This window comes from Amphiura filiformis, chromosome 1 (assembly GCF_039555335.1).
Source record: "Amphiura filiformis chromosome 1, Afil_fr2py, whole genome shotgun sequence".
NCBI classification, from domain to species: domain Eukaryota; kingdom Metazoa; phylum Echinodermata; class Ophiuroidea; order Amphilepidida; family Amphiuridae; genus Amphiura; species Amphiura filiformis.
Window position 1 is genome coordinate 34,883,376 of NC_092628.1, and position 72,089 is coordinate 34,955,464.

General features: G+C 38.9%; 4 protein-coding genes across 5 annotated transcripts in view; all 4 read left to right on the forward strand.

The window, feature by feature from the left end:
• The first annotated feature begins 6,857 nt into the window (after nucleotides 1-6,857).
• On the forward strand, nucleotides 6,858-42,994 carry LOC140146114 (uncharacterized). The gene is made up of 4 exons (XM_072167867.1): nucleotides 6,858-7,106; nucleotides 38,510-38,603; nucleotides 39,576-39,784; nucleotides 41,234-42,994. Exons 3-4 carry the CDS (start codon nucleotides 39,597-39,599, stop codon nucleotides 42,837-42,839), a joined length of 1,794 nt encoding a protein of 597 aa, XP_072023968.1. The 5' UTR covers nucleotides 6,858-7,106; nucleotides 38,510-38,603; nucleotides 39,576-39,596; the 3' UTR covers nucleotides 42,840-42,994.
• A 12-nt stretch (nucleotides 42,995-43,006) lies between these two features.
• On the forward strand, nucleotides 43,007-45,070 carry LOC140146131 (uncharacterized). Its single transcript, XM_072167892.1, has one exon. The coding sequence runs from the start codon at nucleotides 43,768-43,770 to the stop codon at nucleotides 44,935-44,937; it is 1,170 nt and encodes a 389-aa protein (XP_072023993.1). The 5' UTR covers nucleotides 43,007-43,767; the 3' UTR covers nucleotides 44,938-45,070.
• A 1,477-nt stretch (nucleotides 45,071-46,547) lies between these two features.
• On the forward strand, nucleotides 46,548-49,703 carry LOC140146122 (uncharacterized). The gene has a single exon (XM_072167881.1). The coding sequence runs from the start codon at nucleotides 46,548-46,550 to the stop codon at nucleotides 48,192-48,194; it is 1,647 nt and encodes a 548-aa protein (XP_072023982.1). The 3' UTR covers nucleotides 48,195-49,703.
• Nucleotides 49,704-66,618: 16,915 nt separating this feature from the next.
• LOC140146141 (uncharacterized) overlaps nucleotides 66,619-72,089 on the forward strand; it is a 15,870-nt gene continuing 10,399 nt past the window's right edge. Inside the window, exon 1 of one of the 2 annotated variants that reach the window (XM_072167903.1) lies at nucleotides 66,619-66,694. The gene's annotated coding sequence lies outside the window, so the exon portion shown is untranslated. Of the gene's footprint in view, nucleotides 66,699-72,089 lie in introns of both variants that reach the window. The other variant, XM_072167910.1, reaches the window with a different exon arrangement.

The window sequence follows — 72,089 nt, forward strand, 5'->3', positions numbered from 1 at the left end:
ATCCAAGCTAGACCTTGCTGCACGATATGACTAGTCTAGGGCTAGGCCTAGTATAGGGCCTAAGTTTGTTAATTATAAAATAAACATTTGCCACCCCCTTAAATGCCAAAGGCCCAAAAGTCTTCTTTTTAACCCCAAAAGTCCCCTTTTAACCACAAAAATCTCCCTTTAACCCCTGAAGTCCCATTTATGCGCATGCTTTCTTGGTCCAAAATGTCCAAATCCGCCCAGTCCAAAAGGTCAAAATTTTGAAAAAAAAGGTCCACTTTTTCAAAATCAGCACCCCCCCCCAATAAATCCAGACTACGGGCCTGATTTCCCCCAGCAAATATTCCAAACTGGCATGACTGGGTCTTCTACAAAGTACAAGTAATGTCACAAGCATGTCAACTTTTTCGTGTTTCTCGAATGGTGCATTCATGATTGTATACAGCATGCATGTCATGTGCAGCAGGCATGTAATTTTAAACTGCTCAGTAAGCTTAACTATTTTAACATATCCTGATGATACAAAATGGAAAACCAAGTTGAAATATACATCCAGCAATGTGTCCAAAAGTCAAGTAGACCTTTAAAGAAAATTTAAATGTTTACTAACCTGTTTTATTTGCAAATTTAGGCCTCAAGTTTATGTACGTCATACGTAACGCGTGCAACTCCTTTTGCTTGCTGCTGTACATTGGGCAATATCCACTCTGGAAAAGTGTTGGGCGAAAGCGATATCGACTACTACAATTTTAATCCAAAAATGTAATTTTCGAATGTCCAAACATTTATGGTGGATCTAGGATTAAAAACCTGTTTTTTAAGGTCAAAATGCGAATATCCAAAAATTTGAAATTGTTTTTCAACATGTTTCAGATATAGGCCTAGGCCGACTAGCCCTGAGACAAGATGATCCAGATCCAGATCCTACATCAAGTTCAAACAAACGGACACATTCAAGGCATTTGTCATTGGCTGATCGCCATCCGCTTCGCGGCAGTGGCATAAGTTTTGCACTCGGCGTGCGTGAGGCCTACTCACAAACACTTGTGCACGCAGCGACGTACCTACAATAATTTGCAAATGCGCGTGTAAACACTTGTGAACGCGAGAGTGTACTTGCAAACACTTGCGAATTCGCATGCGCACCCGTAATAACTTTCGCGTACCCATAAAAACTTGCGAACTCACATGCGCACCGTAATAACTTTCGGCACCCATAAACACTTCGCGAACGCGCATGCGTACTCGAAAACACTTGAAAACTCGACCGCGTAACGCAATGTCTTGTGCACGCACGCGAGTGCGTTCCGCAATAACTTTCGAACACAAGTGCGCGTACCCATAAACACCTTGCGCATGCGCTGCGTGTTGCAAACACTTGCGACGTGCATGCGCACGCATAAACACTTGAGAACGAGTGCATACACGTAAAAACTTGCGAACGTGCGTGCGTACTCGCAAACACTTGCGAACGAGCACGCGTACCCGCCATGACCTGCGCGCGCACACGACTACGCATACACCCTTGCACACTAGCGTGCCTACCTGCAATATCTTGCTCGCACGCATGCGTGCACATAAACACTTGCGAACGTGCGTTTGTATTTGCAAACACGTGTGTATGCACATGTGTACTTGCAAACACTTGCGAACGCAGCGCGCACTCCGCAATAACTTGCAAACACATATGCGTACCCATAAAAACTTGAACATGTACATGCGTACCCATAAAGACTTGCGCACGCGCGCGTGCGTATTCGCAAGATATACTTGTGAATGTGTGTACCGGCAATGTACGCAATCGCACCCATGAACACTTGTAAACATGAGTGCGTACTCGCAAACATTTGCGTAACGCATGTGTGTACCGGCGAGTTAACACTTGTGCACGCTGGTAATGCGTACTGCACCCACCCACAATATCACAATATTTAGAGAGGCGTGCCCACCGACCTCGATCTGCACCTACTGGCGCCCGGCTACGCCCGCGGCATACCCGGCAATACCCGGGCGACATCACATAATCGGGTTAGTAAAATAGAAGATATGCGAAGTTCCAATAGGCCTATTAGGGACCACTCACAAACACTTGTGGGGGGTGATGCAAAAAAAAAATCATAGTGAAAGTTTTTCGCCCCCCCCTTTCAGTTCTCAAAAAATTCAGGGCCGCCCTTTTTGACATGAAAATTATGAGTCAATCCCATAGAAAATCATATAAACTCAATTTTCCTGGGAAAATTTTAGTCATTTTTTCAAGGCCCCTGCCGTACCCATAAGAGGGTCAAAACTAAAGCCCCACCCCCACCCTTTTGCATCAACCCCCCCCACAAGTGTTCACAAGTGTTCACCATGTTGTAGGAATTCCCATAATTATCAACATCAGCCCGCCAATTGAGCGGCGACGGGGCCGTATAGCATACCCCGTACCACCCGGTGTTTTCGGGTAAGTCATTGGAGGTAGTGCACGCCGCGCGCCACTTGAAGGAAAACGGAAGTCCGGTTTAAATCGTTAGATCATGCGGCCTGGATATATAAAATGAAATTTGGGTAAAATCTCAATGCTCTCGACCTTTAAACATGTTAATATACTAGGCATAGGCATATTTCGTCCTAATAATATTTTATGTAAGGTCATTAAGTTGTGCATTGAAACATTGGTTGAAATCAGGTTGAAATTTCAACGTTGTATCAACGTTGAAGTTTCAACCTGATTTCAACCTCACTATTTTGCATTGAAAGTTGGTTCAAACATGGTTGAAATCAGGTTGAAATTTCAACGTTGTATCGACGTTGAAATTTCAACCTGATTTCAACCAATCTCTAGGTTGAAATCGGGTTGAAATCAGGTTAGGTTAGATTTCGACGTTGTATCAACGTTGATACAACGTCGAAATCCTAACCTGTGCCCACTGGGTAATACTTAGGCACGACACGAGCATGTCCTAAGATTTGAAAGAATGCCTGGCAAGAATGCACAATCAAACTGAAGGCTCGATTTGAGGGTTAGGTGCATAGCGTGGCTGAGGGTAGCCAGGGCTCATTAGTACCCAAGTGTATCATGCAGACTTACGGTATTTGTTTAAGTTTCAAGAATGCTGTGCGTGCCAGTTGCAAGCCAGGTTGCCAAAAGCAATCAATCCCCCAAAACACTGCACCGGATAGCATAAAAACACAGCCCGCTAGACTACCATGATGCATCACCATGATCACGGGACCGTGTCCTGGGAGACCATAACATGCACAGCACAGGACTTACCAGCTATAGATCCGGCTCGTACAAAAATTGGCCTATGTGGCCCCAGGCCCTGGGACGTTTACATTTGTGTACCAATACTTCAGTCTGCCAACAATTTATGAACTTGTTAAATTACCGTATATAGGACTCGCTCTCCACTGGTCAGTTCTAGAAGTTCTAGGACTTGGTTGTCACTGCACTCCCTCGCTGTCCACTAGTCAGTTCAGGAATCTAATTTTATATATGTTTATCCTATAGAAAGGATATAAGTCAGATTAAGAAACAATTCTAGGTATGACCATGGAAGTCCATGGTAATGGTATGACCCGGGTATGACTTCTTGTACTATAGGCCTCTCCTTGAATGCGGTTTAGCTTAATACTATTGTCACAAGCAAAGAGGGACTGATGTACTGCAGTAGTGCATGCAAATGGATACCATTTAAAACACTTCAGCGTGATCTATGGTGGGTGGGTAATTCGCCACTTGTCAAAAACTAGACTGTAAAGTCAAACGGTGATTATGGAACTAAACTGCTGGTAGCTAGGGCCCCCGGTATCTCAATAAATACGATTATAAAAACTCGAGTCCCACCAAATGCCACAATCATATCCCCCGTGCAGAATTCGGTCTCCCGAGGCGACGTTACAATCCGTGACAAAACGGTACTATTCCGTACCGACAGCCGACTCTAATCGTCGTGACTCATCACATACTAATTTACAACCGCTTATGGGGTACGGTAGTATGGTGTGATTATGAGTCATCGAGATCACGCACTATATGCATGCTCAGCCACACCCTACCGAGCTATCTCACTGAGGACTGACACAGACTACAGAATTGTATATGCAGGAATTGGTACTCGCGCTATCGTGCTCAGCATGTATATCATAATTATGCATGCATGGGTGAAAATGGTGTAAATGGCGCTTTGTAAGAGTCGGATGCCCGGCTGGCTGTTCTACTATGGTCTATATCATATGGTTCTAATCAATAAACCATAAACATGATCAACCATCATGATTATTACTATACAATTCATTCCGAGCGGCATGGATGGTCATTTTGTCAAGGCTTTGCCGTCATTCCAAGTTCTTTTGGATTTAACCGAGTAGCCTGTAGCCGGCGGAGTAGCCGGAGCTCGCTGGTCATCCCGCGTTGTCTCTTTAGTGTTTTCCTTTTAAGTTCTTCAATTGTTGGTTTCTGCATGGGGAACGTACAATGTAAATCATTTGATTGCTACATAACATAGCCATGTCAACCGTACCAATTAATTGAACGGACCGACTACGAATTGTGCAACCAAATTAATAAGTTGAAAACAATCATCGGGCTGATGGTAATGCAAGAAAAATGAAGAAATCATTTATAGGGAAACAATATGAGGTTTACCTTATTATTCTGTTGGGAAAATTTAGTAAACCCAGTGCATGCAGTGACCTGACGACCCCTCACCTTCCAGAGAAATGAGTCCCTCCCTGCCTACTCCAATGTGACTACAGACAGAAAGGAGGTTGATTCAGGGACCTTGTGTCATGTATTTTGCTACTAGTGGGTGCACTGTGTGATCGAAGTCAAATTTAATAATGGGCCATGTTCGGATGAGTAAGAGAGATGACAGGTCACGTGCATGTGATGTGATGTGCACCATGTGCACCAAGCTTGGAAACTCTGGGAGAGAGGGCCCGGGCGGATTTTTTTTTATCATCCAAGGGCCTCATTCTATTGTGCCTTGACTTTAAAAGTACACGTTTGACATGTCATAATGCCAGATGGGATGGCTTGATCAGTCCAGAGTAGATGGCGTGATTCTGAAGTGTAAAAAACGCACATTTTCACTCAACATCGTAGCTCCAAACTAAATGTTACGATGGGTTTGTTAATTGATTTAAACAAAATTCGATTTAATCTGAAAATACCAACATTGTAGCCACAACTGAATATTGTTGAGGTGCAAGAAAGTGAACAATAACACTGCCAGCGCTTAAATGTTAACAGCCGTGCTTGTTGTGTACGTGTGGGATTGCTTCCCATGTCATGATATTGATAATCATGATAATGGCGGCCGCAACATCTATACTATGAGTACTCTTTAGATCCCAATTCCCCGGCCCAATTCACCCAGTGGTGGAGCGAGTAAAGAAGAAGCTAAAATCCCTCCACCGTGACACAATACTTTGGTCTTCAACCAAGCATTTATTTGCTTTGGCCATGGCCATTATTATCACCTGAGGTTTGTTATGTACTAGTATACCTCCAAACAACACGCTTGCTTGGAGGTATACTAGCTTGCTTCTAGCCTCCTGCTTTTACAGAGACAAGAAGAGGCAAGCAAGCAGGTACATCATACTGTCAGATATTTGTTGGAAGGTCAATACGTAGCATTAGCATATCTATTTGCAATCTGCCTAGCAATATAGCTCAATATGCAAACACATGCTGTCGCTTGCTCGATCTGTCTGTCGCGTGATCTATCAAGTCGAGTGGGAGTGCTTAGTGTCTGTATATCCGTTGTATGTGTGTGTGCAGGGATGTATTTCCAGTGCACAATATGACTTGCTGTACGCCTTTTGATACGTAGCTCTTCATGTTCAGTAACCTCATTCCCCAAAGCCGACGTTGGTTGGGGCTTCAGGCATGTAGCTGTGGTGGGTTGTATTAATTTAAAGATGATGTGGAAAATAAAACCAAATAAAAAATAAATAAATTCAGTCACTGGTTACCGGTAATTAAAACCATACCATGGTAATTACTATTAAATGGATAAGTCGAATTTCTGTATTAAATGGGATTTTAAGTGGGCCCTAATTGATTTTGATGAGATATCATTTTGTTGTTGTTGAGCTTCATCGGGCGCTCGGACAAATAAGAAGGAGAGAATATCCTATCTGGGGCCTCTGTAGGGTCCAATTTCCGGATGAAGAAAATCCGCAAAAAAACAAATAAATTATTGGAATGCTTGTCATGCATAGGCGTGAATCTCCTCGATCCGTGTGCCAATCTGTGGCCAAAATCCCGGGGCCAAAATTCTGGGCCTCCAGGCATAAAAATGAGGCCCAATGATAATTTATATAATTTTATATGGCCGGGCCCTGAGACGAAAGCCTACCCGTCTGAAGCCCGTCCCTTCTCGAGGGCACGTACCTGTGCCCAAAAACAAACTTGTGAGAAACTTTATCACCCGTTCCATCCAACTCCCGATCCCGGGGGCCGCTGTCAAAAATGATCCACGATCCGAGACTACTTTAATAGGCATTTATACATGTATCCCCGGGCATGTATCCCGCCCGGAACACCAGCTGACCAGCATAGTGCCGGGCATACGATTTACTCGACATGATTCCTATTTCATGAGCCGCCCGCCACCAGCTAAGCCGCATCAATTATGTGCCCTGACCCCGGCCCTATGCCAGTCCACAAATCATCCTCCATACCCCATCGGTGATCATGCACCCATTTATAGCTCCCATGCGGCGCCATGGCTAGCGGCTCAGGCTCCATCCATTTATAAATAAATACCCCTATCCATGTAAATACCCCTATTACCCTAAAAGGCTACGCGTAAAATGATTTCAATGCTTTTCGTAAACTTCGGACTCAATTCACACTTTGAAGACTCCGAAAATAAACAAAACACAAAATGCTGCCAAAATTTATCAGGAAACAGTGATTCTTTGCATCCAGAAGAGCACTCTAACGACGAGGTTGCCTGATGACCTTTTGTAAACCACTCGGGGGTCCTAATCTGCATGTGGAGATCACCATCCGCTTTCCTCTTCGACGAGTTTCGATATGGAACCTACCAGCTTTCTTGGAATAGCTTCAAAATCTACCTGAATTTACCACATATCGGGATTTATTTAGGATATCATATTTACTGGTAAGTTCAACAAGGCTTTGCTCCTTCATGTAGAATTATTTTTGTGGTGGATTTCGTAATTTTTAGGGCGATTTTTGTCGAAGTAGTGGTGGAAGCACAGTGGAATTAGTCGCCTTTTTTTCTGTGCGCACTCAATACACCATTGCGTTGTGTGTACAGGCTTTGTGTGTACATGTCCCATTCATTATGCTAATGCTTCGCGGCATATCATTCTTCTGTCTGCTAGCTTGTGTGGCTGGTTAGCACGCTGCTTACTGCCGTTCACTCTTCATGTATGCTGAAGGGTCATGCCGCCGCTGTACAAGGATCGCTATACAAGCCGATCATTTCAGTAGCATGGTTTCATGCAGCTACGCCTCGGTTCAATTCACTGTCATGAGAAGGGGGCTTTGGTGTCCTATGTGGGACACGTTGGGGGTCTTTTGGAATCAGATATTCAGTAACATTGATCCGGGATTGAATCAGGATTGGGATACAAATGGAGTCTGCATGTACAGACAAGCATGCAAGTATCTAAAACATGCACAAATGGGAGCCAGGTCTCATGCGTGACATGGTTTAGTGCATGATGTAGACCCAGGATGTAGAGCGTGAATATGGTGAATATGATATTCAGAATATCTGTGGTTATTTTGATGGATCTTGGATATTATTATTAGTTACCCCCGGTAATGTTTTAACTGAACAATTTGCTAATAAAATAATGATCAGATAAAAGGGGGGAAAGGGTGACATTTTCACCATTTAGAAAGACTTTTAAGATGGTATGTAAAAGAATGTAGTGTGTAGTGTAAGCAATCACTGAATCAGTCGGGGGTTTGTATTTCTAGTAGATTTTAGGGGCTGTGCAATAATCCCAGGCAATAAATTTCCAGACGGCTCGCCAAAAATTGCTTGGCCCCCCCTCTCGGCCGGCCTGCCTATTAGCGTTTCCGTACGGGTTTCCAAAGCCTTTTTAGTGTTTTATTTAAAAGGCGCCACAAGAATGCGTGCCAAAATCACTTGCCCCCCCCCCCCCCTCAGCTTGCCAAAAATGTCTTGCCCTCCCCCCATTTTACCCTCCCCAGGGCTCATACTTATTGCACAGCCCCTAATTATGAGCCCCGGGGAGGGTAAAATTGGGGGGGGGGAAGAAATTTTTGGTGAGCCGAATGGGGGGGGAGGGCAAGCAATTTTTGGCCAGCCGAGAGGGGGGAGGGGCAAACAATTTTATGGCTCATTCATGGGGCACCTTTTAAACCCATGTACGATCTTTTTCAGAATATACCTTTATTTTGTTCAAAACCGATTTTTTTTGGCATATTTGTAATTATGTTCCAACTTAAATCTATGAACAAACTCAGGGTTCGATTTAGAAAATAAAATTTACATGCACAACTCTGATTTTTTCCTCAAAATGGGCCGAATAACACAAAATTTTGCATGCACAGGCAAAATTCTACATGCACAGAGCCAAAGTTACATGCATAATTTGTGAAAGTTACATGCATTTGTGCATGTAAAACCCCTCTAAATCGAATCCTGAGCAAACTGTCAAATTCGCCTTATTTGTAGTAAAACAGGATGATTTTCTGTTGGTCTGACATATTATCATAATTTTTAGATTATGATAATACAAAAATGTATGTCGGAACGACTCGCAAATCGTAGTCTCCTATGAAGCCAGTTTGGTTACCCTCCCTCCACATTTGACATGTAAAGGGGGGCACAGATTTTTTGGCAGACCAAGAGGGGGGGGCCCAGGGGGTCACTCCCATTGTGGCCTGTACACCATCCGCGATAATCAACTTTTGAAAAGCACCCTAACAAGGATTTAACCCTTGGCTAAAACGACACCCTAAACAGGGATTTCATTCCTAACATCAAATTTCATACCCTAAATTTCATTTCCGCGTGTTTCAAATTGCAATTTTGCTACCCTTTTTCCAATTTTTCATGTTTTTGACACCCTAAACGCGATACTGGCGTGTATCGTGCCTTCCCACTAAAAAACTTGACCCTTTTACGCGTTTTCATTATCGCGGATGGTGTGCAGGCCACAATGGGAGTGACCCCCCCGGGGGAGGGGCAAGCAATTTTTGTGGGCTGTTCGGATATACCGGGTGTCCCAAAAAAAGGTTACATGTAGATTTTTGAAAATAATCTAAGTTAATGTAAGCAAATATAAATGTCATTTTCATGACATTTTCTATGTACCCTTTACTAGTACCCCTGTGAATGTCAAGTTCACAGCGTGCGATATAGCCCGAATTCCACGAATTCCTGAGTAAGCTGTTCTAAGGCAACACGAGTTTCGCTGTCCGCATACGGCGCACAGTGCATAATGGCGGGTCATTTGATTAGGTCCAGCCATAGCATGACCTGTGCAGAATATTATTCTGTTGAACAGATAATTAATTTTGCTCAGTTTTATTTAGTCAAAAAATGAACAATATGCAGCAGCGATTTCAACTTAACAAAACCCAAACAAAGCCTGGATGGAAATTGTTATATATTTCATTAGGTTGTTGGCAGGAGGGAGGCCTACATCATGCAGAAATGCTTTCACTATAAAGTGTTCCTCTTTTATGACCATTTTCCTTTATTTTTTACCATAAAGAGTCAGAAAGCTTTATAAAGATGTGAAATATTGAATTGTCAATATTATTCTTTAGTGCAATAAGTTTTTAACCATAAAAATAATAAATACAAGAAAAATAAAAAGTAATAGAAAAAATAGAAACCAAAGATGTACTTGTGTTTAACTTTCGTTGTAACGATATTTTGATGATTATAGTCACTCTTGACACTACTGTCATCTTGCGCTCATAAGTTAATTTTCTTTTAAGATACGGAGTTGAAACATAGCTGACAATTACTCTAAGGGTGAATAAATAATACCTGAAAAAATTACAGTGTTTTGTTGTACCATCTCAAAATGCTGTTCATTTTCTACATGTACATGTAACCTTTTTATGGGACACCTTGTATTTCCCTGGATATTTCCTTGTATGATTTCTCGTGCTGCTTTTGGGATTGCCAAAAAATTCAGCACAAATAAAATGCAGGTTTTAAAATAATTTCTCATTATAAACCATTTGATGGGAATTTAAACTACGGTACCAAAAGTTGGGCCGGGGGGAGCCAATGATGAAAATGTTGACACATTTTTCGTAACTATTGGTTTCTATGGGACAGGAATTTTCAAAAGTCATGTGGAAAATCTCCAAAAATTCGGACATGCCCAATTGGCCTATCAAATCATGGGTTTCAGGGTTTGGCAACTCTGCCTGCTTTCCACAGTTTTAGGCACTCAAATATTGATAAATTTGTGAGATGCACAGTTTGCGCACGTCCATAATTAATTGCCAGCAGTTTGCCCACTTGTTCTGTTTGGCCATCTCACCTTGCTTGCCACTGAGTAAAAGCAGAAGTGAAGACGATGAGCGGGAATGAAAGGGGAGCAGCATGGGAGAACTGGGGCCTCCGGGTGTGGGGGAGCAACATTTTCAAATTGTTCCGCTGCACCGCTATAATAACTTGACTGGGATAAAATAGGGTGAAAATTGGTAAATCTTTCATAAAAGCTTTGTGTTTGTTAACACTATACTTTTCCAGATGGGTGCTAACACTAAGCTACCTCACCCATCTGAACAAGGCTTTGTTTACAAAACATGCTATTATGAAACATATTAATTACTTGATTGTTAATCTTCGATTTAACCATGGGGTCTATGACAATAACATAGATTTTGGGCATACATTGTACATGTAGGCATTTTTTTTTACTTCCCAGGCTGAACAAACCCAACGGCTAATGGCCCGACCCAATGCCCCTCAGACTAGACTAGACTTTTGCATGGAGGGCTATATTGGATTATAATTTGTAATAATAATGATTATAATGTTTTGTGATCTTTCTGGTGGTTTCCCTGGGGTTAGGGGGCAGGGACTTGCCGAATGCCCGGGATGTACAAGAAAATATTGCCCCACAATGTACATGTTTGTAACAATTTCAAAATTACGCCCCGCCTAAGTCCCCGCTTATCCTCGGGTCCCGGGGCAGGGACTGCAACTGACAGACCCATTATGAGGAGTGTCACCCCTGGTAGGGAAATTATTTAAATTTTATTTTACACTTTTTTTCTCTTTTATTTGACACCACTCGGGGAGGGGGCAGGTGTCATATACTTTTTGGCATTTCAAAATATGAAAAGGACTCATATCAACATTGACCCGGGTGTCACTCCTGGTTCCAGGGGAAAAGAAATATTGTTATTACTAATACATGTACTAGGCGGTCACCTGTATTCGGTGGTTCTTGGCTGTCATGATTACCTATACCCATACCACAGTTTATATACTAATTTGACCTCATAACTCTGAAATGACCTTCCAAAAATTTGGCTTTAAATGGTGACTGTACCCACCAAGTTTCATGCCCATACAACTGTTTATACTGATTTGACCTCAGATGGCCCCTGGTGACCCTGGCTCTAACCCCTCGTCGCCAAATATGTGCCTGGACACCTCGAATAAGCCGTAAAGTCCCCCTCTGGTCATTTGTACTTTTTTACATATTTGCAAAGAGCATGTTTCAGGGATTAAAATGACACCTCAATGAACTTCATATGACAATCAGAAGCGAAGTTATGGCTTGTTATAGGTTGCCATGAATCAAAAAGCGAAACCAAGAAAAAACGTGCTCAAAGTTAGGGAAGCAAAATCACCTTTCATCAGATGGGCCTCAGAAAATGTAGATTATTTCATATTTCCACTTATTTCTTTAAAATAAAACTTTGTATGTGTTTAGAAGAAAGCTTAAACATTTCAAATCTGCAAAAATCTCAACTTCGCTTAAAATACGAGATTTGCATATATTTTCACATGTAGCTCGAAATGAAGTTTGCCGAGTTTACGGCTCATTCGCCGCGTCCAGCCACATATAATGTAGTTAATCAGACACACAAATATGATGTTGTGACTCGGACATGTTCTTATTCTTGAGTGCCGTTTCACACAGGGTTGACATACTATCTTAGATTAAGTTAGATACATAAGGTTGACATCCTGATACATGAATATCAGAGGGTGTAAGACACTACAGACTGTACCCACCCATATGACAAATTGACCTCAGATAACCCCTAGTGACCCCCAAATGACCTTCCCAAAATTTGGCTCTAAATGGTGACTGTACCCACCAAGTTTCATGCCCATCCAACAGTTACTAATTTGACCTCAGATATCCCCTTGTGACCCCAAAATGACCTTCCAAAATTTTGGCTCTAAATGTTGACTGTACCCACCAAGTTCCATGCCCATATGACAGTTTTTACTAATTTGACCTCAGATAACCCCTGGATGACATTGGGTAACCTTGACCCACAAAACAAACTTGTTCTGTTCTGGTTCATGATGCACCCACCCACCAAGTTTGAGGAACATGCGACCCCTAAATAGTCAGACAGACAGATGGACAGACAGATAGATCATAGACGTTGCTTATTATTACTGTACTGACTCAAGTATAGTCTCACACATTTTTAAGTGAAAAATAAGGTAGACTATATAGGCCAAGGGCATTTAGAAATCCGTTTTTGAAAGTGGGGGACACAGTCAATGACCATTATTGGTCAATAATCTTTGGCGAGACGATTGTCGCACATGTGTGACGAGGGTTGTCTGTAGGGGGATGTGCCCCCCCCGAGAAGTGGGAAAAGCGTTCAAAATGAAGCCCCAACTGAAGCCATTTGGTGCACCATTTTAGCACTACGGGTGTCCAAAACAACTGAAAGCGACCACTTATGGGGCGGGTGTCTGAGAGGGCACTCACATTTAAAGGTGGTTCCGGTGTGTGTGGTGCTCAAGGCTCCCTTTTCCCACATTTGGATTATGCTCCAGTTCTTTAAACTTAGACAACTGTAGATCTTTAGCTAAAACTTTGGGTTTTTTTAGCTCCACCGTCAATAATTTGGCCCAATTTTAGTTCACTAGACCCTTAAAAATGTTAAAATTTCAGTTCATCAAGTCTCTCTTTTGCCCAAAAATCAGTTCTTAGTTTCCAAGTTGAATGCCCCCCCCTCCCCCGGGCCATGCAGATGCCCATGATGCATGCCATGTATTGATGTTGAAGTCAGCATTGAGTCCATCTTGATATTGACTTTGGTGAAAAAATGTGATGGGTCTTGCACATCGACGGACCCGCAGTAGTTTTCACAGGCTTTTGGGCTGAGGAACCCACCCACCTTCAAGCAATTCCTTAAGGGGGTACTACACCCCTGCTCAATTTTGTGCCTATTTTTGTATTTTTCTCAAAAATTATAGTGCATTGGTGACAAGTAAGAATAGTATATTATAGGGGCAAGGACCACAACTACTGCACTGGAAATTTTATTTCAGCACAGACAACAGTTGTGGAGTTACAGTAAAAAATGAGGGAAACCCAGTATTTGATCAATAGATCAATAACTACTTGCCTTGAGTTGCTGAATTTTCAGTGCAGTAGTTGTAGTCCTTGCCCCTATAATATAAATATCTTACTTGTATCAAATGCGCTATAATTTTTGAGAAAAATGCAAAAATAGGCACCAAATTGGCAAGGGGTGTAGTACCCCCTTAAGTAATCACAGGCCAGTGATTTCTCTTCTCTTTTCCTCCCTTTTCTCTTTTTCTCCCCTTTTTCTTCTCTTTTCCCCTTTTCTCTCTTTCTTTTCTCCCTTTTATTTGGGGGGAGGGGGCAAAATGTGTGGGTGTGTGTGTCTGTGAGGCGGGGCATTTGATATTGTGTCCCCACATATCCCACTGTCCCTACCCGATTTACACCCTTGATATAGATTGAGACCATTTCATGGATCGGTAAAAATATTCAAGGTACATTGTACGGTACATGATCTTGCACACATACATTTGTACAACAGCGTTCCAGCTTTGACTTACGTTTGGCGGACAGAATGGAGGAAACTTAAAGTGAAAGATATCCTACTTAAAGGAACTTTTTCTAGGGCGAAATTTTGTGTAGAAACTGAATCTGACATTCAAATCGAAAATGAGGCGAATATTATACTTTTTTCCAAATCAATTGTCACCCGAACCTTTGAGTTTCTACCCCTGCTACGAAAATAAAGAAATATATGGATCCCATTCAATGCTTTTAATATCACAATTGTACCCTTGTTACACAATTAGCATAGAAAATTAGGCACTATTTGATAGTTTTCATGTTCATACACTCACAGGAAATTAGCAAGTCAAAATTTTGTCACCCCAAAACGGCCACTTTCGGCCATTATTATGTTTTGATGGATCCAAGTTGTGATAATATTGGATCCAACACATAATAATGATAAAATTGGATGCTTTACGCCCAATATTTATTGGTCTCGCTATGAGTTTTAAAATATTGGACTCGACTCACGTCTCGTCCAATATTTTAAAACTCATAGCTTCGACTCAATAAATATGGGTTTCAACCGATCCAATTTTATATCAAAATTGGACCAAAAGAATTTTTTCAAAATCAGTGAAAAATAAGGGCTTTAGTGCCAAAATCTGAAAATATGTGACATTTTGCCCCTAAAAACGTTTTTAGTAATCAAGAATTTTGGCATAACATCATAAATATTTGGTGGGTATGTTATCCCAGAATTTTGAGGTGGTGGGTCTGTGGGAGCTGACTGTATACCGGTAAAAGGGGGTAATGGGTATTTGGAGCTGCGAAAAAAGTAAGAGGGGGTCTTTTGGAACTGCGAACAGTCAAACTCAAGGGTCTTTCTTGGCTTTCTGGTTGAAAATTGCCTGAAAAAAATGTGAGGAATGAACAATTTTTTTTTGTAAACCTACGTTAAATTCACACCATTGATTTACACACAATTAAACAATGTAAAATTCGAACAAACATTTTAAATTGTTAACCCTAACCCAACTAGGTCTCACTAAAGCTCACTATCAAAACCACTCTACGTGCATGCATTCAACGGGACTTGATGACTTAATGCAGCCTAAGTCATAAATACCCAGGGAATTGCTGCCCTGGGCAGCCAAACCTCGTCGGTGATCGTCACAGTGCGTGGCATGCGAGGGGTTGCAAGTTCGAATCCTGGGGGTACCAAGTGACTTTTTTCTTTACCTTCTCTCCTTTTTCGTTTCTTCTTTCCCTTCCGATAGCAAAAAAAAAACATGTGTAGGGTTAGGGTTAATGCCTTATTCTTGACCCCAATCTACTATACATATAATATTCAATGCAACTGGAACATTTTAAAGCTAAACTTTCAACTGGCAAAGATGACCTTTGACCTGTAATTTATTACAGGTTTATAAACATTGACCCATACCCATATGTGATGCCATCAAACAAAATCATTTGGAATTTCGAAATATTAAATTGTCAGTTTCTTATAGGAATTTTAGGATAGTAAAAGCATAATATACAAAGCTGGGTCACTCCATATGATATCAAGGAGTCCCCCACCTGACCCCCTCAGATTTGCTTTATATTTTAGTCATAAAGTTTATTGTATTTATACAATAAACAAATTTACCTCCTGTGGAAGAGACTAACCCTGGTCCATAGCTTGTGCTTGGACAAATCAATATGATTGATTTATTGATTGGTTGCCTAGTAATGGCTTTATATAAGGACCAATGAGGTTTAAGGTCTATTGTTTGAAGTAGCCAATGGGAAGTGGTTAATAACCTTCTGACACTGCCAGTGGTTCAGGGATTAGGCACATTTTTATCTGTCATGGAAGGAGAAGGTTGTGTCTCCAATGTGAAAAAAATTAGGTTTCATAATAGGAGGAATTCAATCACCAGGGTGCCATGGGGTAGTAAGCCAGGGGTCATCCTACGTTCTCAATTTTTCTCCCAAAAATATAATAGGAGTTTCCGAGTTCTCGTAGCCCGCTGCTACCACGATTGTTTTTTCTTAGGCCCAAAGCCTTAACAAGTAAGTCTAAAATGTACAAGTATAGTACATGTTGTACATAGGGGAGGATAACCTCAGGAATTAAAAAAAAAAAAAAAAATAGGCACAGGTTTGGCTATTATTCGGGAATATATACTGGGTGCAGCTCGTACCTCTTCCTTACACAAAAGGTGTCTTGTAAAGTTGAGATAAATTATCTAAAATATCCTTGCCTTTGTCAATGACATCAAGGGCGTACATTTTCAAGAGATTCTGTAAAGGTTTTTAACGGTGTTATTAAGCCTGGGGAATTAAGCTATCAAAAAGGATAGCTAGGGTTCATGAAGAGGCTTATAGAATCACAAGTGAAAAAAAAAAAAAGGGGGGGTTGGGCAAATTTCTGTGCCATAAATTTGTTTGGCGGTAAAAAGGGACAGGGCCACAAATTTAATCTTGAATCCAATTATATGAAAATAATTGGATCACCATAGGTAATTGTATAAGTGTTTACAAATAGTAATAATTAAGTAACTAATAAATTTGAGAAATAGTGCATGAGAAGTTGAACGAAATATGTCAAATATCAGATTACTTTCCTGAATGTTTCGGCTTCAGGAAAGTAGGATTAATGTATATGCACTTTTCTAAGGAATTTATATTAAAGGATTGACTCAATAAATGTATGTAAACTTCTCTAGAGAAATTTTCTCTTGAAAAGTTAAGCCAAGTTTGATGTACAAGCTGTATCAAAATGATTGGTACCCATCACTTTGATGGTTATTGATAAGCCTGCTTCTTCCAAATGCAACATTGGATCCTCTTGAAATTGTCATGATTTATTGTTACATGACTGTTTATGACATTAATCAACAAATTATGTGGATCATACATGGCATTTGGATGTGGTAACCATGTCCATAATCACTGGAAACCGATGGGTACCAATCATTTTGATACAGCCTGTATTATAACGGTAGGGGAGATTGGGGTTAGTTGGAACACTGGGTAAGTTGAAACATTGTATTTTTTTCTGACACAAAAAATTAATTTGGTAAAATACTGGCACCTAGTAATAGGTATTAGTAAGGGTCATTCACCAAATTAGCAACAGCACTGATGCCCCACCAGTGTTGGCTTGGGAAAGGAATATCTGTTTTTTGACTTACTGACTAATTTTTATACCCCTCAGAAAAGATGCATTATCTCCATGTTGTTTGAAGATTCAGGGGATTATTTTTTGAGTATCATAAGCACTAGTAGTAAGTCCCAGAATAATGTTAAATAAAAGTTTTATTGTATTTCTTCTTTTGTGTAATGAACTTTGAAATGTAAAAATAGGCATTGGGGTTAGTTGAAACTTTTGAGGTGGGGTTAGTTGAAACATGAAAATCGCATAGAAAAATATGGTTAAAAATTTGACTTTTTAAAAATTTGTAACATGTTTACCATTTCTTCAATATTGCTTTAATATGGTTAAAAAGCAATAATACAAGCAAAAAGTGCACACAGAAAGTACATTTTATAATATTTTAGGCTTCTCATATTTTGGTCCATGGTGACACTCGTCACCTTGTGTCCAAAGTATTGAACCGCACTCCCACATAATATATTTATTTATTTTTTCACACTGATTGTATGTTAAAGGGTGCCTTCAAGGGAAGTATAACCCTAACAACACAATAATAATTATTTTGAAATTTTTACAAGCCGTGTTTCAACTAACCTCACCCTATGTTTCAACTTACCCCAGGGGCGGGGTTAGTTGAAACACTTTTTTTCAAATTTTCAAATTGGATTATATGAATAATCATAAACAGGTCCAATAAAGTTTAAGGCTGTATTTGTAGCATATATGTATATGTTTATACTGATATGGCTAGTGTTTCTTGAAAGTAATCGGTTTATGCGTTAAAAAGACGATTTTGTAAAAAATGTTTCAACTAACCCCAATCTCCCCTACCCTTTGGGTCCGCATTTTATTGGATAAGCTGAAGATAAATCCAATTCTGGTTTACAAATAAATGGAGATACTCCTGACAGATATGCCAGCAAAACTTTTGAGTAAAATGTGTCTCATTTCATCTGGGGTAATAAAGTTTATTGTATTTATACAATAAACAAATTTACCTCCTGTGGAAGAGACTAACCCTGGTCCATAGTTTGTGCTTGGACAAATCAATATGATTGATTTATTGATTGGTTGCCTAGTAATGGCTTTATATAAGGACCAATGAGGTTTAAGGTCTATTGTTTGAAGTAGCCAATGGGAAGTGGTTAATAACCTTCTGACACTGCCAGTGGTTCAGGGATTAGGCACATTTTTATCTGTCATGGAAGGAGAAGGTTGTGTCTCCAATGTGAAAAAAATTTTCCCACCCACCACACCCAAAAATTTAGGTCATATCCCAGTATTCAATACCTTTGTAGACAGTCACTTGGGAGCATTAGTTGGCTGGGAAGGCATCCATATCGCACGGGTATAGAGGTACATAGACCTAAAGGGTATTGCAGTCTCCGTGTTAATGGTAGCTTCTGGGCATGGGCAAATTACCAGGAAGAGGCGGTTAAGCTGACCAAGGGAGAGGATTCAATAAGTGCACATTTTAACTTCTCTTTGAGAGGTTAGGCCACATTTGGGTATACAGATCTAGGTGTTCAGGAAATCCTTTAAAAGGGTTCTGTAGATTGCGAATACATTGCTGTTAACTTCTTTAAAGTTGGGCCACACTTGGCGAGTGTGGAAAGGGCTTGAGAATACCCTGGAGGGCCCCGTATCTTACATGAAATTAATTTGGGTTAACTTCTCTGCAAGAAGAGGAGTTGGGCCACACTTGTGTGTGGGCCAGGGAAATTCCCCGGAGGGCCCTGTATCTTATGAGGAATTAAATTGGGTTAACTTATGCGAAAAGAGAAGTTGGGCCACACTTGCATGTGTGCAAAGGGGCGGAGGAAATTCCCTGGAGGGCCCCGTAGCTTACGAGGAATTTGGGTTAACTTCTTTGCGAGACAAGAAGTGGGGCCACACTTGCGTGTGTGCAAAAGGGCTTGGGGTAATACCCTGGAGGGCCCCATATTCATTAATTCATTTTCATTCATTCATTTCTTTCATGCATTTCTTTCATGCATTTAAAATGTATTGTACAAGGAATTAACTTGGGTTAACTTCTCTCTGAGAAGTTGGCCTCGTATTAAATTCATTCATTTTCATTCATTCATTCATTCTTCATTGCATCTTACAAGGAATTAATTTTGGTTAACGTCTCTATGATAAGATAAGATTGGGCCACACTTTGTGTGTGTGCAAAAGGGCCCAGGAAAATTCCCTGGAGGGTCCGTATCTTATACAAGGAATTAAGTTGGGTTAACTTCTCTGTGAGAAGTTGGGCCACACTTTGTTTCCGGAGAGGCTCCGTACCTTACGGATAAGTAGTGTAGGCATGAGCTCGGGAAATTACCGGGAGGGCCCCGTATCTTACGGGTGAGTAATTTAGGAATTGGCTCGGGAAATTCCCGGGAGGGCCCCGTATCTTACGGGTGAGCCAACACTGTGTGTAGATGGGAACAGACTCTGTATTTACGGGGAAAGTAAAGACTATCCAGGTCAAAAATTGTGGCGGTAAAAAAGGGACAGGGCCACAAATTTAATCTTGAATCCAATTATATGAAAATAATTGGATCACCATAGGTAATTGTATAAGTGTTTACAAATAGTAATAATTAAGTAACTAATAAATTTGAGAAATAGTGCATGAGAAGTTGAACTAAATATGTCAAATATCCAGATTACTTTCCTGAATGTTTCCGGCTTCAGGAAAGTAGGATTAATGTATATGCACTTTTCTAAGGAATTTATATTAAAGGATTGACTCAATAAATGTATGTAAACTTCTCTGGAGAAATTTTCTCTTGAAAAGTTAAGCCAAGTTTGATGTATTATAACGGTACCCTTTGGGTCCGCATTTTATTGGATAAGCTGAAGATAAATCCAATTCTGGTTTACAAATAAATGGAGATACTCCTGACAGATATGCCAGCAAAACTTTTGAGTAAAATGTGTCTCATTTCATCTGGGGGTAATATGTTGTACCTGCAAATTTGAGGTCTTAAAGCTCTTACGGATTTTCTGTGGCAGCCATTGAAAGTTGGAGTAGGGGAGTCTAAATTTGGACCCAAAAGTTGCCCTTTAAATAAATTTCATCTTTGGGAGTCTGTGCCTTCTTTATAAAAAGAGAGAGAGATCTGAAACTTTGTATACACACTAACTGCATGCCCTATTTGTCAAAAAGTATTAAAAAAATTCTGTAATTGCGCATTGTGTCACGGGGTCATTTAATATGCAAGAAAAAATGTAGTCTCCTACGCAGCCAGTTTGGTTACGCTCCCTCCACACAAACAGTCTGCCAATGACCATGTATACGGCGTTTCTGATTAGCTAAGAGGCGACAATGCAAAGTCAATGAGAACCGAACAGCAGTGCTGCATCCGGGAACTTGATTGCCCGTGGGTTGAACTCCTGGCTAAATAATCAGATACGCAAGCAGCACGTGCTGGATGACGTCATCAGCCGTGGAGACTAGAAAAAATGTAATGTTTTGTAAACTGGCAAGTTTAGCCCCCATACATGTAAATTCACATTTTTTGTCAGATTTATTATTTTTTGTTGTTACTGATGCTATACTAGCTTGAGTATAGAGCCTCTGCCAATGCCCAATATAGTACAAGTAATTATGAGGTCTGCGGCGCTACGCGCCTCTTCACACCTCGGCGCTGCGCGCCTCGAAGTCGGCGCTAGGCGTCTCTACTGTTGGACATCGCGATCCGAGGGAACTGACCAAGTTCTAATGCTATACATGATACATAGGATAAATACAATGCATATCCAAAAAATTGAGGTCACAACTCATTTACATTTCGAACAGCTCCCTCACAAAGATAACATTTATTGCAAATTCAACATTTTTAGGGGCCCAAAGTCGATGTGGTCCACCTTCAAAATTTGGAAAACATCACTTATATATGACTACTAGTCTTAAATTACAACTTTGCTAAGTCCCAGTAATTGTATAGGTTGACTTCATATACAATGTAAAAGACAAGCCCAAAGTTGACCATTTTCTTATGATTGCATGTTAAGAGCCAGTTGTACCCAAATAAGGGGGGTTGTGATAAAAAAAAATTCTCTAAAAAAACATTTTGGTACATATTAACACCAACAACTCACATGTACAATTTGAGCGTGCACAGCGCCCTCGTTCGGCTGAAAAAATTCTTGAAATTTCAGCCTCTCTGAGCCTACACAATGTAGTTTACAAATGGCAAACTTTGGGAGGGGCATAACCACGGCGGCATTCACCATACATAACTTCGCCCAGTCCCATTTCCCAAATATGAAATTTAAAAAGAAGTGAATTTCAGTTTGGCAGAGGTGGGCCTCAAACCCACACCGCAGCTGCATACGGAATCTCCAAGTCCAGCGGGCTAATCCATTGGACCACATGAGTTGTTGGTAGCCAGATTGAATTTTAAACATACATTTTGTATAGGTAACTCCAAGTCTCCAACATTTCTCGGGTATATAATAGAAATACAACACTATCGATTTTGACTGCATCGTGCATGGTATATCGGTCAGTGCAATGTATAGGGAGTCTGCCATTTTCTTGTAGGCCTATAGGCCCCGGAGTATAGACGTTGGGTTTCCCCCCAGTTTATTCAAGATTTTCACAGAGAACCCCCAAGATGTTTTTATAAAATGGAAGATTAGATTACCATAAAAGCGATACAGTAATCTTTATCGGGTTCTATGTAAAAATTATATAGATTTTTCATCATTTTTTTGAGCCATCAGTTTCAGTAAATTCAAAAAATATTTTGACGTACATATAAAATTGAAATAAAATTTTCCCCCTCCTAAACAACACCAACATTGGGTATCACGAATCGTGCTACATGTTGTGCAGTTAATTCCTTTATACACAGAATGCTTCAGTACTTTACACAAATTATATTTCAGCGAAAACCCGCCCACTCCACTATTTTATAAAGATAATCTGACTTCCCTAGAACATGCAATAATTAGCATTGAAACCAAGTTGTTTTTACGCATTTTAAAACACTTTGGCCCGATGGTGAAGGCCACTGTGGGGCATAACATCTTGCGCCATCATCATTCCAACTTGCATTTTGCATTTTTTTGAAGTACCAAATGGTTACATCACAAAAACCAAGAAAAAAAGTTGGGATCTTGATGTGATGGCGTATAAAAACAGCAAATCCATTGTTTTGCTGGAAAATGAAACTTACCATGAAGGTCTTTAATTTCAAACTTGTTTGGACTTTGGTTCTCGATGGCGCGGCCACGGTTGTTTGATGTATATAGAATTGGCTTCATTATTAACTAAATGCAAACTATAGATGGCGCTATTTATCATAAATCATATTTCTTTATTTGCAAGGGTTTGGTGATTAATACTGCCATTAAAACAGTTGGAATAGGTGAAACAAGCAACAAGGAAATTTATAAACATATTTTTATATCAAACAATAAAAAGAATTATTTGTATTAAAAGCTTGAAAGGGTAATTTCCAGTAACTAAATAGCGCCACCAATTGTGTCATTAATAGATACATTTTATATCCAAAAAAGCTTTAAAAATACTATAAAAGTGAATAATTTTGTAAAAGAGGGGAAATTTAAGTTGAGAATGACTCAAAAGCATCTGAATACATTAGCATGATATAACTTTTAGCTGTTTAGGCCTAAAATTTGGTTGTACATGATGTTTTGTTTGAAAAATTAATAAATGATCCCATCAAACAACCGTGCGACCTGTTATGATGCTTTGAAGTTTGCATGAGGGCGCTTTTCATCAAAACATTGGATTTGCTGTTTTTATGCACCATCAAGATCCCAACATTTTTTTATTGCCTCCACCGTGAGGCATACTGTTTTTGCAATGTCTGTGCTTCCGTCCTTCCGTCCGGATGCCATATCTCAGGTATGGATGGGCGGATTGACTTCAGATTTTGAGAATAGGTGGGTCATGGTCAAAAACTCTTGGCTACTTTTTTTTGGGTGAGGTTCAAGGTCATATACTGAGGTAAAAGGTCATTTGAGTTCAGGGGGCTCATTTTCCTTATTTACCTCTTTTCTCAGAGACTAGGGGTCGCATGTTCCTCAAACTTGGTGGGTGGGTGCATCTTGACCCCAGGCAGAACAAGTTTGTATTGGTTAGTGGGTCAAGGTTACCTGAGGTCATGCAGAGGTCATTTGAGGTCAAATTAGCCAAAACTGTCATATGGCCATGAAACAGTCCCCCCCATTAAACATGAAACAGGTACAGTCAACATTTAGAGCCAAATTTTTGGAAGGTCATTTTGGGGTCACCCAGGGTCATCTGAGGTCAAATTAGTAAAACTGTCGTATGGGAATGAAACTTGGTGGGTACAGTCAACATTTAGAGCCTAATTTTTGGAAGGTCATTTTGGTGTCACCCAGGGGTCATCTGAGTTCAAATTAGTAAAAACTGTCGTATAGGCATGAAATTTGGTGGGTACAGTCAAATGTTTGGAAGGTCATTTTGGGGTTATCTAAGGTCATCCAGGGGTCATCTGAGGTCAAATTGGTAAAAACTATCATATGGGCATCAAACTTGGTGGGTACAGTCAACATTTAGAGCCAAATTTTTGGGAGGTCATTTTGGGGTCACCAGGGGTCATTTGAGGTCAAATTAGTTAAAACTATCATATGGGCATGAAACTTAGTGAGTACAGTCAACATTTAGAGCCAAATTTTTGGGACATCATTTTGGGGTCACCCAGGGGTCATCTGAGGTCAAATTAGTAAAAACTGTTGGATGAGCATAAAACTTATTGGGTACAGTCAACATTTAGAGCCAAATTTTCGGAAGGTCATTTTGGGGTCACCAGGGGTCATCTGAGGTCAAATTAGTTTGAACTATCATATGGGCATGAAACTTGGTGAGTACAGTCACATTTAGAGCCAAATTTTTGGGAGGTCATTTTGGGGTCACCCAGGGGTCATCTGAGGTCAAATTAGTAAGAACTGTCGTATGGGCATGACATTTGGTGGGTACAGTCCATCGATATTAAATACAATCAGATGTCTAACGTGCGTACTGAAGAATAGTACGAGTGCGTAACCGCATTTTCGAAAAAAGTTCCACAAATTATGATAATGAGTTCCACAAATTATGATAATTAGTCGAATATCTGTTAATGCGCATGCGCAACATGTACAATATGCCGTACATTGTACATGCAATTTGATGAAATCTTATGCGTCATTTTTGTTCGTCCGATCAAAAAAATTAATGGCGACTCAATTTTCACCGCTTACATTGAAATTTCACAAACTGTTCAAACCCAAGGGAACGTCCTATATTATTATAATACTAGTTCTTTGTTATTATTTACCTAATCCTCTTACGCCGTCTTCGCAATGGATGCCTGGATGTTTATGATGGGTTTTGATCGATTGGCTGTCACTCAATTAATATTTAGTTATATATTTAGTTATAATTGTTTACAGTTATTTTATAATTTTCAGTGAAGAAATGAGTTTGATAATATTATTGAAAATAACACGATATAAATGAATGGGATGAATGGTTTTTTTTAAATGTTTTTTTTTTGTAATCAATATTATTTTTGAATATTATATTACTACTGTTTATTATTATTTATTTATATTATCTATTATTGTTATTTTTATTTATTACTATTATATTATTAAATTATTATTATAAATATTAATCATTATTTTATTATTATTATTATTTATTATTATTACTAGACCTAATATTATTATTACTATTTATTATTTAATATCACTATCTTATTTTTAAATTTGTAAAAATACAATTAAAAAGTAGGCCTACACTGAACTAATTTCAGATTTTTTCTTTATCTTTTTTCTTTTTATAGGCCTTTTCGTTTATTTGTACAGCTAAGTATAATATATTATTTGTTTATGTTATTATTTTTGTTAATTTCTTCAGGTAACTTTCATTTATTTATCATTCATTAATTAATTTAAATTTATTTAGATGGTACTGTAGGCTAGCATAGTAGCATGATTTTAATTTTATAAGTTTGTCATGATTTATTAAAATAACGACTTTGTTTATAATTTTACATGATAAATCTCTAGTACTAAATCATGCTAATAATTCCTATATTTTTTATTTATTTTTAAATCATAACATCATGATTCATTTTCATGTACGATAAATGTATTTTTATTTATTTTTAAATCTGCTAAAATAATGTCAGCTGACCGTGGGTGATGGTTAGACTTGATCCACCAGTCCTTCAACTGCTTACGCACGGTCATCGGGTTGTGCTTGCAGGTGAGGACTGGTAACGATTGCGTTCGAAAAGTGTCGAGCGCACACACTCATGAATAATTAATTAGTTGTGATCACGTGGGTGTAATAACTTTTTTATGAATGAATTTACTACGAAATACGATGAATGGCAAACAAATAAACAAGATATTTAAAAAAATAACAAATAAATAAAGTGTTTACTATTTTAACCGTATTTTAAATAATATTATTTCTATTTTATTGATTAAAAAATAATGTTACTTTTAAATAACAAACCAAGCAAATCATGCATTTTTGAGTTGTCACTCATCTCAGTCTCATTTTTGAGTTGTCACTCATCTCAGTCCCCATGCTCTTCGACTTGTAAAATAATAAAAATATGCATTAAACTTTTTGACTCGAGATATAAGGGGCTGTGCAATAATTATGAGCCATGGGAGGAGGGTAAAATTGGGGGGGGGAGCAAGAAATTTTTGCCAAGCCAAAATGGGCAAAGATTTTTTGGCGGGCCGAGAGGGGGTGGGCAAGCGATTTTTGGCGAGCCATTTGGAAATTTTACCCTCGGGGACTCATAATTATTGCACAGCCCCTAAGGGGGGTCGTAAAAAATTTAGCCCGCGATAGGGGGTCATAAAAAAATTCACTCCGGTCACCGACATATATGTGACCCCCCCTTCCGAAGAAAATGACATCCCCCTTAGATTATACCGTTTGTAAGTCATGTATAAATGTGCAGTTGGGAGTGGGCCTAGGACTACGGTACGGGATTGGTAGTCAGTATAGTGTTACGGTACTGTAGTCACAATGGCACACCAGTACCGTGAGGTAACTAACGTTGCGTTGCATTGTTAATTTACGCATAACTTACGTTGCTTTGTGCAACTTACGTTGCGTAACTTACGTTGCATTATTTGCGTCGTTAAGTTACGCAACGTAACTTACGTTTAATGCAACGTAACTTACGTTGCGTTGTTAATGTATGCAACGTAACTTACGTTATGCAACGTAACTTACGTTGCGTAATTTACGTTACATTGCGTTGCGTTGCGCAATTTATGTTGCGTCACGCAACTTATGTTGCATCGCGCAACTTACGTTGCCTAATGTAAGTTACGTCCCACGACTTACGTCACAGTCACACAATGTTACGCAACTCACAGTGTTACGCAACTTACGTCACAATGTTACGCAACTTACGTCCTAATAACAGTAGGCCCACGGCTGTCCCGGCTGTAGACTACAGCAAGTGTAACACACTTACACCATGCATACATAACGATACAATGTGTGTATAATAGGCCCAGTCTTAGACTAATGTGTGTATGCGTAGACTACGGCAAGTATAATGCCTGCCCCTGACAGTACGGTACGATGCATGAGGGCCCAGCCATAGACTACGGTAAGTGTAATGCCTTAATGGTGAAATGCGTGCAAGGCCCAGCCGTCTTGGAAAAGGTTAGGTAAATAGAATTACATGTACCGTACAGAGTCATGGTACTACTACTACTGCTATGCCTAGCAGCCTAGCAGGACCAGTATTTTGTCCTACATTCATGCAAAACATATCATGACAGGCTAGCTTAGGCCTATCATTCTTCTAGGCCTACTCACATTTGAATACTTTGTGGCTAAGCCTAAGCCATGAAGCCCGAGCCTAGGCATTCTAGGCCTAGTCATAATTCCGTTTGTGGATCGAGTCTTTGTCTTGTAAAATTGAGACTTGGAGATCCAACCCATGATTTGGCATGAAGACATGAACTTACCTTTTGTAACATGAAGAATACCATCCATTCGATTTCAAGTGCAGTGCAGCGTCTGATGTAGGAGACGTGCAGTTGCACAGCACAGTTCTCGGTGAGGCAAGTTACAATGTATTGACAGGTTGGCACTAAACTTTCACAGCGGGATTGACAGTCATGCAGTGACAAGCATACTCCGATTCAGACATGACAAACACTGGGACATCGTATTCATGGTAATTTAAATTTGTAAACCAGCACCATCACGATCACACTGTTCATGCTTTTCCCCGGTACTATTCATAGTAAGCCTATTCCTGGTTTGATTTAATATGACATGAAGACCTGGGCGGGTTCAAGAACATGACAACATTCTGCTCTTCGTGCAGCATATTTGTCAATTATGCATGTCTGAATCTGATGTACATTGATGTATGCCATACTCAGGATACTATGCAATCATCATGATCATTCATGCATTCATGATCATCACGACAATGAATTTTTTTGTCTGTCTTGAGACCGTGCATGACTGAGCTTTCTGTAGTACTTACATGCTTAGGTGCCTAGCCTGCACTGACCAATGAATAACATACAAATCACTCGGTGTGTGTACAATCCGTATAGTTGAATTTATCAGGCTGCTTGTTGACAGTGCACATCCAATTCATGAATTGCAAACTAGAAAATCATGCCGATCGCCGTTTGTTTGGCACCAAAATGCCTCATATTTTGCTCTAAAAGAACCCATGACTTCAGATAAGCGGTCTAAAAGATAACAAGCAACGTCACCTTCAACTTCTCCAGCCAAAGTTTCACCATTGACAATCAGGTTTGAAATTAAACATATTTTGTTGTTTTTTCTATGCACTTTCACACAGACAAGCTGATGGCATCTCTCTGCTCTGATTTCACAAAAAAATTCAATTTCATGAATAATTAATCATGTAATCATCTCTTTTACAAGCCCTTACTGGCCTTACAACAAGTATTGCACAGGCGTCAACGATAATACTGCTGATGAGTTTGACTAGTTTCTATTGAGCTACTGCGCATGCACCCCGGAATTCCGTCGTGAAAACAATAAAATACAAAAGAAATTTCTCGACACTTTTGTGCATGTTTCGTTCTCAGGCCCCGAACGAGAAACGGCCATTTTATTCCGCCATTTTGAATTGTTTCGAGGTCGGGGCCAAGGGACTCAGGCTAGGTGATGGTACTCAAGTAGGCCTACTTGTGGCTTTTAATACCACGGAATAATGGAAGTCAAGTGGTGACTTCCATATAAGGCTCATATATAATGGACGTTCCCTTGGGTTTGAACGGTTTGTGAAATTTCCGGGTTTTCATCCAAAATATCTCAACATCAGCTGATGTTTATGACTTGGTACTTTGTCACCCGTGAGCATTTGCGGACTTTTACCACTTGCATTACATTGGGCACACGTAGCTCTTCGATTTTAAGTGATTTTGGACAAGAAACTCCGTCTCCAAATCGGTGTACATTTTACACGCAATTTTCGCATTGGGCAGTGCACTGCAATGCAGTGTGAGTTGAGAGGTTGTACTGCAATGGCAACAACCGTGTCACGGATGTCATGGATATTTATAGTTCTCTGACCGGGATCTCTGATTGATTTCATCAGCTACTTCTCCTGTCACTGACGGGTAAGTAAGTTTAGCCCGGATTTTAGCTCATATTTGGACAGGAAATCTACTGTTACTGACGGCCGTATACATGTACCCATCATTCAATCATGCCATGGATGCCATGCATGCATGATTGCATGGTTACAAATATTCACTTGCATGCTTGTCAATGCTGAGACTAGCATGACTAGTAAACCAACACAACAGGTCAATGTCATACTCATAGTCGTTGATAGCAGTAGTTATGCATAGACTCTGGAGTTTAACATTTGTGACATTAAATCACCGACGACACACCGAGTAAATGTTCGCGCCCATGCCATGCCGGCATGGGTTTGAATTTGATCTTATTTATAGAAAAATTATTTAATTGAGGCCGTCAGCGTGACGTCATATGCCGCCATCTTGTGGGTACATGCTGCGATGGTCGTTCGATCTCCATGCGTAAACAGCAAAATCACGGCGTTGTTGCGTGATAACAGCTGCGTGGCATGAACACACAGATCATTTGTACGGTCCACAAGATGGCGAAATGCTGACGGCGTGGCCTCTATTTGTGTACATCGTGGAACATTCAACTACGATTGTTACTCACAACTAATCATGCTAAAATAATACACGAGTGTACAGTGCTACTCTACGCGAGTACGCGTCCATATTAGCGAGGTTATACTATGATCAGCTCTTAATAGGCGGGAATCATTCGGTTTTTGTTACTGCGCGAGTCAATAAAGTTCCAACTTACGCACACGTAAATTCACAAAAGCATGCGTCTTCACGCAAGACGCAAACATGGCAAAGCGCAGATCGCGTAACTGCTGCGCCCAGCTGTGTGTACGCCGTTCTATATCAATCCACGATGTTACGAGTCCCCGCCTATTATTTAAGAGCTGATCAGAGTATATCTGTGTACAACAGCTTACTACGCATAGCCACGCAAAGAGTATGTTCCACGATGTACACGAATTAAATAATTTTTCTATAGCATATGCTTACAAAATGTAGTACTAGTAGGCAGGCATATGTAAAATGTAAATTTGACGAAAATTTAAGTACAGGGCGTTCATGCGTGGTCTGACGTGCCGCTATACCATTTTTCACCCTGATGTAGCAGTGACGTCAGTGCGTATTTCATTGGGTGCAGCTTCAAGTCGCTAGTTTTTGCTCTAAAGCGCTGGCGGCATACATGCACATGCTCAAAGCATGAAAGACGTGCGACGTCGCATGGATGCGTGTGAGATACAGATGCCACAACTCGTTCACGTCACTGTCACATCAGGCTGAAAAATGGCACACACGACACAGTCGACACCGCTATTCCGACCACACAAATCAGGGTCTTAGGCAGGATTTGAAGGTTTGGGTGGGTAAATAAAAAAAACTGGGTAGGCCTACTGTGTAAATTTAAAATTTGTGTGGGCTAAAACTGGGTGGTTACAAATTTGGGTGTGTAAAACATAAAAACACTCCCTATATGGCTGGCTGCCTAATCCCTTGTACTGTACATGCTGTATCAGTCCGAATATGAAAATCACTGCACTCATCTGACACTGTCCGAAATTTAATTCTAAAAAAAACATGTAGCTAGTCCAAATGTTTTTCAGACTAGTGCAGTATTTTATTAAAATTCTGAAAATCATGTCACCAGCCCAAATCTGAATAGCACAGATTTAGATCAATATGCAGCTAGTCTGAATATGAAAAGTGTATACTGCACAAGATGGCAAGAAAATACTGCACCAGTCCAAAACTGAAAACCATTGGCATTGCTCTAGTCTGAATCTAAAAAAAAACCCACTGCGCTGGTCTGGATATGAAAAACACTGCGCTGGTCTAAATATGGGAAATATTTGGACTAGCTATGGACTATGCAGTGTTTTCAAATTCGGACTAGAAAGTCCTGTGGTTCTCAGTGTCGGGCTACAACGCTATATGGTTTTCAGTTTCGGACTGGCTCTGTATTTTTCAGATTCGGACTAGCGCAGTGTTTTTCAGATTCCGACTAGAGCAACACTTAACGCCACTGATTTGAACTCCTTACTATAGGGCCTGTGGGCTATTTTGTTGGCAGGGCCCTTATCCTTAAATCCGCCACTGGGCTGCAATATGCTAAAAAATAATAATTAATAACCACAATAACACACTCGTGTTTCACTTTTTTATTTCACAAACTAGGTCGTGACGGTGACGGTAACCTGGATTATGATGATAAGGAGAATGAACGAAGAATAGTAGGGGCCTACATCATGGATGGAATATAATTAACCTGGTATGTAGGCCTACACTACAGTAAATTTGATTTAAAGCCATAAATGTACATTGTACAAACTAATAGTACATCAAATTTTAATTTTATTATTCTTTACACAAAATGTGGAAATAGTATTAGAAATAACTGTCAGAAATGGGGTCTGTCCATTTTAACAAGATAAAGTTAAAGAAACCCTGCTGGCTATTTTGGCTGTCACCTACAACATGGAGTTCTATGGGGAATTAAATGTCTGATTAGTTTGAATATCGTACGACATTATGTCAAAATTATATTTTTGATCTGACCAACACAGTGTAAACATTACAAATATGCATTTTTACAAATTTCATAAAATTTTACAAATATGGCTTTAAATAAAAATGCAAACAAAATTGTATAGTAGTATATACACATTAGGCCTAAAAAATTGTTTGATTGGGGTAACATAAAAAAAAAATATTAGGGTAGGTCAGTTGGCAATTAAAAAAAAAAATTACTCACACAATTTAAACTGTAGGCCCTATTTAATTGCATGATAAAGGCCTTGGAACTTTTTGTTTTGTTTTTTTAATTTAATTTTTTTTTTTAATTTTTAAAAACTTTTGCAAAAAAAATAAGAAAAAAAGTCTAGGGTCAGGCTTATTATTAGGGTCGGTCGGGTTACATAAATCAAACAATTTTTAGGTCTTGCATGTGAGGAGGCGTGGCCTAGTGGTTAAGGCATAGGACTGTGAACCCAAGGGTCAAGGGTTCGAATCCCAGGTCCGGCTCTTTGTGTCCTTGGGCAAGACACTTCACTCTACTTGCTTAGTGCTTCGGAGGGCACTTTAAGCCCTATTAGTAGGGACAGATACAAATGTACATGGCGAGTTAAAAAAGGTGAGTTAGGAAAAAGCGAGGTACCCCCTACAAGGCTACAAAGTTTCAAAGTGACCACCTGCTGAGATTGTAGCAAGTCCCAGTGGTGAGTTAGGTTCTTATGCCAAGTCCAACTTAGTGTTGGGGCATGCACTTTCCTGGAGTGGACAGTCGGTAGCTTCAAAGTTGCAAATTTGACTTAGTCTGCGACTTTGCGGATACAAAATTTCGAAGGTTGGATTTTTAAAATATACATAAAAACAATCTATATGAATGCACCGAAGTGTATCACTTGTACATGTACAAAATGTATACACTAATAAATTTTAAACAAATATTTTAACATTTTTCTTTCTTCTTTTTCAAGGCAATGGAGATTGATCAATTTGGCGTAACTCACCACTGGGACTTGAATTGATATGGCGTCATTCGCCTGCGGGACTTGGTTACTTTGGCGTAACTTGTCAGTGGGACTTGATTGCTTTAATTGGCCTAACTAAACTTGCAGACTGTGACTTGATGGACAGCTCCATGGGGGTATGTGACAAATTGTGTATCTTTGTGGGCTGTAACTCGCTTTTTCACTAACTTGCCTTTTCTTAACTTGCCAAAAAATATTCCCTTGTTGGTAGATGAGCTGTGCAAAACAACAACAATTCAGCAATTTTGAGTGTGCAGGTAACTGACGATTTAAAAAAAAAAGGCAGGTTTACAACTTTACAAGGCGAGTTTAATCATGACCCACACAAATATTTACTCTACCCCTCACAAATATTTACGTCAGTGTGCGTAAATAAAGAAAATACAGAGGTTATCCCGACGATAACTAAAGAATAAATTCTGTTTGTCCTCAAAACATTTTGGTTGTCCCCAAAATGTGTCATATTTTTTAATGCAAAAAATCAAATTTGTTTGATGTCTTTTGGTGTGGTAAATCTGTAGCCACAAATTGCTAAACCTGAGGCCCTTGCATTCTTAATACGATATCAAATAATTTTCATTTGATGAAATTCACGATATAATACAAATTTGATGACAAATTATTAAAATTTGATATTTTTCACATTTTGGAGATATAACAGTCCTCAAAGTAAATTTTATAAATTTAATGATATAGTCTTAAAGTGTATGTAGCTGGGAGTCAATTTTCAATTGATCATCGGCTTTTATACACTTTAGGTAGAAATCATCAGATTTATAAAGTTTACTTGAGTACTGTTAAATATCAAAAATATCAATTTTAATGATTTGCCATAAAATGTGTATTACATTGCTAATTTCAAAAAATCAAAATTATTTGATCTATCAGAAGGCCATTCTTCGTATTCAGAATGCAATTCGATATGTCTGATGTGCTCTAATGTCCCACAATAATACTGTCCAAACATTCATACCCCTTCCCTTAAGGATACAAATTACAATCAATTTACATGAAATCAAAATTCAAAATTTCATGTCAAGTTTATCATGATTTTGGAGGTAAAATATAGTGGTTGTCCCCAGTCCCCAGTGGTTGATAAGTACATAGCTCAATATGGTTGTCCCCGGTAATTCTTGGACAAGAGGACAGACAAGAGGATTTATTTCGAACACTGATTGACATCCAGAGGCTTGCCTACAATGTATGTGATAAAGCTAAAATGAGTGTGTACTCGCTTTAACCAAAATTATGTGTACATACATGTACTGTTGAAACTGCAAGAATCACAATTTTGTCTCTGTCTTCAATTATTTTATTTTACAGATGAAAACAAGAACTTGCACTGGAAGTCTGGAAGGACCGTGGAGATAGGAGTACCGATCTGTATACAATTTTATACATCAAACCTATCAGACACAGAAGGGGTCATCCAATTTGAAATGACAGCCACCAACAGGACAGTTTTATGCACATTCGTACTTCCCCTGTACTACATGTATAAAGCACACATCCTGGAAAGAACTCCAGGACTGTGTAAAGACATGGAATGGTGATGGTCTCCAATCTTTGGCAGTCACACAAGCAAATCCATCTAAATTCAAGGCTACTGTTCTTCTTGAAAAACTGCCCTTAAATTAGTCATGCATGCCACCATGATGCCACATGCTTGCTGCCACCACTAGTGGAAACTTGATAATGGGACTGAGTATTTTGGAGGACAACAAACCATGAACTCAGGGGTAGCAATAAACCAGTGCTTAGAGGTCCAGGACCGCCATTGTTAAAGCCATATTATAACATTTGCTGAGGAGGACTCCTCAATATTTTTCAAAATTCTGTTTTTTACACAATAATATCCAGCAAAAATCAGGACTCTAGGTGCTGCAGTTTTAATTATTACAATGGAATGTGTCCCCAGAACAGTGGCATAGATTTCTTTGTGACATGGGGGGATGAGGTTGGAAAAATTGTCTTGATAGTGAATCCAACACATTTTGGCGACAAAAGAAGTTTATGGTACAATTTTTTTTTTTTTTTTGGTTTAAGGGTTTGAAATTTTCTGGGGGGGGGGGAGGGTTGAGTGAGCAAACCAACTCATTTTGGGGTTCATTACACCACACTGGGCTATACTTAACTAATACTATACTTTTATAGTGCGCCTTTTCCATTAGCTTCAAAGCGAAATGTCAAAAGAATACCAGAAATGATCAAATACAAAAAAAAAGGCAACATTATCAGCTACATGTCATGGAAAAAGATATATCTTGACCATGGTTTTGAATTATTCCAGGGGACATAGGCGCGAGATCCCAGGGGATATATCCCCCCCAATATTTTGTTGGGGGTGGTCCATACAATCATTTTAGCCCCCAAAGCCCAATTTTTTTTTTGATTTTCGCGAATTTATTCCACTTTTGCACTATTTCATTGATTTTACCTTCAAAATGGCAAAATTTTCCGCGCGCATTTGTGCCATATACTGGTTCTGTTGCCAAAAGTGCCGGATTCTCTATATTTCAAGGATTTTTTTCCAACCCATCCCCGCAATGTCAAAAAGAAATCTACGCCACTGCCAGAGGAGCAGCATTCCTGTTATGAACCGGTAAGGTATTCCACAAACGTGGATCTGCCACTGGTAAAATAGCAATGTGGTGGTACAGGTGTGCCAAAATATTCCTCTATCCAGTCAGAATCATTATCATACATGTATCAGTAATCTTGGTAATGAGCTTTTAATTTGATGGGGAAAATAAAACAATTAAAAAGATACATGCTTCTTGTGTGTGTTTCATTGCAAATCGCCTAATTAATGATTGTAGATACTGAATGTTAATTTTATTATTTGAGTTTCTCAAACATTGCTAGTATATCTTTAGTATCTACCCTATGGGGTTTAATACCCCAGGTTACAAAATGATTTTCAAAACATAAATTGTAGCGCTTGCTAAACTTTGGTTCACCTCAAGTACAGTAGTGACGTCAATGCTTTTTCGCGGTTGCGCTGCAAACAAGCGTCGCTTGGACTTGTGCGGCTACGCTCTCTGCGATTAACTTTACGTGCACAGTTAAATCCTGCACATAGTGAAATACGGACCTACGTCATTACCAAACTTGAGGCGAACCATGTTGCAATTGGATAAACAAGTTCACCTTTTTGTGTTGACTCACTTAAAGAGTGACAATCTTGGTTCTAGCAACAAAGGGTACCTAAAAAATTTTTATTTCCAAAAATCAAACAGAATTTTGAACCATTTTGCTTTCAGGTCATAAATTTGTGATTTTGAGTTTAACATAAAAGAACATATCATGTGTTTTCATTTTTGCAATAGCTGTGTGGAGCACAAAAAGTGCAACTCATCTTCTGCAAAAATTGCCACTTTTACAGGACTGTGCCCCCAAAACTGAACTGTTTATGGCCAACAACAAGTTCAGGATTTTGTATGTCAAACCCCGAAACTGAATACTTTTTTTACACCTACAGTACACTTGGACTTTAATTTGGACACTTCGTCATATGTGTGCGACAGGAACCAAAGAGGTCCAAATCCACTGAGTTGGACATAGAATTGAATACCTGAGTGGAAGAAGGGCCCAACTCCATCAAAACTGTTTTTGAGATATTAAGAAAAAACTTAATATTTGGAAAAGTTTTATAGGCAGAACGTTTTTATCTTCAGGGGACCTTAAATACATGAACATACAATAGTACATACATTCAAAATTAAATATGATGTTTCCATGGCAACGGTACAGGTCTTAATACGAGCTGGAGTTGGGCCCTTCTTCCACTAATATACCACAAGTACCAGTTCTGTGTTATAAATAGCTACAGAAATTAGATAATCACCATTAATTGCACAAGTAGAACTCATGTAATAGGTTGGCAAGAAAATGTATTGTAGTGAAAAGCAGATTTCATGGATGAACAAAATTCCTCTTTAACACTATATTTGTGGAAGAAGGGCCCAACTCCATGGAGTTGGGCCTTTCTTCCATGAAAACCATGATTAAGTGTATGTGGAAGACTATTTGGAGAGTGGATTTTGGCTCATCCTTCACACACAAGGAAGATCAGTCTGTTGGCAATAGAATGCTGGGTCTAACTCATTTTTGTAAAATTTTGGAGTTGGGCCCTTCTTCCACTCAGGTATTCAATTGTTAAACATTATAGGTTACATATGATTTTTGCTTCATACTAATAGAAAATTAGAAATAGGCCTAAATAAATTAAAAATGCTAGTGTCAATAATGCATGTGATAAATCTTCTCGCCAGTTGAAAGCCCAAGCATGTTTTGTTTAATAACTTTTTTAGCAACTGCTTTATCTCTTCAACAAATATTGAATGAACTTGATTCGATTTTTGTAGCTTTTTCAGGGCCAGATCAGAATTTCGTTTCACAGTGCGAGAATCAATCCTGATTCTTTCAGAATAAATTTATGGGAATCATTTGATTCTCGCAAATCAACTCATCTATCTCATTTATTCTGACCCTGTCTTTATTGTTTGTCCAAATAGAAATGAGAGGGTTTTTTAGGAGCGTCTATGCGTATAGGTTAGGAGACTGAAGGATTTAAACTAATGCCGAAATACACGCAAAAACATGGATCTTTCCCAAGTCCCCAAATTTGAGATATATTTAGTATTCAGACACGTTATAAAGATTTAGGTGACTAGGCAAGATCCAGGCTACGTACTGCACTTTTATTGCAGTATAAATCATGAATATTAATTAACATGCCCATATAAGGATCGTACATCCGGGCGATCATGCCCATATTAGCGTTCCTCATTAACATTATTTGTGGAACTTTATCTAATTAACATTATTTGTGGAACTCATTAACATTATTTGTGGAACTTTATGCAGTACTTCCGGTTACGCCGTAATCGAAAGCATAGGCTTCTGGTTGTTAAATAGACTTCAGTGGTACAGTCAATGTACAGAGCCAAATGTTTGGAAGGTCATTTTGGGGTCATCCAGGGGTCATCTGAGGTCAAATTAGTAAAAACTATCATATGGGCATGAAACTTGGTGGGTACAGTCAACATTTAGAGCCAAATTTTTGGGACATCATTTTTGGGTCACCCAGGGGTCATCTGAGGTCAAATTAGTAAAAACTGTTGGATGAGCATAAAACTTATTGGGTACAGTCAACATTTAGAGCCAAATTTTGGGAGGTCATTTTGGGGTCATCTGAGGTCAAATTAGTTTGAACTATCATATGGGCATGAAACTTGGTGAGTACAGTCACATTTAGAGCCAAATTTTGGCAGGTCATTTTAGGGTCATCTGAGGTCAAATTAGTAAAACTGTCATACGTACATGAAACTTGGTGGGTACAGTCAACATTTCTAAGAGCCAAATATTTGGAAGGTCATTTTGGGGTCATCCAGGGGTCATCTGAGGTCAAATTGGTAAAACTATCATATGGGCATGAAACTTGGTGGGTACAGTCAACATTTAGAGCCAAATTTTTGGGAGGTCATTTTGGGGTCACCAGGGGTAATTTGAGGTCAAATTAGTTAAAACTATCATATGGGCATGAAACTTAGTGAGTACAGTCAACATTTAGAGCCAGCCAAATTTTTGGGACATCATTTTTGGGTCACCCAGGGGTCATCTGAGGTCAAATTAGTAAAAACTGTCATACGTACATGAAACTTGGTGGGTACAGTCAACATTTCTAAGAGCCAAATATTTGGAAGGTCATTTTGGGGTAATCCGGGGTCACCCAGCTTTGTATCACCTTGTGAGTACATGCCACATCACTCCCTTTGGTGGAGGCATCACGGACGACGCTTTGCGTCGAAAACCGCGACATCCGAGAACCGCGATCCATCTAGTTCTCAAGTGGTTTTTGTGATGTAACCATTTGGTACTTCAAAAAAATGCAAAATGTAGGTTGGAATGATGATGGCGCAAGATGTTATGCCCCTCCAAAGTTGGTCATTTGTAAACTAGGCTCAGAGAGGCCGAAAATTCAAGAATTTTTTTCAGCTTAATGAGGGCGCTGTGCATGCTCATATTGTACATGTGAGTTATTGGTGATAGTATGTACCGTACCAAAATAATTTTTTAGAGAAAATTTTATTTGTATCGCAGTTGGGTAGATAAAAAGGAAGACTGGTTCTACCAAATATGTTCATTCTTTGCCATTTTGAGCTTGTAAATCAGCTGGGATATGTTTTATGCACTACCTAATTACTAACTAATGAACTTGTTTTTTGTTTGTTTTTGTTACATACAGCAGGCTCACCTTCCCTGGTTACTGCAGTGAAATTCTGTGATATCTGTGATAGGGTGTGTGTTCATGTGAATCAGACTGCCATTTCTGTCAAGAGGTAGGTGGGTTACACAGAAGCATTGACAATGTATTGGGTTTTGTATTGATCATAGTTCCTACTAGAGATGAAAATACAGAACAATTGGCAGCCCCGGCCGAATTACGCACATGTTCAACCAGCCAGGTCTGTTATGGCTTTATGCGCACACTCACCCCAACCCAGTGGAGTAGCATGAGTCATCTTATGGGGGGACCAACCTTTTAACATCTCCTATCAACCCTATCCCTAACAAACTTTATATTTGCTTTTGCTCGGGGCCCTGACCCTCGGGCTCGTGGATTTCTTCCACCCTATCCATCCGCTTGTAACTGGCATGTATTTTCAATTTACCAAACCAAAATTACTACATTGTATAATGATTGTGGCTCCATCGATTTGCAGCCGTCTTTTTGCAGTAAAACGTAATGATGGATTTACTTGAATGATAAAGTGCGAGTCAGGTACCAATGTACATATTATGCATATAATTTGCATATATTAATCACCAAATTCCAAAATTAATCTGCTCAATATTTTGAATCTTGTAGGATAGTTTAAAAATGTAAATGAATCTCTATGTTCTGTGATGATGTATACATATTTCCATAATTATGCATATTAAAATAATTTGCTTAAAAAAAGCCCATTAATCCACTCTGTCACCATAGCACAATGATGGACTGCTATGTGTATGAATATATAAAGAGTGTCAGATATTGAGAGGTTACCCAATACATGGCCTCAGTTTTCAATGTTCTGTGTTCACGACTGAGAAACTTACAACCAGGCCCCCCAAATTGGCAAAAGTATACAAAAACTCCCCAAAACGGGTTTTTTACGCCTTTTTGGTCAAAAAGGGTCCAAAATTTTGGGGAAAAGTCCAATAAGTGACGGGGGAAAAAAGGTAGTTAATGTACATGTACTCCATATTCATTTATCAGAATGGTACCATTTTGAATTTTTTATTTCATTATTTGTATTTACCTATAGGATGGGCCAATTATTTTCACCATGAATTTGGTACCAGATCAAATTGGTGACTCTGACCCAGACATGCTGTGCCGGAATGGATGTGGTTTCTTTGGCAGTGTAGAATGGCAGGGGAATTGTTCCCGATGTTGGACAGGGATGTCAGCGAGTGAGAAGCTAGAAGCAATGGCTGCTACCCAGCAGATACAACTACCAGAGAATTTGACTAGGTTAGTTCCTCTCAACATATCAATGTTGTTAACTGGAACATAAAATGTCTATAGTGTGTCTTGTCTCAAGTTGAGAGTAACGCAGTGTTGGATATAGCTATGGCAGATTTGAATTTGTGCGATGCTAGTATACAGACAAATCGCCCTACTGCACGATTTGAATCTGCCGCTGCAAAATCCAACATGGCATTACTGTTACAGACTATATTTATAACCTCTTCCTTATCATGTGGCACTATTATAGATGTGCAAAACAGACTTATGTGAAATGTGCTTCAGGTGCTGCACGACAAAAATAGCTACTTTAGTAATACAGGTGATGGAATACGCAATAACTAATCTTTCCCTCGAGATAGCAGAGGAATGAATAAATTAATTCTTCATCTAGAAATTGAACCCGGGACCTCCCGTTTATTAAGCAGATGCACTAACCACAGCGATATCGAGGATTGACAGCATTGAATTGCTATATACATGTTAGAGGCCTTTGTTCAAATTCCCTAATTTCTCTAGTGACTATCATGATGGAGAAATAATGATTAATTCTAGCAGATTGCTCCAGGTGCTGTCTTCTTACTCTCAGAGTGGACATTATACAAGTATGTAATACTAGTATAAATTAATGCATAGATAATTCTCACTACATGCTCAAGCTGTAGTTATACTATTATCAGGGTAGACTCGGACTAGAATTACTTCACACTGTACATGAGTTTACATGTAGTTTGATAGCCATTTTCTTCTGAAATTAATGTGAAGAATATGTGTTGCCAATCAAGTCTTATGGATATGAACAAATTTGAACAATTATGGTAGCTAGGTTATTCATTGTTTTTGCTAAATGCACATGTTTAAAATGCATTTGACATAGGTGCTGCATTCTACTGTGTTTAGTTCTGTTTTATGCACAGAATTAAAACCAGAGAACCGGGACTCGACCGCCATCTTGATACAGGCATGGAGCAAAAATTGGGGGTATTCGGTTTCCCTCGGAATGCCCTCGAGGCATTCGTTGTCATGCAAGCGACATGGATGATGGGCATTTGAGAGACGCACTTGATGCGACCTGCACTTGAGTACCAAGACGCTTCAGATGAGACGCAGAATTGTTTTCGTTCGTCTCCAAGACCGTCGGCAAGGACCCGAATACCCCCAATTTTCTCCCCATAGCTGACGACGCGATTGTACGTGGCGGTATAGGGAGTCCCGGTTCTCCTTCTCTAATTCTGTGGTTTTATGCTACTCTGTTTATCAGTCCACAACCAATACAATATGTACTGTAGTTGAAAAATTAAAGTTAAGGGGGGATTTTGGCATTTCATTGAGTTCCCATATCAGTACAAGGACTTACTAATACACAGGTATGACCATCCTATGTGCTTTAAGTTGAAACATGTTTCAAGTACAATGTAGTTCTCAAAGTGCCTTTTCTTTCTCATTATACAACAGCTCTCTACAGGAGTCAAGCAAACCAGAGAAGATCCGAGTGAAATCAAAAAGAGTGAAACCAAGAAGAATGTTACAGAGGAACCCAAGTCATACCTGCATGTACTGTGGTCAGAAGTTCAAAGGTGACATCTCTCGCTACAGAGCTCATCTCTGGTATCATCAACATAAAGTGCAGAGATTTTGGTATCAGGTAGACACCAGTAAAGGTGTCAATGTGATTAAGTCTAGGCGGAAGTTTTATAAGAAAAGGCCAAATAGGTATATATTTTTGGGGCAAGAAGAAAGTAAAAATCTTGAAGCACAAGATTCATTATCAGTTGAAAGTAATGCCACAGAGGATAGCTTTGATGCAGCCAGTAACCTCAAGTGCAGATTTTGTGAGGCGCTTTTTACTAATGAGGACCAGCTTCTCCAGCACGAGAAATTCCACTCGACGCAGCGACCGTACACATGCACCATTTGCGGGCAGAGCTTTAAGATACGTGGTCACCTCGCTAGACACGAGGTCATTCATCAGAGAAATGAAAAACACAGCTGTGATTTTTGCAATGCCACATTTGCCAAGACTTCACAACTGAAGGTCCACAGAGTCATCCATTTGACAGGGAAAGAAGATGAAGATGACTCATTTGACTCGGAATTACCCACGCAAATACCCAGCAGAATTATATACCCCAAACAAAAGAAAGTGAATCCCTTAAAGATAGTACTAGGCCAGAAATTACTTAAACCAAAATTTGAAGAGGAAGATGAAATTGAGCTACCACCAGAAGAAGAAGAAGAAGATGATATGAATGTGGATGGGTCGGATGGGATACAGAGTATCAATATTGACTACATACAGAAGAAGGCTATTGAACAGCGTAGTGCATTAGGTGAAGGGAAGGTCTGTAACTTCTGTGACAAAAGGTGTGCTAGTGCAAGAGACTTGATGGAACATGAAAGAAAACATACCGGGGAGAAACCACACAAATGCCCAATATGCTCCATGAAAACTGCACGCAAGAGCGATCTCACCAAACACATGCGTACCATGCATCCTACTGTGCATTTCATGCGCTGCACTGTCTGTGACGCCCTCTTCACATCGCAAGAGAAGTATGAAGCTCATCAGCAGATCCACATACCTACTGATCTCATACCACCCACTCCGCCACCAAGCTACCTGGAAAGTTCCAGCAGTTTATTAATTGGTGATCTGGATCCAAGTGAACCGCAAGAGTACCCATTAGCACTGACAAAACATTCCAGTATATCAGAGAAGTCTACATCACACGCTGTTTTAGGGTTGTCAATACCTAAAGTGAGGTCACCATTCCGAGCACAACCTAAAGCACCTCTTGCCTGCCAGTACTGCCCAAGAGTGTACACCATCAGGAGAGATCTCATTGAGCATGAAAGAACGCACACAGGAGAAAAACCTTACGTTTGCAATAAATGCCCACAGAGGTTTCATCGTAAAAGCAACTACTTCCGCCATCGACAAATTTGCAAAGGGATGCCCCCAGGTCCAACAGCAACACCACTAAAAGTAATGGCCACCTCGTCAAAGATGTTTGGATGTTTTACTGCGAAAACACATTTCCTGATCAAGTTACCCTTTTAAAACATCAGAGATCACACAGCTCTACTTCTCAGCAGCAGAATTCAGCAGAGATGAAGGCAAAGAAAGGATTGGACAGGTTATTTCCATGTCAATATTGCAATAAGCGATTTTTAAATCGGTCTGGTCTTGTTGTTCACGAGAAGAGCCACAAAGGGACATATCGCACAGTTGCGGTACTGCAGAAGAAGATTCCTTACTAGATCTGGCTTAATTACACATGAGAATATGCATATAAAAAACAAGTCACGGATCATCAAAACAGAACCTATAGACCAAGTACCAAGTGAAACTGAAATGGCTAATGATAATCATGAGGAACTGGAAGAAGGTGCACCGGTACAAGATGATACAACCGAGACAGAACAGTTGACTGATGAATTCCAACCACAGCAGACGTACACCATACCAATGCTACCATCATGCGATGTAAAGGTGAATGAGAAGGTCCAGGCCTACAAATGTAGATACTGCAGTAAAGTCTGTGGAAAATACAGTAATCTACTGGTCCATGAGAAGCTTCATACACATGGAAATCGTTACAGGTGTAAGAAATGTGGGAAAGGCTTTGATGTTAGACGGCGACTAAAACAGCATGAAAACACGCACAAGGAATACATTTGCAATATCTGTACTAAAAGTTTCTTGCGTCATCTTCAGCTAATAAGACATATCAAATCTGCTCACAAGAACATGTCTTTGATGAGGCCAGTTTCAATTGCAAGCAGTCATGGTGAAATCAAGCCAGGTAAGAGAGGGTTGCTATGTATGTATTGTGGTCATCGATTTTGTCGTAAGAATAAACGACTGCTCAGCCATATGCGTAGTCATCGAAAACGCTATGGGAAGTACTGGTACATTAAGGCTGCTAATGTGGTTCCTGTTATAAGCTACACCAGTCCAGAATTATCAGTTGATGTGACAAATCAAGATGATCAAATGCCACAACAGGTCTTTTCTCCACATAGTGGCTCCGGTCCATTCAAATGCCGCTTCTGTGAAAAAAGTGTGCTCTAGGAAGATGTACCTTGAGCAACACGAGGTCATTCACACTGCTAACAGGCGGTTCCAGTGCAACACATGTGGTTTGAAGTTCTGCAAGTTATACCAACTGACAAGGCACAGAAAGAAGGCTCACAAAGGAAGCAAACCTAGTCCAAAAATGTTCATTGAAGAAGAAGGTATGGAAGAAGAACTAGACGATTATGATGAAGAAAGTGAGGAGCACTTTGTAGAGGAAGAGAGTTATGACGAAGAAAAGAAGAGCCACGTTTGTCATTTCTGTAATGCTGTATGCGATACAAGAGAAAATTTACTGAGTCATGAGAAATCCCATAGTTCTGATGGACAGGAAGTAAGCTACACTTGCAAGTTTTGTCCGATGATGTTCTACAGACGAACAGAGTATGAACGTCATGAGAGGACCCATACTGGGGAACGCCCATACAAGTGTAACATATGTAGCAAGACATTCAATCGCACATGGAATCTGAAGATACACAAACTCAATGTACATGGGATCAAATCATCTAGGTTCAGCACAGGGATGGAAATTACACCTGTTGTTAAGTCACCACCACAGATCCAGAGGCAACCAGACCTTTATCAAGATGATGTGGGAGGTGATGTCAAGAATGAATATACCTGCAAGTTTTGCGGAAAGCATCTGATGTCTGAGTGGAGCTTACGTGTTCATGAGAGAACACATTTGCAGCAAGAAGGTGTCCATCAGTGTCGTGTATGCGGTATAGGTTTCAATCGAGAATGGGATTTGAAACAACATCTGTGGTCTGAGCACAAAGGAAGAATGAATGCCAAGACTTGTAATATTTGCCAGAAAGAATTCGCCAACCCGTCTAACCTGAGAAAACACCTGAAGCAGGTACATTTAATCAAGAATCCGTTTGTGTCAAAGTACTCTTTGCCAACAGATCTCCCTGACATTAAAGATGAAGACATTATCACTGTAGCTCCTGCTCCTCGGCCTCAGCCTCGTCCTCAACCACCACCAGTCAGTCGCATCAAGACAGAAAATTTGTACAGTCTCAAGTGTGACAAATGTGGTAAGAGGTTCGGAGACCATCAGTCTTCGCAAGCATAAGATTACTGTGTGCGGTGGAGGGCACGTCAGTGCCACATCTGTAAACAAGTATTTTCCAACTCATCCAATCTGAATCGTCATATCGTCTCTCACACAGGACAGAAACCACACAAGTGCACTATCTGCCAACGTGGTTTCTTCCAATCAACCCATCTGACCAGACACATGTCTCTCCATTCTGGTAAGAGACCATTTGCTTGTAATCTTTGCAAAAGTAACTTCAGCTCACAGCCGCTGTTAGACCATCACAAGCTGAGTCATTCTTTGTCTCATGGTAAGAATAAATTGATGCAAGATGTTGCAAGCAGTCTCCAGATGAATGATGAATATCTACCGTTGGGCATGCAGGAGACAGGTGCAGCCCCATTAGCAAGTATAAAAGGTTACAAGTGTCAGTACTGTGAAGCCAACTTCATAGACCAGGCTCAACTTCGAGTCCATGAGAGAGCTCATCTTGTTGAACTACCATTCCGTTGTCAAACCTGTTTTAAGCTTTTTGAAACTAATGGTAAGCTTGAAGAGCATGAACAAATGCATATTGAAGGATCTGTCCAAGAGAATCAAGAATCACCAAAGAGGACTGTACCAAACCAAAGCAGTGAGGAAGTTGAGCAAAAACCTCAATTATGTGGTTACTGCTCTAAAGCATTCACAAATGCTAATGATCTGAAGAGACATGTATTTCTTGTACATAATGTTGATGAAACCACTGTGGAACCTAAACCAGAACGGAAGCCTGCTATATCAAGTGGAGGAAACAAGGTCTATCCCTGTGTGTTGTGTAGAAAGAACTTTTCAAGCAGTTCCAATCGATCTAGACATTTTCGAATATTTCACAAAGGTAAGAAGTCGCTGCCAGTGCTGCCATCATTCACACCAAAACCAGTTTCTAAAGCAGCTTCTAAACCAGCCGCAAAACCAACAGCAACACCAGCAGCAACCACTTATGTTGATCGTGCTACTAAGAGATACTATTGCATACCATGTAACAGGAGTTACAGTAGCAGTGGTAATTTATCCAAGCACAGGCGAATTCATCATGGTCAGAAGCTAAAGGTCACATCACCCCAAAAACCCATGAATCTAACCACATCTCCTGGGTTCTCTAAACCTATCCAAGATGTGCAATCATCCATGCGGTCTGTAGTAGGCTTTAGAAAGTACACTTGTCATTTGTGTAGCAAAACATTCAGCAACAGTGGGAACTTGGCAAGACACAAACGGTTGTTTCATAACCAGAGGTCTAGTATGGGGAATGTTTTAGGCAAGTTACTGCATGGAAAGCAGGTTGCCGCACAGCAGAGAAGTCAGATTTCACGAGTGACTCCTCAACAACAACCCAAATCACCGATACCATCTCCTGTAAAGTTGCCTGTGGTACAACAACACAAACCAGCTTTATCACCTAGATCAAAAGGTGGCAAGTTTGCTTGTAACATGTGTGATAGGTCATTCACACAAAGTACAAATTTGTCAAGGCACAAGCGAAACTTTCATGGTGTGAAACCTAGAGTGCCATATCCTGCAGAAAAACAAGTGGTTGTAAGAAGAAAGAGAAACCGGAGAGTGGAGGTGGTGGAGTGAAGTTTGGATGCTTGTACTGTCATGAGATGTTTTCTCTTAAGTCAGCTTTGATTGAGCATCAAGCAACTCACACAACCAAATCATCGTTCATGTGTCAACACTGTGATGCGACATTTGTTGATAGTAGCGCACTCGTTGCCCATGAGAAGCAACACTTGGAAGTGGACAAAAGTATGGAATGTCGATTCTGTGGTCAAACATTCACCAACCGAGGAGGACTGACGATGCACGAGAGGGCACACAAAGGGGACAAGCGATACCAATGTCGTCAGTGCTTCAAAACTTTTTTCAACAAAGCAGGGCTAATGTCACATGAAAGATGTCATGCTGGAGATAGTCATGGTGTCAGCGAGGAAGAGTCTCCAAAACGTAGTCGAAGCAGCAGTGTCAGCAGCAGCAACAGCACCAAGCAGTACACTCCAAGCCCTCCACACGAGAGTGCTACCAGCATCATAAAACTCAATGAATTTACAAATGACATTGCAAGACCACATTCTTGTGAATGGTGTGACAAGCGATTTTTGACTACGACTGATTTAAAGCGCCACATCAGGACACACACAGGAGAACAACCCTATCCTTGTCCACTGTGTCCAAAACGATTCTCGCAGAGTCAGAATCTGAAGAAGCATCTCTTTGTAATCCACAAGCAAGGCATGCCATTGGCCTCGTGGAATCTAAGCGACACCCAGATGACTGCAGCACCAGCTATGCCCATACTTACTCCAGAAAAAGCTGTCCCGGAAAGAGTTGGAAAAGGTGGCTACAAATGCAGGTACTGTAGTAAAGTATGCAGTGCACTTCAGTACTTAATGCAGCACGAAAAAGTTCACACTGGGGGTGCACCACAATTGGGGAAGAATAGAAAGAAAACGCCAGTGAAGATGTCGTTCAAGTTGCCAGCAAAAGGGTCAACAACAGAGTCAAGTTCATCAAGTCCATCAAGTAGTAGGCCTAATGGGCAGGGAAGGCGCTACCATTGTTCAATGTGTTCCAAATCATTCGGGTCATCGGGTGACCTCACACGTCACATCAGGACCCACACAGGAGAGAAACCATTTGAATGTGAACTATGCCACAAACTGTTCTCACGTAATCATCATCTCAAGCTACACCGGGAATCTGCACATACCCAAGAAGAGTTTGTCACTGTGACTCCAACAGAACCAGAACCAGAGATGGAAGAGTCCGAGGATGCTTACCCTGAATTGGATATTCACATCAAGTCTGAGCCGCTGTCAGATGGAGAGGAAGAAGAAGATCATGAAAGTCAACCAGAATATCCTGTGCTGGATGCATACCCTGACCCAGCTGCAGATGATAATATGTTAGTAGACAATTCTGATGAAGTCGATCATGGCTACAATAATATGGATGAAGCCGACTATGTAAATCAGCATGGAGAAATGATGGAAGAAGATATGGAAGCGCCACCAATTATCCCGAGATATTTGGAAACAAGTCAGTCGTTTGATGAAGAGGACGATATGGGTAGTGAAGGTAAACAGTGTCAGTTCTGTAGCAAATCTTTCATTACCATACAGGATTTGATGCGACATGAAGTTACACATACAGGCAAGGAGCAGTATATGTGTGGTGTATGTAACACAACATTCTCCAGTGAGGACAATTTGATATCACATAGTTTGATTCATAGTAAAGAATCAGACTAAAATCAGTAAGAAGCAACTTTTGGTTGGTGTTCATTTGGACTTTCTAAAAATTTTCCTAAAACTTTGAATTTTCATGTTTAACTTACTCTGCACTGACTTGACAATGAATTTGTAATTTTAGGCATATTGTACCATACATATTGACTCGTTAAAATAAAAACACATTTGGGATTAAGGTTTTTCAGGCCACCTATGGGAAACAACTTTGTTGTTGTTGTTTGGCTAATAGACAAAATTAAATTAAGTTGGCATTTCTGAGGTAAATTTCAACATTACAGTTGTGTAGCATCATTGTGGCATGAGGAGGTATATGTGTCCATCCACTCCCTAATGGAATGACTATGACATTGATAATCATTGTGTGAAACTTTGAATATCATATTTAAAAAGCAAAAATGTAATCAATATAGTCGAAAGTAACAACTTGGTTGTATACACCATGAAACAAGCAACATTTTTTACAATAATAATGAAATTTCCTGTTGTTAAAACAACACACATGCTGTTAATTCATGATTGTTACCACATTATTCTGTCTCAAGTACATACATATTTCAAATGCGTCAAACCTAGTGCTTTGCACAGCCATATTATGCTACATAATTATGTCATGATATCAAGCAAAATCAGTCGGAACTCGGACAAAGGAAATATTTCCTTTTGTTTCCTGTTGTTTTGGAAACTCTTTAATTGTTCAAACCTTTGAAACTGGTTGTTCATTTTTAATGGGGTTTTCTGCAAAATCCAGCTTTGTAAATATTTTTTTACTATCCTATAACAAACTGAAAATTTAATATTTCCAAGTTGAGACTGATTTTGCTTGATCGCATCACATATGGTGTTGATAGAAAGAGGCCTGCATGATTCTTTGTACTGTACTTTCAATCTGGATATGGATGTTGGAATAAGTAAGAAGCTTGTAACAAGTTTCATAGTACACTGTACACTGTATGTATAATGAAATTGATCACAATCCTGTAATAGCAAAGGGATTATTTAGCCTGAATTTAAAAGAAGCGTTTTAATTAGTTTAGTCCTAGATCACCCACACCTTACTATTTGACAAAGGACACATTCCAGGGAGGATATATGAACAACATCAAACAATAAAAAGTCTTTTATCATGTATTGTACTGGCCACCCGCCTGTTCAACAGTCTGAGCATACATTGATATTTTTTCATTGTGTTTTGCCCCTTGAGCGTCTTCATGATGACATTGTACGCTATATAAATTGTCATTAGTATTAGTATTATTTGTACAAATCATGTCTTAGCCAACATTTGCTATGTTTTTATGTGGCGCATACTATTTATTTCAATTTGTACTCAAATATTTTACTGAAGACAGAACAGAAACATACATTGTATTAACACTCTCAAACTTGGGATACCTGTTTTGTCTTGTCTCTGAAATCAGGAAACATTGCAAATAACAATATTGAATATAGTAATGAGATTGCTAAATTTAATCTTGAAAAACAGTTGTATAAGTAACTTGACATGTTATCACGTTAGGGCCAGAGTAATGGAAGACACATTCGTCTACGACCGAATTTGAGATTTTTTGATATTTATCAACACTAAGATGTATTCTTTCACTTGAAACTGATAAAATACAACTTGCTAATATTTATTTGTCTCTTGGCTTGATTTCTTTCACTCTTTTCAACTCTAAAAAGTCACATGGCTCAAGACAGCTTAGTAAATTGGCGGAAATAATGAGTCAGAAATGCTTGAATGCAAAATATTGTGATTCTGCAGCAGCGATTCAGCGTCAGCGTGACGCAAGCGCAACTCTGCGCGTATGTCCAACGCAGTCAAGGCGCATTCGGTATGTTGTTAACGCCAGCAAATGTGGTGTAAACAAAACAAAAATTTGCAGTCAAAATGCCACTTAGATTTTTAATTATTTTGAATTTTGGCGCACTGAAAGCAGAGATTATAGATTCATTGGTGCAAAAGATGCATATTTAGACCATGCACCAGATACAGCTTTTACAAGTGTGAAAGTCTTACCGTTTTAAAATTTAAGGACGTTTTGTGCATAATTTTGACATTTTTTACTAAAACGTCGATTTCTCAGAGTTCACTTTTGACAATATTGCGCGATTTTTGTGACAAGATAACTCGAAAAATATGCAAGCAAAGGGTAAACTTTTTGCACTATCCTTTAGAGTACATCAAAGTCTAGGGAAGGTTTTTCATTTTTTCAAAATATTTGTTTTAAACAAAAATATACACCATTATGTGCAATTTTTAGCTTAATAATGTGACAAAATGGCTTTTTTTTCACGCTTTTTTTCAATATTTGAAAAAAGAGACTTAATTTCAAAAAATAAAAAACCTTCCCTAAGTTCATGTCTCTTCTTCATGAAAAGCTAACTGAATTTTTTTATCTCGAACGGATTTTTTCTAAGTTGTCACAAAAAAATTGGGGTAAAAAGTGAATTTTGTGATTTTTTCAAAAACTTGAGATTTTTGAACAAATCTGACGTCACCATGGGATTCCTTGACTCATTTCCTTTCCAAAAATGTATAGTTTTATATACTTTGGACATACAATTCAGAAATAATGAAGCTCGAAAAGGTCCATGTTCTCTCCCATTACTCTGCCCTTAAAATGTGTTGGTGTATGATACATGGTTCTTCTTTCCCCTGTAATTTGACATGGTTAAAATGGGGTTTCTGTTGTAAACATAAGTTGACAAACTTGGTTGGACGCATTCTAAGCATAAAACTGATTGTAAGTTGTACAGTAATAAAGAATAAATTTGTAAAAATTCACAGTACTATAAATAAGTGAAGCCTTAGTTGAATTGATGCCAAAATGCAGGTCATAGATGTTAGGTGTTGCAATACTTGTACAGTTTGAGTTGAATCATATATATATATATTGATGCATTTGTAGATTTTTACTTTCTCTTCTAGTGTGTGTTTTTGTGTTCAGCTTGTAGACCCAAATCTGATATAGTTGTGTTAGTGCTAAAATTACTTAAACTTTGTTTTATTGTGCATTTATAATGTAGTATGGTGTGAACTATTTGTTTGCAAAGGTAATACTTGTTGGTCAAGATGGTCAATCAGAAAGACTGTTTTGAATCAACCATGTAAGAAAAAGATGTTTGACAATCATGTACAAGCGATTTATTGTGCTATGTATCTTAACCATTTACTGCTAACCAGGCAGATCACCTGCCAGATGTGGAGTCTGAATCCAACTTGGGTATGCACAGATATTTGTGTCGAGCATACTACGTAAAGACCACATGCTTACGGCGTAAACACTGCTTTTGAGATTGATGAATCAATACTGGCAAGGTCAAGGTTTGGTCATGTAGGTCGCATGATCGTGTTATTCCAATGGCACAGAAGGTACATCCTCTCATGATCGAGCATTAGATATTTTGCCTATAATAGGTGTGTCAGTTTGCATGTAATTTTGCAATTATTCCAACGGCAAATCTCCAGCAGATTTTTGCTGGTGTTAAAGTACACATATCTCTGAATATATGATACACTTATTTACACACTCATAATATTGCATCAATTTAAGTCTTAATAAAAGATGTGTATACATACGAATAGCGAGATCAGAGGGGAATACATCCTCATTTTATATTGGACTTGCCAATCTCATAGAATAATGTTGAATTGTAACATATGTGCACCAGGTGTGTAGGCCTACATCTGACCAGACCTATTCATGGTTTGCAATTATTTCACTTTTCAATAAAACTCTTAAAACAATTTTCTTAAAATGTGTTGCACAAATTATGTGATCTCCAAATTACACCTATTCATCTGATTTACTTGTTCAAGTTGGTGAAATTAAAGTGCCTATGTGTATATCCTGTGTTAAATGAATTGAATGGCAATGCTATTTTCATACGGGGATGGTATCAGAAGTTCACCATTATACCTTATGTAATTGTTTGCATAGTGCAATGGCTTTGTGTATTGAGGCAGGGTTGATATCTTCTGTTGTGGAATGGGTTATTCCAATTAAAATCTATACACCAACTATTGAAGACATTACCTTAATTTTGAACATAGGGAGTGCATGTCTTCCATTGGGAGTGTATGGATTTCAACTGGAATAGTCCCAATACACCAGAGGTTATTTGATGTCATATTATTTATTTGGCCTAACTTTATTACATTTGAAAGGTGATGTGAAAGCACCAAGAAACTGAATATCATTGTCATAATTAGCAGGGCTGGGCCTGAACTTTTTGAGGCACTAGCCATTCGGGCTTTTAACTCTTAAAAAGTTACAAGCCTGACAAATTTTTGTCAGCCCGAATAAATAAATCGGCAGCACTGGGCTTGGGCTGGGCCTGAACTTTTTGATTCACTAGCCATTCGGGCTTTTAACTCTTAAAAAGTTACAAGCCTGACAAATTTTTGTCAGCCCGAATAAATAAATCGGCAGCACTGGGCTTGGGCACAGGGATAGCATTATTGCTAATCCAGAGAGAGGGTGCTTATTTGATCAATTCAGCAGCTACAATGTGAGTTGCTAATTGAAAGTTGGGGGATCGTAATCATGAATTGAACTTGCCACAACCTATGGAGGTATAAAAAGCCGGGGGTGGTCACTCCCATTGTGGCCTGTACACCATCCGTGATAATCAACTTTTGAAAAGCATCCTAAACAAGGATTTAACCCTTGGCTAAAATGATACCCTAAACACGGATTTTCTTCCTTGCATCAAATTTCATACCCTAAAATTTATTTCAAACCCTAAACATGTTAATGTACGTGCGTATCGTGCCTACCCACGAAAAACTACCCTTTTTACGCGTTTTCATTATCACGGATGGTGTACACAATGGGAGTGACCCCGGATAAAAAGTTGTCAAAAATTGAATACTTAATTATGTTGGGGCGGCATGTAGGACTTATTTATGCCAATGCTATGAATGCCATATTATAACCAATTGAATTACCAATACTCTGAGTGTCAAAATGCCACATGCCTGTCAGGCTAGTGCATTCAGAATGTTACAGGTCCGAGAGCAAATGAACACGCCCCATTGGTGCGGCGCGCAGGCGTGTGTAGGAGTCCAATCATTATTAGAAATCAAAATTGTAATAGCTAGCATGCACACACAGCTTTATATACAGTGAAGCACAAAATATAGTGTAATTTTGAAATATTTATTAGGGGACTCTTTTTTGCAATGCATAAAGTGTAGAATTGGGTAGTCTGCATTCCTAATCTGGATAGGCGAGTACACTCAGAAAATATGTGAATATGCATATTTTCAGATTAGGGATTACTCTTGACTTACAAATGTGCAGTACAGAATTTTGAAACATGAAAAGCATAGCTATAGTGGTTCAATTTTGCCAGAAGTAAATAACAACATCTCAAACACTAACAACAATTGACACAGCCGCCTCATCAATGTGTGACGTTTATTAGAAGTTTCATTTTCAATATGAATTGTATTTTAGCCATTATGGTTCTGTAAGGAACAATAAGTAAATCAAATCCTATAAAGTTGTTTTACAGAGGCAGTGAATGGTCAGGGGGTGCTCCAATTATATTTTCACAAGAGTGTGCCGCTGGAACTCTGAAAACCCTACCCATATTTAGTGATTTCTTGCCGAAAAAAAAAATCTGGCTGATTTGGCAGTTTTGACCAATTTTTTGAAATCGGGAACCATGTTTAGGGAATTTTTTTTCTCAAATCAGGACCCAATGTTTAGGTATTTTTCTTGTAAAACTGAGCAGCACATCCCTGTAAACCTCATATATACGTGAGTATCTCCCCTTGGAGTGAGTGTAATTGAAAAGTGTTGCTAGTTCATTACAATTCAGAGGCATAACTAGGGGGGAACATGCCCCGGGCGCCACCCATAGGGGTAGTGCCAAATTGACCAATTCAGCATTGATTCTGTGCCCCTCCAAGTGATGAAAGTCAAATTTTTATTTCATTAATTGAAAGAACATTTTAAGACCGATATTCAACTTCTAGTAACCAAAATTAATTAGTGGTAGGCCACATTAATTTGTCCAAAATTTCAATCGCGCAATTGTTTCAAGAATGGGGGGGGGGGGGCAATTATGTATCCCTAGCCCCGGGCGCCACAACCCCTAGCTATGCCACTATTACAATTTATATAATTTGAAATGTGAAAATTGCCTTAGCATAAAAAATGTATAAAGGAAATTATTTTTATCTGTTTTATGTATAATTATGATAGAGTGAATTTGAATTGGACAAATCTGCAGTTTTAATGCATGGAACTACATGTATCCAGTAAATGCAAAATATTATACAAAAAATGTTAATATGTCATGTTATGTAAAGGGTATATAAAGGGTTCAGTAACATCCAGAAAGTGTTGACCAAAAAAATATGCAAAAACATTTTCCCAAAAATATTTTGCAATAACATTTGGACAACGTTTGTATTGTGTTTTGTTTGTTTGGGTTTTTTAATTTTTTTTTATTTATTTAAAACGTTTTCAAAAACTGTTTTTATAACCTTTATGCCTAAATAACCTAGCTGACATTTAAATGTTATTAAAAGGTTTTGACCACAACTAAAATGTGTTGATACACATTTATAATGTTTTAAAAACCTGTTTGTGTTTGCTGGATGGTAGTATAGTAGTTGAACTGTAAGTTCTTATTCATATGTTCAACCAAGTCTTATCAAGTATATATGTAATAGTAGTTCTGCTGTAAATTCCTCTTATTATGGCAAATTCAATCAATTAACTCCAATTTATTTCCATTATTAAAAATCTTTACATCAAAAAGTGACAAAAAATGATAAGAAGTCTGAAAACAGAACACTCTTTTGCACCTTTATTAGTAGCTTAGATGTGCTAGCATAGCTTGCTAGTGGTCAAGCCATGTATTAAAGACAAAATTGGACATTTATTGGCTTATTGCAATATCTCTACTTTTACATGTAGAGAAATTAGCTACATGTATTTGAATGGGGCTTCAACTTTGTCAATACTGCTGTTTTCCTTGGTTTTGCCCAATTTTTCACTGCAGAATACCTGATTTATTCTTCACTTTATTCTGATTTATTCTTCACTTTATTCTTCACAATATATACACAATTTTTATATTTTTTACACTTTCGCTGCAATCACTGAAGGTTTCAAAATTGGTGAGAATTTGCAAATTTGTGAGAATCAGTTTTGAAAAAAGAAGTAACGTGCATATTGCTGGCATATCTAATCTGATTCGGGGAATAATTTATAATTATATTATTTGAAGGCAGCCATGTTATTATGGAAATTAAGAATGCCGCTCTTTGGTTAATCTTTGTAAAATTTGCATTTGTAATTTTGTGGAATTGAGAATTTGTTATACACAGAGCGATCTTTGAAAGAAAACTCAAGCATACAGGGTATGTACATTGTATAGCGTTCGATTTACCTGGTGCGTAGCAGAGGAAAATGCTCCCCATTTTGGACAACCTGCTACACAAAAGAAATACAATGGATAATGGAACAAAAGAACAGGGTCAGACATTGTGAGTTACGGCTTTCTGGCTCTCAACCGTTGAAGTAGTTCTCATAAATTGAAATTGTAGAATTATTTTGTTCATAAATTCATATTATACTGTAGCTTTAAATGTATTTTGTGTTCTGTTCTGATGGTGAAAGTTGACCCATTAATGTTCCAATACAAGTTTATTTGATTGATTGTAATATTATTTCAGTACTATATTGTATCTTTCTTTGGTGGCTGTATACAATTATTGTTGATGATTACACAATATAAATAAATTTCTGGATTTAAAATGTGTTGAAAATGGTATATTTTGTTGGTGTTCAACTTGTTTGATGCATCTTATTATACAAGGTCAAAGCTCAAAATTACTCCAATTTGGTTAAAAGCTGAAAAGTTATCACATTTTAATGAAAATGTTCTCAAAATCTTTATCTTTTGTATAAAACCAGACTGGTGTCTGTGTAAGCTATCTTCAGAAGATAGCTTGGTACCCAAACTATTTCTTTCAAATAAAAAATTACTGCCCATTGATGTTGACGTATTTTTCTGTGTTACCCATGAAATGTCGCACATAGTGAAAATTAATTTTCCTGAATTATCATAACAAGACCAAATTTATATTTTGAGACTATATCAAAATTGGACAAATGTTTTTATGTGTTTGATCCTATGGAGTCCACATTTTCGCTATTAACTCCAAACTGATTGGCCGAAGGTAGGTCAAAATATATTTTTTTCTGAATCCTAGGTTGGTCTGAACCCTGGAATTATGAAAACTTTCGGGCCTCATAACTGCTAAATTATTAGTCTAAAGAATATAAAAGTATACATTTTAGAATGGAAATGATTTGATGAATTCATCTGTGATGTCCAATTTGGGCCAAAATGCTCATTTTTGGAGAAAATCCCAAATTTTTTCGTGCAACGTAACAAAAAAATTGTTTGGCCAAAAAATTTTTTTTATTAATTTTTAAAAACTAGATAAAAATATCTAGGGGCCGTTTTTTAATTTTTTTTAATTTTGAAACCGTTTTTTGAAACCGTTTTTGGGGATTTTTGAAACCGTTTTTTGGGATTTTCTCCAAAAAAACCGTTTTTTGGGATTTTCTCCAAAAATGAGCATTTTGGCCCAAATTGGACCTCACAGATGAATTCAGCAAGTCATTTCCAGTCTAAAAATGTATACTTTTATATTCTTTAGACTAATAATTTAGCAGTTATGAAGCCTGAAAATTTTCCAGGGTTAAGACCACCCTTAAGGAATATTTTGGAATAGGTTTTAACCAAATCGGAACAATTTTGAGTTTTGACCCCTGTGTACACTATAGACCCTGAATTTCTCGGAATGCTCGCATCCGTTATATTCTTAAATACCTCAGATGTCAATATTAAAACTTTACACTCAAAACAGTGGCGTACCGTGGCCGCCCCAACCCCGGGGGGCTGAAGAAGAAACAATTTTGCCGCCCCTTCCTTTAACAGCACGAAAAGGTTGACCCAATTTTTTCACGGTCGTTTGAAAAAGTGAAGAGCAAAAAAAAAAAAAAAAAAAAAGGATTTTAGGCGCTAGCGTCCTAAAAGCAACCTTTTTCAAAATTTTGATGCATTTTCCATTTTTTGCGCCCTTTTTTCTTTGCTAATTCATTTTACCGCCCCCTTCGTTTTTGCCGCCCCAGTTTTTGCCGCCCCTTCTTCTTCCGCCGCCCCTTCGTTTTTGCCGCCCCTACTTTGACCCCGGGGGCTGGCGCCCCAAAGCCCCCCCAAAATACGCGCATGCAAAAGCAAGCAGTTGAATAACTAGAATTTTTCCATTCCACAAATCCACCAAAAAGTTAAGCGGGGTGGGGTAACACACCCCATCGACAAAAAAGTCCAATTTTCGGAGTAAAAAAATTCAAAGAAGGTCCAAATATTAAGAAGAAAAATTAACAAAGGTGCCATTTCTGTTCCAAATAGCCCACAACGTTCATTTTAGACGGATGTAGTCCACTTTTGTCATGCAAGTGAGTTTTTGGACATTTCTCACCCCTTCCCGGTAAAATATCTTGGCTACGGACCCCTATGTCTAAATTTGATCTCTGATTCTCGGGGGATACATTCAATGTCGGCAGGGCCGTTCCGACCATTAGGCCAGGTAAGGCGGTCGCCTAGGGCGGCAAACGCAGAGGGGCGCAAAACGGGAATGGAGAAAAAAAGGGAAGAAAAAATAAGGGCGGATAAAAAGAAAAATGGGAGGAAAAATAAAAAGGGGGCGAAAAGAGAAACAGAAAACAGGGCGGAAAACTGAAGAGTTTTCAAGGGGGTAACCCCCCTTAACACTTTTTTGGTGGGGCGACAGGGAGAGGCTTTGCCTAGGGCGGCAAAATCCCTAGGAACGGCCCTGAATGTCGGAGATGGGAGCCAGAGGAGTTAAGGAGTCAGTGGCATTTTGGAACAGAAGGGTCGAAATTGCCAATTTTAGCAGTATAGGCCTATCGAGTCATTTTTCCTGCTTTTTTGGATGTTTTATTTATATTAAAAAAAAGGTAACAGGTTTTGATTTTGTTTCCATTTTGTTTATGGAAACAGTATTTTTGTGGGACATGAGAGCACATCAGTCATATTGAATTCCATTCTGAATACGAGGAATGTCCTGATATCAAATAATTCGATTTTTTTTAAAATATGTGATATAAGCATAATCCCGGGCATAGGCCTAATACAAATTTTATGGCAAATTATTGATCAATATTTTTTTGTAATTTTTGATATATAACATTCCTCGAATTAATGCGTACTTAAAGTGTTATAGGGTACCTGCAGGTAATATAGGACCATTAAGGACGTTTAGCTTATTTGTATAAAAACTAAAGAAGATATGCCCACAAGAGATTGTTATGATGAACAACCTGTCCTTTAAGATTAATAAAACAGGCAATGTTACCTTGTTTTTATGTTTGTTTGGACGCTATGACGTCAAAATGACGTCATCGTCAAGTGTCCCATATGCAGGTAATATGGGACACTGTGTTATCTCTATGGTGAAAATCAAAAAGTTCAGAAAATCACTCTTTTGTTCTAAAAACATTTTTGTTACATGATTTTGAATGTTAAATGCAAATTTCTACAAGAAAACTCAATTTTCTAAATAGTTTTGCTTTTCGCATTGACAATGCACACAATTTCCTATGTGTCCCATATTACCTGCACCCATTCAGTTGAAAATCAGAGAAAATAATCGTTTATAAAAGGAAAGTGCCACTTGTCAGTGGAATTTTACCTGCTGATAAGCTTAACCCATCACCTAAAGATCATAAAAAATGACAAATGCCCCCTCAGTACCAGAGATTTTGGATGTGACGTCGTTGATTTTATATCAGGCCAAAAAAACCACATAATTTTTTAGGCAATTTCACTCTTTTGGCATTGATTTCCAAGAGTTTGATACACAAACTCCAAAACTGCATTTCTAGAAGCACAATTGATGTCTCTAAACACTTAACAAATCAACTTAAAGTGTTTACCTTCTCTAAGCTACTTTTTTGTTAAAATGAAAACAGGTGTCCCATATTACCTGCTGTCCCATATTACCTGCACCTACCCTATATAGGGCCTGGCTGGGAGGAATTGAGATTGAAAATTTTGACCTTTCGCTTGACATCACTGTTTATCAACAAAGGCGAGGGACTCGTCTATCGATATGCTCGAAAGAGCCGCTACACTGTTCAATGGCTTTCCTGTATTATATGAAATGTGGCGGGCGATTTAAATTGCACGTGCCCTTAGCAGACTATGCGTACGCACACTGCAGGGCAAAGAACAATTGAAATTGCCATAATGCGCACGCATACTGCCGGGCAATGACGTCAGATGCCAAGTGGTCTATAGGCCTTCATTTTCCCAAAAACACCTACAGATCGAGGGCTTACCAGACTAAGTGTGAAATGAATACAAATACCCATGACCCATTATAAATCAAGAAGGCCTATATGTCACATGATCGATACCGTAACGCAAAATAACGAAACATTTTAATAAAACCTAAGAAAAGACAAGAATATTGTAAAAAAACACAAAAATGTACAACATTCTCTAAAATAACGGAAAATATCAGTAGATATTCTAAGGTAACACTGAATTTCAGGAGATATTCTAAAATAATTTGTTTTTTTAAGGATACTTTGCGTTATCGATCAAGTGACATAGGGCCTTCAAGATGCAAAATGGGTGGGGGGGGGACAAAAAATACAAAAATTGAAAAAGAAGTAAATGAAAAATAATCATAATAAAATAAATTGAAATATATCAAACAAGTCCAGAAACCCTCAAATCCAACACAAAATAGAGCAATGAAAAACTTTATGACGAGTCTTGAACTCGCGCTCTTTGAGAGCTTGTGAGTCTGGCGCTTTGAGCCAATGTGGTTGAGACACGATGTCGACGATTTGCTCAAACCCTTTGACCCATTCCATGTCAACTCCAGGGATGTGCACCGCAGCACCTCTTCAATTTTTTCTTTTTCTATGTGGTGGTAGATATTGATGAGAAAGTAAAATCCCGAAAATTTGAGCTTCATACTCCACTAAGTTTTCCCGTGGCATCAATTTGAAATTCAGGGGGTCAGCATAAAATATGTGTCGCAACGTGAAAGACGACGTTTGGAGGTCCATGAATGTATAAAGGGAACCCTTTACAACTTTGAAAAGTATGTATATCCTGCGGTACTTTTTTGTGTAGAATTCAAATCTGGCATCAGAAAACTTGTAAATCCTTTACTTTAAAAGACATAGGGCCCTCAAAATGCAACTTGGATATTGGATAAGAGCAATGTCCTACCAGGGCTCTGACTGGCAAAAAAAATGGACAATAAAATTTTTACTTTCGGAGTTCTGACCCCCCGAAGTTGGTCCTGGTCAGTGGACGAAGTTGCATTTTGAGGGCCCTATATCTGTTAAAGTAAAGGAGTGACAAGTTTTCTGATGCCAGATTTGAATTCTACACAAAAAAAGTACCCCAGGATACATACTTGTTAAAGTTCAAGTGTAGGGGGTTCCCTTTATAGGCCTACATTTATAGCTATTTATGGACCTCAAAACGTCGTCTTTCCCCGCGTCTTTCGCGTTGCGACATCGACACATTTTTTACGCTGACCCCCCTAAATTTCAAATTGATTCCACGGGAAAACGAAATGGAGTATGAAGCTCAAATTTTCAGGATTTTACTTTCTCATCAATATCTACAACCACACAGAAAAAAGAAAAAATTGAAGAGGTGCTGCGGTGCACATCCCTGGAGTTGACATGGAATGGGTCCTTTACACCTTTATGGATGGCGCTTTTCATATTTCTTCATGTATGCACAGGCGGTGATGGAAGCGATATTGCCAATTTTGACGGCGCCATTGAATTAACACTTCATGAAATCTTTACAAACAATTCTAAATTTGTTATGTGGTGTCAAAGCAAAATTATCTTACTCTAAAACCGTCGGGGTTCGACAAAGTACCCCACTGTAAGTATGTTAATTTTCCATTTGTAATTGCTAACCGTGTTTGGAATGGGGTGGTCAGCCCTGTATCGGCTTCGCCAGCCTCGTACGTCACGTGTTGCGTGACCTATGCCGCCTGATATGCAGGCGACACGTTCCCATTTGACTTCCATTCTGTAATACCAATATGGCCAATGGTGACTAAATGCGCTATTTGCCTTATCTTGAATGTCTTTCATATTAAGAACTATGCTACATTTTAATTTGCACGGTGCGCAAAAAGTAGATTTTCCCCGGGAGGTTTTCCTGCCGGGGAGGGCCAAATCCAACGAGGGGTCTTGAACACAAGAAAGGCGGCACTTTCCCTAGCTACGGTCGCGGTAGTAGGCCTACGTAGGCCTAGTTTTATGATCATTTAGTTCTGTTGAAATTCGCGGACTGAGCGTGCGGCCTTTAAAAGGCTCAAATCTTTGCAATTTCCCGGGTCCCCCTACCTCAGACATATGACTCTGGTCGTTATTAGACTTTTATTTTTGACCTGAATTTTGGCCGTATGAATTTAAATCCATTGAAGGGCGCTGCCAACACGCAAGTTCCCCGGCCCGGCCCCTTGAATCCCTTAAAGGCCCTTTCAGTGACCCCAGTGAAAGTGCAACAAAATTGATATTGTTCATAAATTATCTGAAAGTGAAGGATAAGTCATTAAAATTGTCATTAGGTATTCTTGAAATGAAAAAAAAATGGCAAAAATGATGAACTTCAGCAGTAGGCCTATTGAAAAAGCTGAGACCCCATGCGTCTGTGAATTTACGGGCCACTTTTTACAGTGTAGGCCTACTGTCAGTATACAAATTACAGATTCATGTAAATGGCCTTATTTTGTTTTAAATACACAGCTTGCAGGCTATGTTATAATGTAGCACATCTATGACATGACAATCATTGTAGGCCTACCAAAATCTCCTTCGATGATTTTTTCGATCGTCGGGATGAGCAAATCACTGAATGGGCCTTTTTTGTCAAAGAGCTTTTATAAACACAGAGTGGCAATAGATTACGTACTGCTTTGTTCCTTTAATGCCGATTTGATTTTCCGACAGGCTATTCATAAAAGTGGTAACGCATATTTAAAAACGGCACTTCTGCACTGCTTTCTGCTTCTTACTAAGATCGTCAATAACTCCCTCTTTTCTGGCTGCTTTCCTGCTGAACTACGTAGGGCTACCATCACGCCTGTGCTAAAAAAGGTGTCCCTTGTATGAAAAGACGTGTTTTTTTTCCCAAGAACAAGAGATGGAATTCCATGGGAGAAGATACTGTAAACTTTAAGCAGAATGATGACACTGTATAAATTTCAAGGAAAAATATTGACACTGTAAACTTCAAGCAGAATGGGGACACTGTAGACTTCAAGCAGAAAGACACTGTAGACTTCAAGCAGAAAGACACTGTGGACTTCAAGCAGAAAGACACCGTAGACTTCAAGCAAAAAGACACTGTAGAGGCTTCAAGCAGAAAGACACTGTAGACTTCAAGCAGAAAGACACTGTGGACTTGAAGCAGAAAGACACTGTAGACTTCAAGCAGAAAGACACCGTAGACTTCAAGCAGAAAGACACTGTGGACTTCAAGCAGAAAGACACCGTAGACTTCAAACATAATAAATGAGGGGGCAGGAATCCAGCACCTTTTGGCGACAAAAGAAGTGTATGGTACAAATGCGCGCGTTTTTTAAGGTTAAAATGACCAGATATGAGGTTAATTAATAACTCTCAGAAGTAGGCCTACTTTAACTTTTTCATTTTGGGGGGCAAACAGGGGGAAAGGGTTCAAAATGGGGGGGGCTCCAGCACCCGCTGCCCCCCCGCTGGTTACGCCACTGACTTCAAGCAGAAAGACACTGTACTCTTCAAGCAGAAAGACACTGTAGACTTCAAGCAGAATGATGACACTGATGTAGACGGCACACCTGCAATTTAAATGCGCGCAACCCACACAAGTTAGCGACTTGCGGAAAACCACCCTGCTGACTAAACATTCAGAAGGTTCAGAAGGATTAAGGCAAAATGTATAACACTTTGGGTTGGTAAACTGTTCTTTCTTAGGCCTACTGTTAATAGTGTTTCCTTATGTTTTTAGACTATAGGCCTATAGGGCCTATGGATTTCAGTCAGATGTTTAGAAATCAGTGAACACCATATATCACTGACCAATGTTCAGAAATTTGACACATGATGTTTAGCTTCTTTCAGCTGCTTTCTCAGTATCATGAATAAATGATAGTGTTAAGGGATCTGGAATGAGCGTTTTGAGCGTTTCGACAGTATTTTTGTGGGACATGAGAGCACATCAGACATATCGAATTGCATTCTGAATACGAAGAATGTCTTTCTGATATCAAATAATTTTCATTTTTTGAAATTCGCGATATAATACAAATTTTATGACAAATTATTAAAATTTGATATTTTCACATTTGATACAGACTTGACATTTAGTATGGAATATTTTTTCCGCAAAATTCCAAGACTGGTCTGGAAGGGGTCTGCATAAACCGCACGGGCTAAATATTAATTGGGGTGTGTAAAAGATGCTGTAAAATAATTGTTTGATAGAAAATGTGCTTTCCATGAGTTTACATTATGGTGCTCATAATGTAGCAAATTTGCCTAAAATGGCGGATTTAGTGAGGCTGAATTTGAGCTTTGTGGGGAATATAACTTTATGCAACATTGTTCTGTTATTATCAAATTTATAGGCAGTGGCGTAACTTTGGTTCCGGGTGCCCGGGGGCGAAAGTAGATCGGGTGCCCCTGACCAAGGGCGGGACCAAGTGTGTGCATGGTGCAAAGCAGTACAGTAGCCAGTGGGGCAGAGTGCCCTCCCCCACCCCGGACAAAATATGAAAGAGAAAAGTGCTCTTCCGACAAAAAATGAAAGAGAAAATCGGGAAGGCAAAGGAAAAGAAGCCCGTTTTCCACCAAAATTCATCCCGATCATCATGATCATGGGCCAAAATTGAAAAGAAAATTGTGCGCTATACTCGCGCTCACAATGTCCCTATTAGGCTCTTTTCACCCAGATCGTGGGCCAAAATAACGTAAAATACAAAACATTTTTCTTTCCAGGATCTGTGTCCAAATAAAGCCTTTTTAGGATGATCAAAGACTTCATATGTACATACTCTCTCTAAAAAAACTGGTATAATTATGTATAATTCCCGGGTCAAAATTATGCAAGCGCGAAATTGTTTTCGTTTTTGCCCTCGAAAATATTACCCCCCTCCCCCCCCCCCGCCCAAGAAAGCTAGCTATGCCCCTGATTGAAAGCCATATATATATACCTACCGAATAACTTAATAATAGTGTTTCCGATCAAATTAATTTCATGTTTCAATGAACTTCATGTTAACACAAAAATGTTTTCATCTTCTCCAATGGCTTTACTGTTGAAGATTCGTCACTAGCTGCAGTGACGTAGCTAGAGGTTGTGACCCCCGGAGGCAAGAGAACATAATACCCTAGTCTCGCGGCCAGACTGTATGTGGCTATGTTAGGAGGATCGACGAGTGTCAGACCGACGCAAACTGGCTGTGTAGGAGACTAATAATACCCCTCTTCCTAATACAATTGCGCGTGGCCGCGCGAAATGTCAGGCTTAAATACCACTAATTTGGTATAGGCCCTAATTAAGTTTAGTTTCGGTCTTTCAAATGACAACTTATGGTGCACTGCGCGAAAATTTTGTGTTGAGGAGGGCACCCAAATGAAGATTAATTCTCTCTATGGTGGGGAAAGGTGTCCACTTCATTCCTATAATAAAGTATTATCGTGTCGAAATGGTATCCAGGCCTGGCCAGGGTGCCCCTTAGCCCGGGTGCCCGGGGGCGCGGCCCCCCAGAGCCCATAGGAGTTACGCCACTGTTTATAGGGGTCTGAGGTGATATTTCCTTAACTTCGTCAGCAATTGGCATTCATCACAGCTGAAATACACTTGCAATGTACCAATTTTTTAAACATGGAAAGTTTGAATGGCCTCCCTGAGGTCAAATGTTGAACTTATGGTACAAAACAACTGCGTGGATTCTTGGTTGTCCAATGAGCTCACGCTGTTTAGTTTAGGGCTGAAAAAGATAACCACAAATTTTCTGGGGGGTTGACCGATAATTTTCATGTCAAAAAAGGGGGGGGCTGAAATTTTCGAGGTCTGTAAAGGCCGGGGAGGCCCTGAAAATTTTTTTGCGATAAAATGTTTTGCATCAGGCCGGCCTTACAACTTGTGAACGGTCCCTAAGTTTATAATATGAAAGCCACAGGGGCCATTTAAACTTTCTGAGTGCGAACCACTTTTCAGAGCCATATTTTTTTAAAGCTCCTTCCAGGCTTTCAAAACTGGTAGATTGCAACTGCATTTCAGTTCTGACGAACAATTGGTATTTGGGTTCAGTAAATATCACCTTAAACCTCAATAAATTCGAAATTTACCCCCCACAAAAATCAAATTCAGTCTCCTTAAATCCGCCATTAGGCTGATTAACTATATTATGAGCGCCATAATGTAAAATGGAAAGCACATTTTCTGTCAAGCAAGTACTTTACACCATCTCCCGACACACGGCCCAATAATATTTACCCCGTGCGCCATGCAGACCCCTTCCAAACCAGTCATGGAATTTTGCGAAAAAATATTCCATACTAAATGTCAAGTCTGGATATAACAGTCCTCGCCAAAGTAAATTTTATAAATCTAATGATGTATTCTTAAAGTGTATGTAGCTGGGAGGAAAAGCCGACGATCAATTGAAAATTTTGACCTTTCATATTGAAGATAGGCCTATGGATTTTTCCCCCAAAGACCTATTTTTTTTTGGTGTTTTGGGGAAAAATCTATATCTTCAATACGAAAGGTCAAAATTTTCAATTGATCGTCGGCTTTTCATCCCACCTAGGCCTACATGTATAATTGTAGCCTACATACACTTTAAGTATAAATCATCACATAAAGTTTACCTCGAGTACAAATATCAAACTAAAATATCAATTTTTAATCATTTGCCATAAAATGTGTATTACATTGCGAATTTCAAAAAATCTAAATTATTTGATATCAGAAGGACATTCTTTGTATTCAAAACGCAATTCGACATGTCTGTTGTGCTCAATGTCCCACAATAAATACTGTCAAAACGTTCATATTCAAGATTATTTTATTGTTCAAACCTTACTAATACAAGGTACAGAACTGAGCAGAACATAAGCACTTAACATAAAATTTCAGTACGGCACAACAATTTCAGTTATTACAACAAAATACAGAACAAAATTTTACATAATATAAAAATAAACATACGCAATAAAATAGATTGGATTTGTACAAAATTATGATATATGTATAATTTAATTTTTATGACCCTTTTTTGCTTCCGTATGGCGACAAGCTGCGGCATTTAATGGCACACAAGCTGTTTGTAAAGATAAAGATGGCGGATTGCTGACACGGGGCCTGGAAATTCACTAGACAAAGAAATAGAAACTAGGGATATTTTAGTAGGTATCTTCGGATTTGTTACAATAATCATGAACTAAATGTATTTAGGTATATTTCGTTTCTAAAAGTGACGAACTTTTAGCTCCTTTTCCCCCGGAATTTGTGTGTTTTAAGACCCCTAGTTCTTGAGTTATAACTGTCTTAGCATGTGTAAACTTGTATACCTGCATGCCTGATCTCATACCAATGCCTAGACTGGGAACTCAGTCCTCAATGATAGTCAGTCATTTATCTTTTGGTCGTTATATGACTATCATTTGAGGATTGAGTTGTTACCATACATATTCCGAGGTGCAGTTTCAGACAATAGCTTGGGATTTTTGGGGCAGAGGTTATCTATTGAAATTTGAATCCTTTCATGACCACTGAAGCATAGTCACGTCTGCCAAGGACACTCGGCACGAATTGAAAGACCATGTCCCTTTCGACAAAAGAATGCATGCATGTGAAAGGTCATACGACACCAATTTGGTGTTGTTATGCACCTCGAAATATGTACCTTAAAGTCTGTGTCTGACCAATACCTTGTGTATTGGTACATGATTCGGCGAGTATATATCAGCAATAGCGAATAAATGGTCATTTTTTACTCTGTTCAAAACATCACATGTACACCAAATACAGCCCCCGAAATGGTTTACTTTTAGCAAGCCTTAACTCCGAAACAGTTTAGTCAAAGTTAAAAATGCGATCCCCAACCCTTTGCTTACCTTTGGACGAATTTGTTGTAATCTCCGCTAGCTACGTGTTGAAAAATGTCTGGTACTTACCCGGTACAAACACAAAAATGACCACATCGCTTCAGTCCTGGTATGAATATTTCTTCCGTAATCCAATGGTTCCAACGTGGGCCTGTTGTACGTTGTGCACACGTCACGCATATATTACGGCATGGCAGCAAACAGGTTGCGCTGTCCTCTGACCCTGACTGTTCATCACGTAGACAGACCGTGACCTGGGTACATGTACAAAGCAGGGGATGTGACTGCGAGCCGCCATTTTGACACGCGGTATCTACTCTACGTTTTATATCAAACAATTTTCGATAACGGATTTCTACTAGGATTTCAATTTTTACTAATGAAGGTGCATGTAGTTTTGAGGAATAACACAGGATGTTTTGAGTTTTATTTCAACTGGTGGTGTAGGAAGGTGAGTGAATTTGTGAATGAGGCCGGGGTATGAGATTTTCTTGTTTCAACGATCCGATAGTAGGATACTAAACGTAGGCTAAAAATGTCTATTGCGTCATTCATTCGCCATGTTTACATGAAAACATTAGCTGCTGCGAGGTCAGTGTCGTTCAATTCGTTACCTAAATTCCTTTCAGGATATTCTGATTTCACTTGTTTATAATGTGTACGAACGTCCTCCATACAAACTCAAAAGTATAAATGCAAGGTGTTATTGCTGACAATAGAAACATTGTTGCAACGTCATTAAAAACAGGTATGTGCTACAGACGTACTTTCGCTGAAACGTGATACAGGCTAGTAAGGCAGTCTGTGTAACTTGCATGCTTGCTTGTAATATAATGTAAGCATTGAGACACAAGCGGCTAGGGGACCTTGAGGGGTAACCTTGTCAATCAAATACTTCATCTATTGTGTCCAATATTTAATCCGATAAGTGATCGATGTATATCGATAAAAGTAGGTCAAGATCAGCCCTCGAATTAAGGATCTGAAGGGGCACGGCAACTTTTTTAGGGCAAGTGAATTTTCACTGAAAAGGTAAGGCAGCACGGCAATTTGTAATATTTCAAAAGGGCATCAAAAGGGCATCAAGGCAACTGTTGAAAATTTGAGAAGGGCACCAAGGCAATTTTTCAAAAGCAAATGGATGCATTGCATTACCGTCAGCTGAATTTGACACCAAAGTAAAATTCGACTCTCAACTTTACACTAAAACTAACCTGATTGCTTAAAAAACCTGCTTTATAATACAGTTTAATTTACTTAAATTTTGCGATCCCTAGTTCTGAGCTGCAAAACTGACTCTAAATGTGATGAAACAGCTGTAACTTTGGTAATAATATTGATCAAATTCGCCGGGATAAAAACTATTTCGTGCAAACATATCTAGAGATGGGCTCACATGTACAAGATAAGACGATACCGGAAGGGTATCGCCATCGGTTTGCAATGGGAAGTCAATGTTTGATAATCGAGAGAACAATTGATTTGCCCAGCGCTCAGATTTTGTTTACGACACGAGGTCGAGGAAGCTATAGTTACTAACAGCGTTTCTGATTGGTCGATAGTACATGTATGTTGAAGGTATTTCTCTGACCAATCGAGAAAATGAAGTCAGATTTCTAGTAACCAGATAATGTATAAGCCGATGTGATTGGCTGAATATGTAAGCTTACGTAGGGGTAATGAATATTAATTCACAACAAACTATTGTGTATACTGTGATTGATAGCTGGGTTACGATGCTCAAAATAGCGATCGTGTTCAAGATTTTCGATTTAATTTTCCACAATTTTGCTGGGATTTAACCAGAACTTGTTAATGATTTTATAATGAAGGGGCATGGCTGGCCGGCTAGGGCACCCACGGCAACTTCATTTAGGGGCACGGCAAGTGACTGCCGTCGGTAAAGGACATATTTTGAGGGCATTGCGGCAATGGGGGTGGGCAAGATCATGGAATTAAGCTACGGCGGTGCGCTTTCATACTTTTATTAGGTATCCCAGGCAAACCTTAGTTTAGGTATGCTAGGTGAATTCAAATTTGCCATCAAACTGCATCATTTTATATATCAAATTAAAGCTCTTGAGTAAACAAAGCCAAAACTGAAAACCTTTTTTTCATAGCACTTTCGTAGCAAAGTTACATCTGGTCAAAGATTGACTTTCATCAAAAAGATTCAGCTAGCAAAATTCCCCAAAAGCGGCATTTTGAGGGGTGTTTCTAGATCTTAGTCTCATTATGATAGCAGCTTTTTAAATGGAACTGCTATCAAAATCCTCTAAAATTCCATGTGCGATTGTCTTATCACCATAAAAATCATATATTTGGGTCAAGTGAAGTATAGAAAACATATTTATGTAGGTTTCCTTCTTGACCAGTTGTTTTAAATTTCTATGTAAATATGCATTGACATTGTCGGTGAATTTGGTTGACTAGCAAATGTGTTAACTAAGGTTTGCCTGGGATACCTACTTAGTTAACACATTTGCTTGTCAGCGAAATTCGCCGAGACCGGGGCCCAAACACAACGCATATTTACATAGAAATTTGAATTTTTTTCGAGGATAGGTCGGTGAAGGAAACCTACATAAATATGTTTTCTATACTTCACTTGACCCAAATATATGATTTTTATGGTGATAATCAAGTCGCACATGGAATTTTAGAGGATTTTGATAGCAGTTCCATTAAAAAAAGTTGCTATCGCCATGAGACTAAGATCTAGAAACACCCCTAAATGCCGTTTTGGGGAATTTTGCTAAGAGAATCTTTTTGATGAAAGTCAATCTTTGACAAGATGTAACTTTGTTACGGAAAGTGCTATGACAAAAATGTTTTCAGTTTTGGCTTTCTTTACTCAAGGGCTTTAATTTGATATGTAAAATGATGCAGTTTGATGGCAAATTTGAATTCACCTAGCATACCTACTTTTATGAGGTGATTCAGCCAGGTACCTGGATTCAGCACTCAACAACAAGTTGTCATGACTTAATTTATTCTTTATGATTACGATTTAAAAAAATATATATAAACGGGTTATATAAAGGGTATGTGAATAAAACTTTTTCATAACATTCAAAAACATTTTTTGATAACTTACTGCAAATATTCTCAAACATATCATTATTTAAAAGGGCATTTCGTGATCCACATGCCAGCCTCATCCCCCACTTTTCTCAAAAAAGTTGAGATTTTTATATCACTGGAAACCTCTGGCTACATAATGTTTATGTACAAAATATTTCGTTTAGCAAAGATATCGTGAAATTTGAATTTCGTTCTGGTGCACCAGAACGAAATTACAACGTATTGTCTATGGAGCAGTGTAATACACATAATCATGCATAACTCGCAAACGCAATATCGGAATCAACTGAAATTTTGGGAATATGCTTTTTTCGTGGATATGTACTGAAAAATGTCATAAAAAGAGGATGCTAGGATCACGAAATACTCCTTTAAGTGGTGACAAAATATTTGGCAAAAAATGTTTGCAGAAAATATTTCAATAACATTTTGAAAACATTAAAAAACTATTTTTGTAGTGTGTTTCCATACAAAACGTTTTAAAATGTTTTTATGACCTTTATTTAACCCGACATTTAATGTTATTAAAACGTTTTTACCAAAACCAAAACCCAAAAATATACATGTAGGCCTAACCTGTTTTGTGTTTGCTGGGATGGCCTTTCAGACCTTCAGATTAAAATGTAGATTACTTGCTAGCTTTATATTATAAATGGTCAATGATTTAATATAAAAGTTATTATTATTATCATTATTTATAACATTGTGATGATTTTTCATTATTATTATAAATTTTATTTCATCATTTCAAATTGTAATATTTTATAATTATTAAAATTTTATTCCATGTAGATTTATGCGCCCACGTTAAACTTGGTCAATTTCGCACAGTGGTCCTCTGGGGATAATTGCCTATCGATTGGATTGATCATGGATAGGCCTATGAACGTATTGGTGATGTCATAAGCTTAACTTTGGTGGACAATAGAATAACCATTGATTGACAAGGTTACCCCTGCACTGCGTCCCCTAGCCGCTTGTATTGAGACGCCATACAATTTAAAAATTTAGCACAATTTGGAATATTTTAGATAGCCAACCCCATTCTGTTAGTAGATCTGCGAGACACCCCATTGGAAATTCCTATTTTTTTCATCTCAAATTTTTTTCATCTCAACACGATCACAGTCTCTAAAATGACAGTTCCATCCATTCTATTACCGTATGTAAATCATAAATATGAGTGCTACTATTAGGGCAACTCTAATAAAGTTCATGAGCTGGATCAAAATACCAGGACTAAATTAACCAAAAGTTGTAAAGGCTTATGCATCTGCCTTTAGCACTATTTTAGGACACAATTGTCATCGTTGTGTTCATTTTAGGATTGAAATCATTGCAATTTTTTTGCCCGCGCGCGCGCATTAGTCCTGGTAATGTTCTTTCAGTAGCAGATCAGCAGGACGATTTGGAAATTTTGCATCCTGGCTCTGTAACACCGGTACATCCCCCTTAGAATTTTAGCATTGAAATGGCAAATTTTCTGTGCGCAATTTATCAAAGTTTCGTTCGCTTAGTTTCCGGCTAAAGGATTTCTGGGGACAGCTTGGAAAAACTTGGGTTACGGATGTGGGGGAGGGGTGTATCTGAGTAGGGTGGCAATCATGTT

Excerpts from the sequence above, each read along its gene's own strand:
- LOC140146114 (XM_072167867.1), top strand. The coding sequence starts at position 39,597 with ATGAATTTGGTACCAGATCAAATTGGTGACTCTGACCCAGACATGCTG. Across the intron at positions 39,785-41,233 it reads CTACCAGAGAATTTGACTAG|CTCTCTACAGGAGTCAAGCA; the intron begins GTTAGTTCCTCT and ends ATTATACAACAG.
- LOC140146131 (XM_072167892.1), top strand. The coding sequence starts at position 43,768 with ATGATCAAATGCCACAACAGGTCTTTTCTCCACATAGTGGCTCCGGTC.
- LOC140146122 (XM_072167881.1), top strand. The coding sequence starts at position 46,548 with ATGTTTTCTCTTAAGTCAGCTTTGATTGAGCATCAAGCAACTCACACA.